This window comes from Panicum virgatum, chromosome 3N, assembly GCF_016808335.1.
Source record: "Panicum virgatum strain AP13 chromosome 3N, P.virgatum_v5, whole genome shotgun sequence".
NCBI classification, from domain to species: domain Eukaryota; kingdom Viridiplantae; phylum Streptophyta; class Magnoliopsida; order Poales; family Poaceae; genus Panicum; species Panicum virgatum.
In genome coordinates this window covers 51,743,005-51,815,093 of record NC_053147.1, presented here as the reverse complement: position 1 = coordinate 51,815,093, position 72,089 = coordinate 51,743,005, and the positions used below count along the sequence as shown (strand labels likewise).

General features: G+C 45.3%; 3 protein-coding genes across 3 annotated transcripts; all 3 read right to left on the bottom strand.

The window, feature by feature from the left end:
- Window positions 1-39,263: 39,263 nt before the first annotated feature.
- On the bottom strand, window positions 39,264-41,915 carry LOC120667876 (non-specific lipid transfer protein GPI-anchored 25-like; the record flags this gene model as incomplete). Its single annotated transcript, XM_039947867.1, has 3 exons — window positions 39,264-39,642; window positions 39,980-40,045; window positions 41,522-41,915. Coding segments are annotated over 3 exons (618 nt in total), but the record flags the coding sequence as incomplete, so codon positions are not given.
- A 2,701-nt stretch (window positions 41,916-44,616) lies between these two features.
- LOC120666138 (selenoprotein H-like) lies at window positions 44,617-47,963 on the bottom strand. The gene is made up of 4 exons (XM_039945925.1): window positions 47,564-47,963; window positions 45,823-45,919; window positions 45,644-45,703; window positions 44,617-44,927 (listed from the first exon to the last, which is right to left on the bottom strand). The coding sequence occupies exons 1-4, from the start codon at window positions 47,872-47,874 to the stop codon at window positions 44,847-44,849; spliced, it is 549 nt and encodes a 182-aa protein (XP_039801859.1). The 5' UTR covers window positions 47,875-47,963; the 3' UTR covers window positions 44,617-44,846.
- A 4,935-nt stretch (window positions 47,964-52,898) lies between these two features.
- Window positions 52,899-53,778, bottom strand: LOC120667875 (proteasome subunit alpha type-7-A-like). The gene is made up of 3 exons (XM_039947866.1): window positions 53,710-53,778; window positions 53,370-53,520; window positions 52,899-53,213 (listed from the first exon to the last, which is right to left on the bottom strand). Exons 1-3 carry the CDS (start codon window positions 53,776-53,778, stop codon window positions 52,906-52,908), a joined length of 528 nt encoding a protein of 175 aa, XP_039803800.1. The 3' UTR covers window positions 52,899-52,905.
- Window positions 53,779-72,089: the final 18,311 nt, after the last annotated feature.

The window sequence follows — 72,089 nt, the reverse complement described above, 5'->3', positions numbered from 1 at the left end:
CTAATGGGACTTAAGTTGTGATTTATAGAAATTCAAAAAGGTTCAAAAGTATAATATAAAAGGACTTCATCCCTATTTCAACCACAAGTGATTGTGTGGTATAATGGTTAGGGAAGATTCGCGTGAACCAAGAAATCCTAGTTCGAATCCTAGAGGAGGCAAAAATCGGTCAAAAGGGGCAAAAAAATCATGTCTCTTGGAGGAAAAGAAGTCTGGTCAAATGGGTGCCACTCTTTTGGCTATAGATTTTTTCTGCCATTTGGTATTTTTAAAATGTGATTTTTAATATATTATTAGTAACGGCTATCAACATAATGTCATTTACCTATGACAGTTATTTGTTACATATTTTTTTGAATGAAGTTTGTAGGGGAAACCGCAACCTATTTTTTAAATTATTTTAATTCAAATCTATTTAATTCACTACTACTGGGAGTCGAACCCTGGCCTGTTGGATGCTACTCAGGTGCTCTAACCACTAGGCTAAAGATCCTTTCACGCATGTCTCTACTTCCTTCAAAGATTTTCAAATACACCTATTATCTAAATGTCGTCTATGATTGAAGCGTCCCCCCCATAAGAGAGGACTTAAATGTGATACAAAACATCAGTCCCAGGAGGCTGATGCCACATTTATTACATCAGATGGTTCAAAACCTTACAAACCTTGGCGGACACTCGATACAGATGATAACAAGGATTAACCAAGCTACGACAATACACCAGAGTGCTACCAATACGGGATCTAACTCGGGCTCAGAGTGCTGCGACAGCGGAGGCATCTCGACAGGGCCGGTACCACAGGCAAGGTTGGGTGTAGAACGATAACCCTACTCGGCGTCGTCTGGCACGAAGTCTGGGTCTTCTTCTGTAAAAAGTAAGAGTGGGGTGAGTACAAACGTACTCAGCAAGTCCAACCACACCCACGGAGGGGGTTATAACAGAATAATATGCATAGGTAAATCAAGGGATAGGTTACGGTTTAATCTGCAGAAAAACGATATTTTATGCAGGGGTTCATTTAACAGAAAACCTTTTTTTTTTAAATCAGTTTTTGCAGTAACACAGAGTTCAGGTTTTAAAGCTGCTACCGGACTCCCCGTCCGTCGTAGCACACGGCACAACTGCCGGACATAATTCCAAAACAACTCACACCAGCCCATCCCAAGGAAACACTAGTTATGTGACCACACCGTAACTCGCCCAATACCGTGGGCACGGACTATTCGAATAGATTCTTAACTCTGCAGAGGTGTGCAACTTTACCCACAAGTAGGATACCACAACTCGAACACCGTCGTGTCGGTGTAGATCCCAACATAGCCATTACCCACCATAGCTAAGCCTGACTAGCCATCACGGGATGCACCAAGGGGTCATTGACCGTTCACTTAGGTATAACCGGGCATAAGTCACTCGGGGCTTATCCCTTTTCCTTAGTTAACCGTTGCTCACAGCTCTCCTGATGGCTACCACACCAACTAGTGGGATTTATGCTACGCCGTTGCCCATTCAACGGTCGAGTGGTTTGCACGATAATGGAGTTAGGTGAGATGACACACCAACTCGGTCCTTAGACACGACAAGATGGATATCTCCCTCCTTGCTCTGCCACACAGGCACAAGCACACCAATCGGCAAATCACACAGAAATGCCGTCCATCTCGTCCATACCCATCTTTCGAAATCCACATTTTATCCCTTCCCACACGCACACATTCTCTTTATCAAATAAATCATATTAGGAGTAAAGTCCTAAGCGTTCTAATATCGATTAACGTCCAAGCAGAATCAGACATTAATCTAGGTGGTCAAGGAATGGTCATCACAAATCAAGGGGTGGCTATCCAACCGTGTTTTCATGCAAGTAAAACATATGCAATTTATAAAACAGGCCATTGGGTTGTGTTTATAAAAAAACTAGGACAGAAACATGCATCAAAGGATGGGATTGAACTTGCCGTCTTCAAAGCCTTCGGGGAATTCCTGTCCTTCGGGCTCGGGGTCGTGGAACTGGTCCTCGTTCGCCTGCTCACAGTACGGCTCGTCAACGGGTTCTCCTTCGTTCACTCCGTGGTCTACAGCGCACACAAACAGGCACACAATCAAAATACAGAAAGTAAAGATCTGTCGTCGAGCTCGAAAAGGAAACACATGAAATATAGAGCATAGAGTATTATTTTTGGGCGGTTTCTGAATAGTATGGCCAGAACTGAGTTAGGAGAGGCGGGGTAAAATTTTAGGTTAAGATGGGGTCGTTAGGCACATAAAATGATAGGTCAGGGGAGCGTTTAGGCCCTAAACAGGGGTCCAGGGACCTAATTGCAATTAAAATTAAGTAGGCAGGGGCTTGGTTTATATTTTAGAAGTTTCTTGGGTTAATTAAAAAGGGTCAGGGTGTTATTTGTAATTAAGTTTATATGGTGGGGGTTTGTTTCGGAAATATAACACAAAAAGGGGTTTATTTGCAAAAATGCCAAAAGGTAGATGGGCTCTTAAACAATTAGGAGGGAAGGGAAGGGCCTAGGGGCAAATGTGCCCCTTCTTCCTCCCCTCTCCACGGGAGAACAAGGGAGGGGCCGAGCGGCGCCGGCGGCGGCCGATTCGGGCGCCCTGCGCCTCGGCGGCGGCCCGGGGTAGGGGAAAAAGGAGCAGGGAGGTGGGGCGGCTCGATTCCCCCACCTGGCTCGCCTTGGGTTGGAGCGAGGAGGCGGGTCTTCGGGGGCGGGCGGCGGCGGCCACCGGGGTCCGGCGGGGCGACGCTGCAGCAAGGGAGAGGGGGCCGTGAGGGGGTCAGTGAGGTCGGGGCGGGGTGCGGAGCTCGGAGGCGAAGGGGGTGATGCTAGGCGCCCATTTATAGGCGAGCTAAGGCGGTTGGGGTTCGCCGGGACGCTGCGGAGGCCGGCGACTGGGTTAATGGCGGTGGGACTGACTTGGTTCTGTGCGGGCGTCAACGCACGGCTAGCTGGTGAAGCGACGGCTCGACGAGCGGCGCTGTGCTTCGTCAATGGCGCCAGTGGGGGGGCGAGGTGACAAGAGGCGGCGACCACCCCAGGCGGCACTGCACTAGGGTCGCCGGCGCTGTGCGCCGGGGCAGCGGCGTGCGCGCGCAGGGGGGGGGGGGCAGGGCGTGGCGTGGCCGGTGCGCGCGGCCGTGGCGTGCGCGCGAAGCGAGCTGGGGCCTAGCGTGGGCGCGCACGAGGGGGAGCGGGGCAGGGCAGGCCGGCTGGGCGCGCTCGTGCGCGTTCGCGGGGCAGGCGAGCGTGCGGAGCAGAGCGGGCCGTGAGCGGCGGGGCACGGGCGCAGGGCGAGCGGTGCTGATGGCGCGGTGCGGCCGGCACGGGCGTGCACGAGCGCGGGAGAGTAGGGTCGGGGCCGGGCCTGGTGTGCGCTCGGGGAAAAGGAGCCGAGCTCGGCGTGCTTCGGGGAGGAGAGAGGGAAAGGGAGCCGAGCACGCGAGGAGGAAGAGAGGAGAGGGAAGGAGAGAGAAAAGAAAAGAAAAGAGAAAGAAATTGGGAAAAAGGAAAAGAAAAAGAAAAAGGAGGGGAAAGAGAAGGGAAAAAGAGAGGGGGGCGAGCGCGTCGGCGCTGATCGCGGCCGCGGTCGGCCACGCGTGAGTCGGCCGCGTGCGACGCGCAGGCCGAGGGCCAAACAGGGATGGGACAGCGGAAGATTTAGGTGCCGGCTCGATTCCTCGGGATATCGGGAAGTCATGCGGAAGAAGAAACAAGAAGGGGTCGAGCTCAACGACAAAACAAGGATTAGCGCGTGATTTATTTTTGTTAGATTTTTGGGATGTTACAAACCTACCCCACTTAAGATGAATCTCGTCCTCGAGATTCGACTGATCCTTAAATAGGTGGGGAAATTCCTTCTTCAGAGCATCTTCGCGTTCCCACGTAGCTTCTTTTACTCCGTGTCTGCTCCACTGAACTCTGCAAATTCGTACTTCGGAGTTTCTGGTCCTCCTGGTGACGGTGTCTAGGATCTTCACCGGTATTTCCTGATATCGCAGGTCTGGCTGCAGATCTATCGTTTCAACCGGCACATGCTCTACTTCGGGTATCCTTAAACACCTTCTCAACTGCGAGACATGGAATACTGGGTGGATATCCGACATTTCTTCTGGTAGCTCCAAACGGTACGCCACCGCTCCAACCTTCTTCAGAACTCGGTATGGTCCAATATACCGAGGGGCCAATTTTCCTTGTACTTGGAATCTTCGGGTTCCTCGAATAGGCGATACCTTGAGATACACGAAATCTCCTGGGTTGAAACTTATTTCCCGTCTTTTCTTGTCCGCATAGTTCTTTTGTCGGGACTGGGCTGCTTTTAGCTTTTCTCGAATCTCAGCGACTCTTTCTTCGGCTTCTTTTATGAGTGCGGGGCCGACTAGGGCTCGTTCTCCAACTTCTGACCACATCAAAGGGGTTCTGCATTTTCTTCCGTAGAGAGCTTCAAACGGTGACATGCCCAAACTTGCTTGGTACCCGTTGTTGTATGAGAACTCGGCATAGGGTAAGCTTTGTTCCCAATCTTTGCCATAAGTGAGGACACATGCCCTCAACATATCTTCCAAAATCTGATTTACCCTTTCTGTCTGACCATCAGTCTGCGGGTGATAAGCGGAACTAAAGTCCAGCTTGGTGCCCATGGCTTTATGCAAACTTTTCCAAAATCTAGAGGTGAACTGGGTTCCTCTATCTGAGACGATTCGGCTGGGCACACCATGCAATTTCACTATGTTCTCTATATAGAGCTTAGCTAGCTTCTCCCCGTCATAGTTGGTCCGTACGGGTATGAAGTGAGCTGATTTAGTAAGGCGATCCACTATTACCCATATGGAGTCATGTCCTTTCTGGGTTCTGGGCAAGCCCACCACAAAGTCCATTCCTACTTCATCCCATTTCCACACCGGTATGGGTAGGGGTTGCAGTAATCCTGCCGGCTTCTGGTGTTCAGCTTTGATTCTCTGGCAAGTATCACAACGGGCGACAAATCGTGCAATATCTGCCTTCATCCCATTCCACCAATACTTCTGTTTTATGTCCATGTACATTTTGGTGGATCCTGGGTGAATTGAGTAGGCCGAGTTATGGGCTTCATCCATGATCATCTGCCTGAAGTCTCCTTTCAGGGGCACACAAATTCTGTCTTTATACCACAACGTTCCCTTATTATCAACTCGAAAGTCTGGGGCCTTATTTTCTCCAGTTTGCCTCCGGATTTCCATCAGTCCCTTGTCCGATCTCTGGGCTTTCCTGATTCTTTCTTCTAGAGTGGATTGAACGTTCAGCACTTGGCTGGAACCTCGAGGGACAATGTGCACATTTAATCGTGCCATTTCCTCTTGTAAATGGTCATTCTTGGGCCCATAGGATTTCCGACTTAGGGCATCGGCTACTACATTAGCTTTACCTGGGTGATAATGAATTTCCAAATTATAATCTTTGACTAATTCCAGCCATCTTCTCTGCCTCAGGTTTAGGTCTGGTTGGGTGAAGATATACTTCAGACTTTTATGATCGGTAAAGATTTCGCACTTATTTCCAATCAAATAGTGCCTCCAGATCTTAAGTGCGTGCACTACGGCAGCAAGCTCCAAATCATGAGTCGGGTAATTTTGCTCATGAGTCCTGAGTTGACGGGAAGCATATGCAACGACTTTCCCATCTTGCATCAGCACACAACCCAATCCTTGTCGGGACGCATCACAATAGATGACAAAATCCCGATGAATATCCGGCAGGGTTAGCACTGGGGCTGTCGTCAATCTTCGCTTCAACTCCTGGAAACTTCTTTCACACGACTCCGTCTAGGTGAATTTCTTCTCCTTCTTGAGCAGCTCCGTCATGGGTCGGGCTATTTTAGAAAATCCTTCAATGAATCTCCGATAATAACCAGCTAATCCAAGAAAGCTTCTGATCTCACTGACATTGGTCGGCGGCTGCCAGTTGGATACTGCTTCGACCTTCTCGGGGTCTACTGCCACTCCTTCTGCGGTCAAAATGTGACCAAGGAAGGCTACTTTCTCCAGCCAAAATTCACACTTGCTGAATTTGGCGTATAGCCTATGCACTCTCAGTTTTTCCAAAACTACCCTCAGGTGCTGCTCGTGCTCCTGAATGCTCTTCGAGTAAATAAGTATGTCGTCAATGAAGACTACGACAAACTTATCTAGCTCGTCCATAAAAACTTTATTCATGAGGTTCATGAAATAAGCAGGTGCATTTGTTAGTCCAAAAGACATTACTGTGAACTCAAATTGTCCGTATCGGGTGACAAAGGCTGTCTTCGGGATGTCGCTTTCCCTAATCTTGAGCTGAAAATATCCGGACCTTAGGTCAATCTTGGAAAAGTACCTGGCTCCTTTTAACTGATCAAAAAGATCATCGATCCTGGGAAGGGGGTACTTATTCTTGATAGTGACCTCGTTTAGTGCCCGGTAATCTACACATAGCCTCATACTTCCGTCCTTCTTCTTGACAAATAGGACCGGGGCTCCCCAAGGAGACGAACTTGGCCTGATAAAGCCAATTCGTTGTAGTTCCTCTAATTGTTTCTTTAATTCTGCCAACTCAGAGGCTGCCATCCTATAGGGTCTTTTGGCTATGGGGGCGGTTCCAGGAACAAGATCAATGATAAATTCTATGTCCCTATCTGGTGGCATACCGGGAAGTTCTTCGGGAAAGACATCGGGGTATTCATTCACTACTGGGACTTCTTCCAAGGACTTGGCTTCCATGCTAAATACCATCGGGTTTGCTCCACATTCCCGGGTATGACAGGTCACTCGGACTCCCTCCGGGTTTGTTAGATGGACTACTTTGTCCGTACAACCTATGAGGCCATTATGTTTGCTTAACCAGTCCATTCCGAGGATCACATCTATCCCTTCTGACTTAAGTACTACTAGGTTTGCTAGAAACTCTACCCCACTTAAATTGATCCTTACCCGTAGACAACCCAGTTGACACCTGATGTCCCCTCCGGGCGTCCGGGTTATTAGGGGTGTTTTTAGTAGTACCGTAGGTATTTTATGTTTCTCCACAAAGCTCGAGGATATGAATGAGTGTGATGCTCCAGAATCAAACAGTACTGTTGCAAGAGTTGAGCTGACTAGGTACTCACCGAGTACTACGCCCTGGGCTCCTTGAGCTTCCTGTGCGTCGATGTGGTTGACACGGGCTCGTCCAAAAGACTGCTGGGATTGCCTCTGCTGGTTGTTGTTGTTGTTGCTGTTGCCACGGAGGGGCACTCGGTTGGCACCGGTCAGAACTGGCTTGGGTCCGTTCACCGTGTTGGAGAAAGCTGATGTAGCCGGCTTGTTCTTAGCATAGGGGCAGTCGGCAATGAAATGACCCGTCTCTCGACAGTTGAAGCAGGCCCTCACGTTGTTGTTGTTGGTGACCTGGCTTGCGTTACTCTGAGGGGCCCTCATGGTGTTCTGGCTTCTGGGCTGTGTGTTGGGGGCCCGTGGTCCTGTCACTTGAGACTGAGTTTTGTACTGCATTGGGGCTTGGGACCTTGGTGCGTTGTAGCTGAGACTTCTGGTCTTCTGAAAACGATCCTGCTGGCGAGACTTACTCTCCAGAAACTTGCGCTTGTTCTCTTTCCTTTCATCAATCTTAGCCTTCTCGGTGAGGATTGCCTTGTTCATCAAGGTGTTGAAATCCGGATAGATCTGAGGGGTGAGCAAGGTCCTGAGTTCTGGGTTTAGTCCCTTCTTGAACATGTCCTGCTTCTTCTCGTCGTCGTTCACTTCATCTGGCGCATATCGAGACAGCTCCATAAACTGGTGAGTATACTCTTCCACCGACATACTCCCCTGCTGAAGTGCGCGGAATTCATCTGCCTTGCGCTTCATGGTGGCTGAGGGGATGTGATATCGGCGGAACTCCCTTACGAATTCATTCCAGGTGATGGTGGTGGCATCTCTGGCAGCAGCGCAGTAATTCTCCCACCAGGCTAAGGCAGTCCCGGTGAGCTGATGTGCAGCCAGAAGAACTTTATCTCGATCCTGGCACCCAAATGGCTCGAGCTTCCTCTGGATCACGCGGAGCCAGTCATCTGCATCCAAGGGATTGCTAGATCCAGCAAAAGTGGGTGGCTTGGCCCTCAGAAAAGCTGTCAGCTTGTCATTAAAGGTCTGCTCTCGTGGCTGCCTGTTTACTAGAGCATTGGCCAGTGTCTCCAGTATGAGAGTCTGGTTATGGATTACTTGTGCCAGGTCCACGAAAGGTGGTGGTGGTGGTGGCAGCTGTGCACCATGATTTTCTCCTCTGCCCTGACTCACTTCTTGTTCTTCCTGAGGATGGTTTTGCCCGTCAGGGTGTACTCCTGCATCAGCGGCTGCAGGGTCCCTGACTCGGGAGGCCCTTGTGATGCTTCGGGAAACCATCTGCAGAACGAGTGGATTGGGACTAAGATTAGGTGATGTTTAAGTTGGTTAAGTCGTATTTTTGAAAAGGCAGTATCTATTTACTGCCGGCAAGCACACAATCAACAAGCAATCATCACAAACAACAAGCACAAGCAACTTTATTACAGCAAGGGTGGTACAACAAGGGGGACACGACTAGAACGCGTACTACACGTCCGGGTACACACTTCAAAAGAAAAGGGCACAGAACTTCTTCGGACCACACGGCTTCATCCCTTGACGGTCGCCAGCACTTTAGGCTGTCTCATCGGCTTGAGTGGGTTCCTCCCTCGGAAAGGAACTCACGATCTCCGGGGAAATGAGTGGTCCTTGCTCGCCGTCCTCTAGATCTCCGTTTTCCCGGGGTTGCGTTGCGGCTTCTCTTGCGGCGGCGGCCGTAGACCTTCCAGGATTCTCGGGTGGGGCTAGTGGGTTTCCAACGAGTGGTCCCCATCCTATGACGGGCGTTCCGAGCAGAACATGGTCTTCTCCTATTGCCGGGACTGGGGTTCCACTGTTAGTCCATTCTTGCATACGCTGGTCTCGGGCTTGTCTGAGGCTCTCCTGAGCAACTGCTTCACTGCTGACCGCGGCTGCGGCTCTTGCCTCGGCTTGGACTGCTCGGATCTGCTGCAATCTTAGCGCGAGCTCTGCTTGCTCGGCTCGATGGGTCTGTTCCCTCAGCAGGTTGGCTTGCTCATCAAAGAGCTGATCCAGGGAGGCTAGGTAGGTAGCCACTTGGTACAGGAGGACTTCTTCATGGCGACGCCGTTCCAGGCTTCTCATTCGGGCTTCCCAAACTGGAGTTCTGATGGCTGGTGGGAAGAACCTCATTGGTGTGGGGGTGAGGTGTCTTTCGAAAATCCGGCACAGGTAACGAAGTGCTTTCCTGACGGCTAGGGGATAGGTGTCCTGGTGCCTAAACCCTGTAGCAGTCACTCGCCATGACAGGATGTCGGGGTAGCGGTCACTTCTGGCGACGACTAGGATCACCCTGCAGCGGAGAGTGCCATGATGCTCGTACTCTCTGCTGTAGTACCTTGGGCGTTCCGTGACGCCAAGGCTCTCCAGGGCGTTGATCAAGAGACTGGGGAAGCCAGGTGCAGCTTGGCAGTCGCCCTGGGTCCATCCTCCCTCAGCCATCTGAAAACAAAGATATGGTGAAAACTTGCACAATTATTTGAGGTACACAAAGGGGTAGATGACTTTTATTTATGGCGTCATGGGGGGTACAACTTCATGGGTACATGATTATTATTAGAGCAAAGGTTCTAGCTTTGAGACAACTCCTATCACGGAGACTCTTCCTCGATCCTAAGAGGGCGTTTCTTCAGTGGGAGATACTGATCCATCATGTCATCCTCAGTCTGAGTTCCTTTATCCCAGTGGGTCTCTTCAGGTTCCTCTTCTTCAGTTTGAGTTCCAACATCCCAATGGGTTTCCATGGGCTCTTCTTCTTCGGCCTGAATGCCTACATCCCATTGAGCCTCTTCGGGTTCTTCTTCTTCGTCTTCTTCTATCCATCCACCTATTCCCCAGCGAGCCTCATACCTCCGCATGCGAGCTTGGAGAGCGGCTAGCGAGTCCTCAGCGCGTGTGGCTCTTGCCCGTTGCTCTTCCAGTTCTTCTTCCTTTTCATCCATTTGAACTTGGAGGGCGGCTAGGGAATACTCGGCATGGAAAGTCCTCGACCGTTGTTCCTCCATCTCCTGGGTTGCTTTTTCTGCTCTGTGGACCTGCTGTTTCAGTTGTGCTGCTTGCTCGCGATAGAGCTCATCCAGGCCAGTGAGATAGATGGATAGGTGAGAGACCGTGTCTTCCAGGTCTTCTTCTTCTCTTCCAAGTCCTCTCATCCTGGCAATCCATGTGCGTCCTCTTCCTTCAGTCGGCGGGAAAAATCCCATAGGAGTACGCTGGAGGTGATGCCTGTAGATCACACGCAGACGCCGCAGGGCTTTGCGGGCGGCCTTCCGATAGGTATCCGGGAAACGGAATCCAGTGGTGGAGATGAACCAGGGGTCCACATCAGGGTAGCGGGTGCTCCTTGCTATGAAGATCATCAAGTCACACCGAAGAGTGCCCTTGGAGTCGTACTCCCGGTAAAGAAATTCTGGCGGATCCACAACTCCAATGCGTTCCAGGCTGAGTATCAACAACTTAGGAAGGCCGGGCTCTGCGAAACAGATTCCGCCGATCCATCCATTGTCAGCCATCTGGAACAGGGCAAGAACCAAGGGTAAGTATTTGTGTGAGGAAAGGATTAAGGATCGAAAAGTCTCAAGGTGAAAGGTCCTGAAAACGGGTTTCGCTCCTAGGGTCACGTCCTACGGCCAACCTACGGCTCTGATACCACCTGAAGCGTCCCCCCCATAAGAGAGGACTTAAATGTGATACAAAACATCAGTCCCAGGAGGCTGATGCCACATTTATTACATCAGATGGTTCAAAACCTTACAAACCTTGGCGGACACTCGATACAGATGATAACAAGGATTAACCAAGCTACGACAATACACCAGAGTGCTACCAATACGGGATCTAACTCGGGCTCAGAGTGCTGCGACAGCGGAGGCATCTCGACAGGGCCGGTACCACAGGCAAGGTTGGGTGTAGAACGATAACCCTACTCGGCGTCGTCTGGCACGAAGTCTGGGTCTTCTTCTGTAAAAAGTAAGAGTGGGGTGAGTACAAACGTACTCAGCAAGTCCAACCACACCCACGGAGGGGGTTATAACAGAATAATATGCATAGGTAAATCAAGGGATAGGTTACGGTTTAATCTGCAGAAAAACGATATTTTATGCAGGGGTTCATTTAACAGAAAACCTTTTTTTTTTAAATCAGTTTTTGCAGTAACACAGAGTTCAGGTTTTAAAGCTGCTACCGGACTCCCCGTCCGTCGTAGCACACGGCACAACTGCCGGACATAATTCCAAAACAACTCACACCAGCCCATCCCAAGGAAACACTAGTTATGTGACCACACCGTAACTCGCCCAATACCGTGGGCACGGACTATTCGAATAGATTCTTAACTCTGCAGAGGTGTGCAACTTTACCCACAAGTAGGATACCACAACTCGAACACCGTCGTGTCGGTGTAGATCCCAACATAGCCATTACCCACCATAGCTAAGCCTGACTAGCCATCACGGGATGCACCAAGGGGTCATTGACCGTTCACTTAGGTATAACCGGGCATAAGTCACTCGGGGCTTATCCCTTTTCCTTAGTTACCCGTTGCTCACAGCTCTCCTGATGGCTACCACACCAACTAGTGGGATTTATGCTACGCCGTTGCCCATTCAACGGTCGAGTGGTTTGCACGATAATGGAGTTAGGTGAGATGACACACCAACTCGGTCCTTAGACACGACAAGATGGATATCTCCCTCCTTGCTCTGCCACACAGGCACAAGCACACCAATCGGCAAATCACACAGAAATGCCGTCCATCTCGTCCATACCCATCTTTCGAAATCCACATTTTATCCCTTCCCACACGCACACATTCTCTTTATCAAATAAATCATATTAGGAGTAAAGTCCTAAGCGTTCTAATATCGATTAACGTCCAAGCAGAATCAGACATTAATCTAGGTGGTCAAGGAATGGTCATCACAAATCAAGGGGTGGCTATCCAACCGTGTTTTCATGCAAGTAAAACATATGCAATTTATAAAACAGGCCATTGGGTTGTGTTATAAAAAAACTAGGACAGAAACATGCATCAAAGGATGGGATTGAACTTGCCGTCTTCAAAGCCTTCGGGGAATTCCTGTCCTTCGGGCTCGGGGTCGTGGAACTGGTCCTCGTTCGCCTGCTCACAGTACGGCTCGTCAACGGGTTCTCCTTCGTTCACTCCGTGGTCTACAGCGCACACAAACAGGCACACAATCAAAATACAGAAAGTAAAGATCTGTCGTCGAGCTCGAAAAGGAAACACATGAAATATAGAGCATAGAGTATTATTTTTGGGCGGTTTCTGAATAGTATGGCCAGAACTGAGTTAGGAGAGGCGGGGTAAAATTTTAGGTTAAGCTGGGGTCGTTAGGCACATAAAATGATAGGTCAGGGGAGCGTTTAGGCCCTAAACAGGGGTCCAGGGACCTAATTGCAATTAAAATTAAGTAGGCAGGGGCTTGGTTTATATTTTAGAAGTTTCTTGGGTTAATTAAAAAGGGTCAGGGTGTTATTTGTAATTAAGTTTATATGGTGGGGGTTTGTTTCGGAAATATAACACAAAAAGGGGTTTATTTGCAAAAATGCCAAAAGGTAGATGGGCTCTTAAACAATTAGGAGGGAAGGGAAGGGCCTAGGGGCAAATGTGCCCCTTCTTCCTCCCCTCTCCACGGGAGAACAGGGGAGGGGCCGAGCGGCGCCGGCGGCGGCCGATTCGGGCGCCCTGCGCCTCGGCGGCGGCCCGGGGTAGGGGAAAAAGGAGCAGGGAGGTGGGGCGGCTCGATTCCCCCACCTGGCTCGCCTTGGGTTGGAGCGAGGAGGCGGGTCTTCGGGGGCGGGCGGCGGCGGCCACCGGGGTCCGGCGGGGCGACGCTGCAGCAAGGGAGAGGGGGCCGTGAGGGGGTCAGTGAGGTCGGGGCGGGGTGCGGAGCTCGGAGGCGAAGGGGGTGATGCTAGGCGCCCATTTATAGGCGAGCTAAGGCGGTTGGGGTTCGCCGGGACGCTGCGGAGGCCGGCGACTGGGTTAATGGCGGTGGGACTGACTTGGTTCTGTGCGGGCGTCAACGCACGGCTAGCTGGTGAAGCGACGGCTCGACGAGCGGCGCTGTGCTTCGTCAATGGCGCCAGTGGGGGGGCGAGGTGACAAGAGGCGGCGACCACCCCAGGCGGCACTGCACTAGGGTCGCCGGCGCTGTGCGCCGGGGCAGCGGCGTGCGCGCGCAGGGGGGGGGCAGGGCGTGGCGTGGCCGGTGCGCGCGGCCGTGGCGTGCGCGCGAAGCGAGCTGGGGCCTAGCGTGGGCGCGCACGAGGGGGAGCGGGGCAGGGCAGGCCGGCTGGGCGCGCTCGTGCGCGTTCGCGGGGCAGGCGAGCGTGCGGAGCAGAGCGGGCCGTGAGCGGCGGGGCACGGGCGCAGGGCGAGCGGTGCTGATGGCGCGGTGCGGCCGGCACGGGCGTGCACGAGCGCGGGAGAGTAGGGTCGGGGCCGGGCCTGGTGTGCGCTCGGGGAAAAGGAGCCGAGCTCGGCGTGCTTCGGGGAGGAGAGAGGGAAAGGGAGCCGAGCACGCGAGGAGGAAGAGAGGAGAGGGAAGGAGAGAGAAAAGAAAAGAAAAGAGAAAGAAATTGGGAAAAAGGAAAAGAAAAAGAAAAGGAGGGGAAAGAGAAGGGAAAAAGAGAGGGGGGGCGAGCGCGTCGGCGCTGATCGCGGCCGCGGTCGGCCACGCGTGAGTCGGCCGCGTGCGACGCGTAGGCCGAGGGCCAAACAGGGATGGGACAGCGGAAGATTTAGGTGCCGGCTCGATTCCTCGGGATATCGGGAAGTCATGCGGAAGAAGAAACAAGAAGGGGTCGAGCTCAACGACAAAACAAGGATTAGCGCGTGATTTATTTTTGTTAGATTTTTGGGATGTTACAATGATCGAGGTCATCCAGATACTTATGTCTCTTTACCTCTGCTAGAGTGATTTCTCGTTGAGTTTATGTGATGTACATATCCAAAGTATTCATCCCTTGGATTTGAACATATATGTCATATTGAATACACATGTCGTGCCTTTCATATATCATATATAGTATGTCTCCATCCCAGTAATCCACATTAGAGACAATTGTTCATGATCCCTTAAGTATTCATTGATCAATGCATTCTAGCGAGCTACAATGGCAGAAATTAAGATAATATACCTGGACTTTGCTTCAACATTATTTTTCTAGATATGAAATTATTAAAATATTTTGATAGGTGCCACAAGATTTATACACCCTCCACTGTGGGTTCCAAATAGTCATCACTGCCAGTTTTTTTGGAGGCCGTTGGATTTAATTCGGTGGTGATGGAAGCTCCATCACCGCGGGTTCCAAAACCGACGGCGTTTCTCTGCCAGAAAACAAAAAAAAATAGGGCTAAAGCCTTGCTACAGTGCTGGATCCCGCTGTACCACTGTGCCGCCCATGCTACCGCACTGCTCGCGTTGCTATACCGCTGGCCGCGCCATCCCCCGGGTTGTGCCATGTCATGCTGGATGTGCTGGTTCTGCTGGCTGTGCTGCCACCTTGGCTCATCCTCTCCCCTGTGGTGATGGAGAATGAAAAAAAATATGAGGTGGTGTTCATATCACCACCGGTTCATATTACAAACTGGTGATGATGCCTTTCGAACCTATCACCGCCAGTTCCAAAGGAAACCGGTGGTGATGGGAGGTTGGGATGAGTCGTTGTGTAGTAGTGATAATATGGTAGGTAAGCCTAGCGTGGTGGTATATAAGACCATCCCTAACAAGGTTTATTTTCTCTTCAGAATGCAAGGTTGATTTGTTGTTGATAACTTTGTGTAATTATGTTAAAAGGAGGCAAGATGATGAATTATCAATGGTTCATAACTCGGATTAATGGGTGCCATTCCTTTTCTTGATGAACAGAAATGGCACGCTCATAATGGCTATTAATATATATTATAGGTCTCAATTTTTTTTGCTTGAGAGGGGTCACATCCTATGTTTCTGTATTATTTTCAAATTTATATCTGTAGAAGTTGTTTATGAACATAAATACTAATATATATGTTTAATATGGACAATATTGATTACATTGTATGGTAACAATATAATGCCTCAAGATTCTCGAGAAAAATGAAAGCCTGAGGTCAATGACTACTAAACATAACCCAAAAACATAACCCAACAGCTGTCATATGGTGGAATAATCTAATCAACCTAACAAAAAAATAACCCTATTTATTAGTTTCCCGTGACATCCACAACAGTCTACTATATATACAATGGTTTCGTAGCACTGTTTTGCATCTAACCAGATTCACAAAACTTCTCTACGCGGACAAACATGGGGTCTATCTCTCATGTCGTTTGTTTCTGCATGATTGCCTTGTTTTTCATCTCTTCAGTACATGGGCGCCAACTAAGTTTTCTACAAGGTACTCACCGTTAACAACAAGCTATAGGACTTGATCAAGCTGCTTGTAAACTAATTGCATAGAATTTCAACATGTTTCTCTAATACTCCTACAACTGGTTGTTGAGTTATTTTCCAGATGAGGGCATGGAAAGAGTCCTCAACCAGCACATTTCAACGTTGGACTACCCTGATCCAAATACTCCTCCCTCCTTTAAAAGGCCGCCAAGGTCACCGCCTGCAAACAAACAATTTCCCGAAGCAGGTATCTTTGCTCCTCCTTGAGCGGGCTTCAAAGACTATATAAGCAATTTTATTCCTATATATCGAGAACTTGTTGTAACATGCAAGTTTTAATATAGCTTAATATTATATATATACAATTTATTGTCGAGTCATTTTCCAGATGAGGGTATGGACAAAATCACCCAACACATTTCAACATTGGATTATGCTGATCCAAGTCCTACTCCAGCCCCCCTAAGACCCCTGATTCCATATATACCACCGGCGAACAAACAATTTCCTGAAGCAGGTATCTTGGATTCTTCATGAACATGCTTCGAAATTCTATAAGCGTACATACGCCAAAACAAGTTATAATTTGCATGATTGAACGTACTCTCGCTCAAGATTGAATATTTATGTCATATTTTCGAATAGAGCAATCTTAACTGACATTATACTATGTGCATTGGTTATTTTTCTTACAGGTGGCAGTCGTGCTACAGAGAAACACCATGACAGAAGAGCCAACCTGCCCCAAGCTGATCCCCCATCTTCACTACAGATGACGCCAGGAGATTGGATCCCTACTGATGGCCTGTTTGGAAGTCCAAGTCTAGGCACAAACCGGGTGTAAAATGAATGGCCCTAAATCCTAATATATAGTTCGAGACTGAACATGTTATTAATATGCAATATATCAATAAACTTCCTGCAGCGTTTTATGTGGTGGTTTTGATGATTCTCTTGTTGTTTCAACGACCTACATGGGGCTCTGATTCACGGGTATATTTTAGGATTTTAGAGTTCAAAAATTTTACTGGTACTTTTGTATCATTGTTACAAATGGAAGTAAGAATAATGAATCTATGGTCCAGCACGTCAACACTTGCCAACATGCTCGGTTGAATGTTCACATAAATTTTCTTGCTTCCTCTTAGAAAAAATAATTTTCTAGTGAAAGCTCGATTACCGGCCATTTTTGCACCTCCGGCCATTCTTCTAGTGAAACTTTCTCCGAAACCTTCGCACTCACAAGATGCCTCACCGCTCGTCCCAGACGAGGCGGTGCTCCGCCCTTTTGCCGCTTCCACCTGGTTCTCCGCTGCTCTGCTCCTCCTCTGCCATGACGGCTGATGTCCCCTCTCCCAATTCTGATCGCCAGCGGTGACAAGTCAAACAAGACACTTTTTCAATGGGAAAAAAGATCGACTGAGAGTAGTAACTGGCCCTAACGTATACCATTCCAATACAGAGGATCCGGTTCCTTTCCATTTTTATTGCGTGATGATCTGCCCACGGCATCACATGTCTCCGAAACGGACCACTATTCATATCATTGCAGGAACACTAAGAACAGTGTTATAGTTGCAGATATGACGCTAATGTTAGCAATTGCAGGATACTACTCTAGGTTTGTTAGTGCAATACGTAATATGTTCCAAACTTCATATTGGTAATAATGTGACTTGGTAAACTACATGAGTTACATATTGATGTTGATGCAAGGCGTCCTTCCAGTACATAAAAAGGTATACAACATGCCAATTTAATCATTATTAGCATTTCAAATAAATTTTAAATATTAATGATTGTAATAATATGCCACAAATATTTAAATAATTAATTTGTTTGTTCCAAACCAGATGGAGTAAGAATATGTTTGTATGGCATGCTGTGCAAAAGAACACACAAAGTTTGCTCCCAAAATCGATGCAGAATAAGAACAGGAAAATTTGAGCCTACAATTTGATGAATTAACCAGACTAGGTCGACACCCTGCAGTAGCACCTCAGAGTCAAAACCCACCATACCGTTTTAGCTGAGTAGCTCAGGAGTGACAGCTCTTGCTTCTTTCCTTCTATCGGTTTATTTGAAACCATACTTACAGAGGCAGTAGTACACAGTCTAAATTGAGTAAGCAGACATATAAACATGGGCGGCTGAGGCTTGAAAGGAAGGTAAAGTTGCAACATAACAAGAAGAAGAGCGTCCTCTGTTGCTCATTTTCTTCCATTGAATTACTCTAACTTGGTAAACATGCTCGATCACTGGCGGAGCGTGACCAAATAATCAGAGGGGGCCAGTCTGTGTTAATTGAGTTCCTAAGCTAATGAATAGTGTCAAATTACTGTTTAATTAGTGTAAATTTTGCATGGCAAGGGGGGCCATGGCCCTCTATGGCCATAACGACGCTCCGCCACTGTGCTCGATGGCGTTCATTTGAAACTGGGAGCACTAATCAGTTGACTTGAAAAGGAAAGGTGAGGAAAATCACGAATTACATCGTCCTCCACAGGCAACAGCGCATCGAGGATCCATGACCATCGCATAAAGGATGAGGACTGGTCCTTTAACATTTCTGGTGCCTTCCATGTCTCCAATCGATTTAATTATATGCTAAATCTTTGCTTTGAAACGGGCAGATTTGCCGCGAAGTTTGCAAGAGAAAGAAACTATGGAGTCAAATAGGAAGCGGCGTGGTATATATATAGTTGAGTACCCATTGCACATTGATTTCCATAGGAGTGCAATTATTTTTCATACCGACTACAGGTTTACAGGTGGCTGATCCATTATTAATTGAATCGACTTACTACCTCGCTACCAAGTTATAATTTATAAGTAAACTATTACAACCAGTGCTCTTTGATGTCCCAGCAGCCACCAATCCTGGATGATAAATAATTATATTTGAAACTTGATTCTCCTCACAATGCTAACCAACCATCGGCCCAAAAAAATTCATTCGTAAGAGAGAAAAATTCACTCGTCATAATTCTAGACAATTATATTTGAACCAGCGACGAAGCCAGGAATGGCGTTAGGGTGGGCTGGCTTCCTCTTCTTCTTCCTCCAGCCTCTTCTTTCCTTCTTCTTCATCCTCATGGTGGTAAGGGGGCTTAGCCCAGGCTCCATGGAAATCATGGCGGTAGCCCCCCCCCCCCAACGCTGGCTTCGTCCCGGATTCCTTGATTCTCTCCTCACATCAACCTCTCAACTGCCAAGGTGTCACTGTAACTGTAGACGCGCAACATCTGCTTGATGAATTGACTTTGAAAAATGCAGATGGCTGAAGAGTGTGAATTGTGAAAGGCCACGGTGTGGCAGGGAGAGCTGCTTAACCTGGAGCTTCAAGCTGATGAAGGCACTCGAGCTGAACAATGCTGTGAGCAGACAATAATTGTGCCGTGCTGTCCCTGTTCCAATAGCCATGCCCACACTCTTACCTGTAACTGTGTAACGAAAATGCAATGTATTTGGATCATCATACCCAATGTATTTCCGTTCTTATTCACTCTATTGTTAAATTTGACAATGTAACTGTGACAAGAAGAGAACATGGAATCTTCCTGCTTTGTATATTATTATTGATATACAAAAGAGATCGATTCACAGGCACTGCTTCGTTTCCAAGGGCTATAAATATCTTCTTTGTTTGATATTACATAACTATATCTTTTCTATTGGACAGCTAGCTCCAGTTTGGGTGCGGCAAAGCTGCACCTACAGTTCTAGTGACATGAAGCCAGCACTAGTCTTCCATCACTCATGAAGCCAGCACTGAGCTCAGAACCACAGCCACAGGCAATCAATGTGTAAGGAAAATGGCCCCATTAGGCTATTGCTTTGTGATTTTAGTGATTGAGTAACAACGCAATCAATGGGACTAATGAGTTTGTCAAGTGAACATTAATAGATCCCAGGGATGAAGCAAAAAGGCCAAGCCAAACAAAACACGAAGAAAGAACTCAAAGAAACATTGAATTGGACGAGTTCTGCAAGAATCAGTTGCACCGGTTGAACCGGTGACCCTGCACCGGTCTATCCGGTAGAGGTCGGATGCACCGGTGCCCAAGCACCGGAGCAATATGCAGTGTTGGTGCCAACAAGTCAAGTGGCACCGGATGCACCGGTGGTGCCAAGTTGATGCACCGGTGCATGCACCATATCATGCATCAGAGAGCATGTCAAGTGGTCAAGACGAAGATCTTCAGCACCGGTTGAACCGGTGGTGCACCGAAGGAAGCACCGGTGCAATGTCGTGACAGTTGCAAAGGAGAATAGCTGCACCGGATGCACCGGTGACTAGGCACCGGTCTAACCGGTGACACCACGTCAGCTGTCAGAGACCCAACGGCTACCCCATGGCGCAGAGTGACCGGATGCACCGGTGCTATACTTTCGGATACACCGTTGCATGCGCAGAAAGTTGGGTAACGGCTCTCAACGGCTAGTTCGACTTGGAGGCCTATATATATGCCATCCCCCGGCCATTTGGAGTTGGCTGGAGTTCAATGAAGTCACAAACACACCCAAGAACATCTCCAAGCCATCCAAGAGCTTAGCACTCATATCCTTAGCCCTTAGCACACTTTGAGAGTGTTGTGTAAAGTATTAGCTCTTAGTGAGTGAGATTGCAAGCCTTTGAACCTTTGTGCTGTGGTTCTTTAGGGAACCAAAAGAAGAACTCGGTGTGCCGGCACCTTGGAGCTTTGAAGGCTCGCCGGCACGTCATCGACCCTCCGACTTGGTGTGGAGCGGCGACAACAACATTGTGCGAGGGACGTGAAGACTCCCATCCTTTGTGGAGAAGCTCCTTAGTGGAACCCGGGGCCAAGGTGACCGTGATTGTGTTCACGGAAGAGACTTGGTGGCCGAGTAGCAATACTCTTAGTGAGTGCTACAACAACGTGGATGTAGGTGTGTCTTTATGGCTAAGCGAACCATGAGATAAACACCCGCGTCAAGAGTTTGCTTTCTCCTATCCCTCTCATTAAGGTTCCGCATTTTATACTAGCAATTTGTGTGTCTTTACTATCATAGAGTAGTTTCTTGATAGGAAAGGCTATAGGTTGCTAAACTCTTTTGGGATATGAGTTTCACACTAAAATAACCATAATTGCACATCTAGATAGCATGCTTAGTTTAATATTGTGCAAATAGTTGGAGCCATAGGTCTAAGTTTTTAGTTTGCCTAATTCACCCCCTTCCCCTCTTAGGTTAGAGCGCCCTACCAGTCCTTCTACAATGCAGAAACTGTTCGCCATCCTGAACGCTGGGCATTGGCGCACCCATAGCCATAGGTGAGATAAGCTTCCTCAACATTTTTTGTGTCTCCTTCCCTGAACCTCATCAACAAGCAGCCGAACCCCTTCGACAGTCAGCCACGGTTGCATAAGGCCATAGATGATGACTAGCTTATGAATATTCCTGGTGCCTTCCATGTCTACGGTCGATATTATATAGAATAGTTGCTATGGAAAGAGCAGATTGCTTGTGCTTTGTGTAAGAGGAAGAAACTATGGAGTCCACTAAGAACCGGCCGGTCGTATATATAGCCGAGTGTTTGTTGCTTGTTGATGTCCTTGAGAGTGTAAATTTATTTTCATACTGACAAAATTAAATCACAGGTGGTTGATTATATTCAATAGTGAACAAAGACTTGATACCTTGCTAGCACACAAAGCTTCTTTCCCTTGCTCCCTGCCCACCAGCAGTTGCCACGCACCAAAGCTCGGCAACGCACAAGAAAGCAGCGTCGTGCAGCACGAGGAGGAAAAGAGGGCACACAACAGTTGCAGTCTGCAGGTCCCATGGGCAGGGGCAGAGATGGCCGGCAATGGCGGCTGCAAGCTAGGAGCACTGGAGAAAATCAATCCAATCCATAAAATCGATCATATGAAACCTAACCCTACGTCAACGGGCAAGAAAAGAAGCGAGAAGTATGGTTCGTAGTAGTCAAACTTGCAAAGATAGGTGTTGACACACTAGGCGGACGTCATAGGCGATGGCGATGGCGATGGCGACGGCGATGGCGATGGCGATGGCGACAGCGTGCTCAATGTCAAGCCCGTCGCCTCACAATTCCCTCACCACCATCCGCCTCCACCATTTGCGAATCGAACTGCCTGACCCACCAAATGAGCACAGCAACACGTGAATCAAGCACGAGATTCTCGAGGTGCGCTCAGCCAAGACTTGGTGAGCGTAAGGCTAAAAATATTAAACTGAGGAGGTACCCTCACAAGTTCCCTCAGTCCAAAGTCCAAACACACGATACATGAGTACATAACTCTTACAAGATTACGAATCCCATTCCAAAGACAAACTACAGTTCGATCTCCATCCATCGCGGGATTGTCTGGAACTAAATACATGCTAAAGATTTTGTTTTTACGGTGGCAAAACGTGGGCATTGTTGCTATACCATATATAATTTATAATTCACAAATATTTTTATTTCTCATACAATTTTGACAGCATTTTCTCGATCTACCCAATTTATGCACGTAAGAACCCTATTTATTAAAGCGCTCATATTTCTTTTTTATCATCAAATCCAATGACACACAGCTGAAAGTCAATTAATCTCTATGAGACTACGATAAAGAGAGCATAATTTCTGTTATCTTTATCCCTCACGTAGAAAATATTGTGTGTTGCACTACAATTTTGCACCGCCCGTAGCAACACATGGGCATATTTCCTAGTTCATCTAATATCCAAACCGGGTGCGTATATAGTCAAATAGATGTTGCACGGGCTGTGCATAACCACGCTGTCCGATCACCTATAAGAGTTATGGTTCAAAACGTCAACTTTTTGCCCACACTACTTTGCCCCATCAACATCCTAGATTTGATCATCTATAAGAGTTACGGTTCAAAACGTCAACTTTTTGCCCACACTACTTTGCCCCATCAACATCCTAGATTTTGTCCGGATGTTAAATTCATTGTGCCTTCCATGTCCATAGTCGATATTATAGGGCATGTTTGGTTCCCTTCTGGGTAGCGCCTGGCTTGGCTCTCGGGAGGCAGGCTCTCACGGGCCAGCAGCGAGCGAGCCAGGCTCCGGAGAAACGAGGTCCAGTTTCGTTTCCCAGGAGCCAGGCTGAGCGCCGATTTCTGCACGGGAAGGCACGAGTCAGATGGAGATGCAAGTAACCAATCTTCCATGAGTTGCGTGCGCTGAGCCTGGCTCGCGGTGTTTCAGCCAACCAATCACTCATCGGGTGCATGCGCCGAGCCTGGTCAGGCCGCATACAAGCAAGCAAACACGCCCATATAGAATGGTTGCTTTCGATGAGCAGATTCCTTTTTTTTTGGTGTAGGATAAAGAAACTATGGTGTCAAACAAGAACCGGATGCATATATATATATACATATATATATATATACATATATATATATACATATATATATATATACATATATATATATATACATATATATATATATATACATATATATATATATATACATATATATATATATATATATATATATATATATATATATATATATAGCTGAGTGTCTATTTATTACCACTAGAACATGTGGCGCCCTTCACGCGCCCGGCAGCGGGCGGCGCCACCGTCTCCTGCTGGGCCGCTGCCTCTTTGCGCAGCAGCCGCCGCTTCCTCCACAGCCTCGATTGAGAAGGAGTTGTCAGACCCGGGACAGCGAGACTGCACAAAGGTGCACCCGCACAGTGGCGTGCAGGGGCGTCCTTGGGCCCGTGCGGGCTGTGCACCCTCATAGTGCCCCCAAATTTGAAGGGCCCAACAATATGAGGTATAACATATGTATAGTAATATAGAAAACTTCAATTTCATTGATTTCCACCTCAATCCGTAGCAAAATGATGCTCAAATTGCACCCAGAAATCACATACCGTATTCCCAAATGTCGATCACCCGGCGACCGCGGCGATGCGACTCGGTCACTAATACTGAAGGCAAGACCGACATTCTTTTTTAAAAAAGGAAAGACCAACATAAGTGTCGTGCACGACCACTCGTGCCTCGTGGAGGCGGAACGGACTCGCACCTGGCGGTCGCGGTGTTGACTCACCAACACCGGTCGCCAAACGTGAGTTGTGAGACCGCTACAGGCCGTGGCCACTCCCAGACGGCCACGCACTCGGCAGCCTAGATGCCGCTACCGCTATGGCCACTAGGGTCCATCTTAATATTTCGCACAGGGCCTCTAGTTTGGCCGGGACGCCCCGAGGGGTGAGTGTGCGTGCATTTGTGAGCATCTATATTTGTACTGTGTTTCATATGTGTGTGTATTCATAGGGTCGCCGGCCTGTGTTTTTCCCGCCGGGCCAATCTCCCTCTCTCTCTCTTTTCCTTTCTCCGCGGCCCACTTTCCATTTCTTTTGTTTGGGCCCAAGCAGGCCTACTCGGCCCCTTCCCCTTTTCCTCTCACTAACGGGCGGGGCCTGCCCATCATCCCCTTCCTCCCTCCCTCTCTCCCGCACCAAGTCGAACTTGGCTCAAACTCTGCGTCTCTGTCATCCGTGTGGCCCCATCTGGCGTGCACATCTAGGCCGATTCGGCGCAGCCCCAAGCCCCTTTTCTCTTCGCCTCGCGAGACCGTGCACGGACGCGTCGTCTTTTGCCCTAGCTCTGCATCCCCACATGCTCCGCCGCCCAAATCCCCCTCGCTGCCATTGATCCATTGCCTCGAGCCCATTTCGCGCGTGTAAGCCCCTCCACGAGCTTCGGGGTGAGTCACTGATCCGTTTCCCCTCTCTCGCTATCTCTCCACGTCTCCAAATCCCCTCGCCGCTTTGCCGGACTTTCGACGCCGCGCGCCCTTGCTGACGGCCAAATTAATCATTATTAGCATTGTAAATAAATTTAAATATTATTGATTATAAGAATATGCCACAAGTATGTTGTGGAGAAGACTCCGCCAAGCAGCAGAGAGAGGGATGAGGCACAACTCAAGAGAGCACAAATGCTCATGAGGGAGAGAGAGTCCCTATTTGACCCCTTAGGCCAGCTATATATAGGAGGGGAGGGGGCGGCAATTTAGCCTCGGACCCCTGGTGGGTACAATATTTACAAATAGGTCCTCAGACTGCTACATTTGGCCCATTTACAATATGGGCTGGGCCATTCCCCCAACAGTAGCCCCTCAGCTACTTTGTTTTGATCGGTATGACAAAACACAGTAGCTGAATACATAGAAAGTGGCCCAGCTCTATCTATGACCTAGGCATCGAGGACTGTCCTCATGACTGCCTGCTCATACGCCTCGCTAAAAACTCCATCGGAAAACCCAGTGGGACAAAACAGATGGAGAAAAGAGCACGCATGCCTACCAGGCCCACATATACATGATGATACACTCAGCTGGACATTGACTTTGGTCTTAACGATGATGAAAGTCTTCGGCGGTGACGAAGGTCTTCGGCGGTGATGAAGGTGGAATCTTCGTCGCTTGACTTCGGTTGGATCTTGTCGTCTCCACGAATCACTCTTCGTCGCAGTTGATGTAGTCGAAGTAGAGGATGCAGTGTCTTCGGCGCTCCGCTTTCGAGCGCCGATCAAGACTAGATGCGCAAAGTGATGCTAGTTTGCCCTGTCCCGAGCCCCTTTTGGCCGGGGTTCGTAGCGGGGGGAGCGAAGGTTCTTCAGGATGCGAAGCCAAAACAGCCGATGTCGAGGGTCGAAGTAGTTGTCGCCGAAGTGGAGGGCGAGCCCCTCTAGCCAAGCTGTATCGATGAGGGCGAAGGCCAGGCGAGCCCCTCGAGCCGAGATGTGTCGGCGACGGCGAAGGCTGTAGTAGCCGTCGCCGAAGTAGAAGGCGAGCCCCTCGGGTCGAATAGTGTCGACGCGGGCGAATGCCGAAGCCGAAGTCGTCGTCGCCGAAGTGCAGGGCGAGCCCCTCGAGCCGAACCGTGTCGCCAAATTGGAGGGCGAGCCCCTCGAGCCGAGCTGTATCGGCGAGGGCGAAGGCCGTAGTAGTCGTCGCCAACATGGTGGGCGAGCCCCTCTAGCCGAGCTGTATCGGCGAGGGCGATGGCCGTAGCTGTCATTGCCAAAGTAGAAAGCGAGCCCCTCGAGCTGAGCTGTGTCAGCGCGGGCGAAGGCCGTAGTAGTCGTCGCCGAAGTGGAGGGCGAGCCCCACGAGCCGAGCTGTGTCGGCGAGGGCGAAGGCCGTAGGAGTCGTCACCGAAGTGGAAGACGATGTCACACCCTGAAATTTTTGGATTTCAGGATGTGATTAAAATTAAAAAAAATCAATAATTTTCTCATAGTTTTAAAATTTTCTCAACATTTATTTTTCTTCACAGAGAATTTAGTGTAAAAGAAAATAAATATTGGTGGTTTTTCAAATTAAATGATGTTGTTCTTCTGGTGATGTATTCATGTCACATGCATAGTGTTGTTGAGTGTGAAAACCTTTCAAAACGTGTTCTATCATCAAAATTTCTTCCCGGGAATTTTTTGGATTTTTCTGGATTCTTTTCCCATTTTCCCTAGAGCAAACTCTAATTTTTAGAGGCTCTTCCAAATCTTCTCATGAGCTCCAAATATTTTATTTGAATTCGTTAGGTCCCAATATATTTCTAGGATTTTTCCTAGAATTTTCGGGCCATTTGGAATATTTTTCGGACTTTAAATATGAATTCTAGATTTTCTAGAATTATTTTAATTTCGAAAATAATTAATTCCGAAATTTTAAATGGGCTAAGTCTATCAAAAGTGCATAAATCCCTAATGGACCTCAATGGGCCCATTCATGTGTTCCCTAATGGGCTAAAGGCACGTAAAGCCCATTAGCATGGGAGGGAGGTTTAGTACCACATTGCTAGTTGATGTGGGATGGCGAGACTTTTCTCTCTATATATTAAACTAACCTCTCATGGCAACTTCACACCAAAAATATAGACTACCCATAGGGAGGCTCCTTGTTTGGGAATCCCTAAAATAATATTTTCCCCAGAATCTCACCATCCTCCGCATCCGTACATCTCCGGTGAAATCTGACACCACCCCAGTGCTCAGCTCGTTGTCCTCTTCGTCGTGGTGTCTTCCTTCTCGTGAGTCATCGCCATTTCGTCGTCGACCCCATGCCTTCTTCCTCGACTCCGACGATTTCCTTCTTCTCCGGTGAGCAACTTCCTCCGTCTTTTCTTCCCTCTCTCTCTCGCTCTGCTCCGCTCGGTCTTGTTCGCCGTCGCCGCCATCCGCCATGCGCCGCCGCGAGCTCCGCTCCGCCCGCTCTAGCTCTGCGCCGCCGCCAGCCCACCCCAATCCACTCCCGCCGTCCGATTTAGATCCAGCGGCCTCGATTAGATCTGACCCGAGGTCAACAGATCCAGTACCGGTCAACCGTGGCATATTTGCAAAATAACCCCTCGGTTTCATGCAAATCAACCCGCGGTCCATGCTAGGTGAAAAGAATTTACAAACCGGTCCTATCTTTTATGGTTTAACCCCTGAGCTTTTCCAAAATTGATCCCTCAGTCCTTTTCAGCCCGCCGTCGGTCTTTTTATGTGCTAGCCCTTGAAGTCTATGGTTAATTAGGTTTTAGCCCCTGGTTTCTTCAGATCTAACCCCTGGAAGTTTAAATCTATTGCAAACAAGTCCCTTGAATCTTGTTTTAGCCATATCTTTCACGTTTCAACTCCGTTTTCAGCGATTCTTGCGCTCACGTGATCCTTGCAACGTGTGCGATAGATTTATAACCTTTTTATCCTCTGTGAGCACACTTTGTTGTGTCTTACAACTCTTTTCTGTTAGTCCTTAACCTTTTTAGTTAATCACGACTAGATCCCTGAAGCATCGTTTATCCCATAGAATCGCCGTTTTAGTTCCGTTTTTCGCATTTCTTGCACTCCCATAACCATAGCAACGAGCCCTATCCTTTAGTGCGCCCTTTTAAAGTCTTTCTTTTGTTTTGGTGTATTGTTATTAGATGTATCTTCTTGTTTGCTTTGTATGTTTGCCCGAAGATTGTTCCGAGTAGAAGAATTGCTGTTTGAAAATTGAAGATCAAGAATTGCAAGTGAGCAAAAGCTGAAGAGCAGTGAAGAGCAGTAAGCGTAGCTTTTCGTTGGTGAAAGGCAAGTGACCCTAACCATTTTTCTATCTATGCTTATTTACAAGAGTAATATGATGATTTAATTGGAACATGGAGAACCACCCAAAAAAACAGTACAACCACAATACTATATGGCTCTGGTCTTGGCTGATTAATTAGAGACTCTAGCTTGTGACAGTCTTACCGAAAGGGCAAGAGGGGATGCATCGACGGGGTATAGCTCGGTCCTCTTGGGGCAATTGGTATTGTTTAATGGTCCTTTGGCAAGGTATCACCTCATTAGGACAGTGTTATGACCGCTTTGACTTGAAACCTTAGCGGATTGTCATAGATTAGGGAATCTTTGTAAAGGCCTCGTAGCGTCCCTATGCAATCACACCTTGGAAGTGTGGTATTGTGCCTAGCTAGCACATTGCGTGGTTGGGTTCAAAGTTCTTCGGAACTTTTACGCGAATTGTGGTGAAAGTGTACAACCTCTGCAGAGTTAAAACTAACCGGTTAGCCGTGCTCACGGTCAAGAGCGGCTTGGACCCTCACATGATTAATAAACTTAAAGATGGATTTAAATCATTTTCTGGTTATTTCTTGTGGCCTTGCTGAGTACCAACCATAAGTGTACTCACCCTTGCTTACTGCTGCTCAGAAGGAGAAGGTGTATAAAGATTTCTGAAGATGTTGCTGAGTTCTAGGCGTACGCAACCCCCAGTTGATTGCCTGTGAAGTTTGGAGCCTTTGTTTCCAGGATAAGCTGTAAACTCTGATAGTCTTTTATTTGTTTTAGTTTTTTTTCGTGATACTGTTACTGATTATTCACTTATGATGTCTCTATATGTATGAAACTTGATCCTGGCATACATATAGCTATGCATTCGGTTTTGTCCTTGAAACCGGGTGTGACAGACGAGCCCCTCGAGCCGAGCTGTGTCGACGAGGGCGAAGGCTGTAGCAGTCGTCGCCGAAGTGGAGGGCGAGGCCTTCGAGCTGAGTTGTGTTGGCGAGGGTGAAGGGCGTAGTAGTCATCGCCGAAGTCAAAGACGAGCCCCTCGAGCTGAGTGTGCCGGTGTGGGCAAATGCCGTAGTAGTCATCGCCGAAGTGGAGGGCGAGCCCTCGAGCCGAGCTGTGTCGGTGAGGGCGAAGGTCGTAGTAGTCGTCGTCGAAGTAGAAGGCGAGCCCCTCGAGCCGAGCTCTGTGGGCGAGGTCAAAGGCCGTAGTAGTCGTTGCCGAAGTGGAGGGCGAGCCCCTCAAGCCGAGTTGTGTTGGCAAGGGCGAGGGCTGTAGTAGTCGCCGCCGAAGTGGAGGGCGATCCTCTCGAGCCAAGCTGTGTCGGCAAGGGCAAAGGTCGGAGTAGACGTCGCCAAGGTGGTGGACGAGCCCCTCGAGCCAAGCTGTATCGGCGAGGGCGAAGGTCGTAGCAGTAGTCATCGCTGAAGTCAAAGGCGAGCCCCTCGAGCCGAGTTGTGTCGGCTAGGGCGAAGGCCATAGTAGTTGCTGCCTGAGTGAAGGGCGAGCCCCTCTAGTCGAGCTGTATCAATGAGAGCAAAGGACGTAGCTATCGTCGCCGAAGTAGAAAGCGAGCCCCTCGGGTCGAACAGTGTCGACGCGGGCGAAGGCCGAAGCCGAAGTCGTCGTCGCCGAAGTGCAGGGCGAGCCCCTCGAGCCGAACCGTGTCGGCGAGGGCGAAGGTCTGAATAGATGTCGTCGAAGTGGAGGGCGAGCCCCTTGAGCCAAGCTGTATCGGCGAGGGTGAAGGCCGTAGCTGTAGTCGTCGCCAAAGTCGAAGGCGAGCCCCTCGAGCCGAGTTGTGCCGGCGAGGGTGAAGGCCGTAGTAGTCGTTGCTGAAGTGGAGGGCGAGCTCCTCGAACCGAGCTGTGTCGGCGAGGGCGAAGGCCGTAGGAGTCGTCACCGAAGTGGATGACGAGCCCCTCGAGCCGAGCTATGTTGGCGAGGGCGAAGGTCGGAGTAGACGTCGTCGAAGTGGAGGGCGAGCCCCTCGAGCCGAGTTGTATCGCCGAGGCCGAAGGCCGTAGTTGTCGTCGCGAAAGTTGAGGGCGAGCCCCTCTAGTCGAGCTGTATCGGCGAGAGCGAAGGCTGTAGCTATCGTCGCCGAAGTAGAAAGCGAGCCCCTCGGGTCGAATAGTGTCGACGCGGGCGAAGGCCGAAGCCGAAGTCGTCGTCGCCAAAGTGCAGGGCGAGCCCCTCGAGCCGAACCGTGTCGGCGAGGGCGAAGGTCGGAGTAGACGTCGCCGAAGTGGAGGGCGAGCCCCTCGAGCCGAGCTATACCGGCAAGGACGAAGGCTGTAGCAGTAGTTGTCGCCGAAGTCAAAGCCGAGCCCCTCGAGCTGAGTTGTGTCGGCGAGGCCGAAGGCCGTAGTAGTCGCCGCCGAAGTGAAGGGCGAGCCCCTCTAGTCGAGCTGTATCGACGAAGGCGAAGGTTGAAGTTATTGGGCTGGCTGATGTATACGCCGAAGACCCCTTCAAAGTCAACTTGTGACGAAGATTGTTGATGTTGATGATTTGTTTCTTCAACAATAATGTGAAAACCAAAGATAGAGTTTCGCCGTTCCGAAGATGCCAATTTATACACCTGCAACGCCTGCATAATTTTTACTTGAGAGAGCAATATTTTTCAAATATATTAGGATGCCTTCGGCATAATTGCCGAAGGACTTTCCATGCCTTCGGCTTTTCGCATAGGTAAGCCCTAACCTTTGCCTTTCACACAAAAGTACTTTCCATGCCTTCGGCATTCCGCACGATAGGACTTTGATTGCCTTCGGCGCTCTGCGCGGAAGGTCTTTTTTGACTGGGAAAAATTAAGAACTGAGACCAAAGGGTGCTGCGGGCCTCTCAGCTTCGCGAGCCCTAGGCTCATTTCTCCAAGTGGCATTCGCTTGCAATGCGCCGATAACTCCCCTCTTCGCTTGACGAAGAGGGATAGACGCTTCGGTGCACCCTTGTCAAGTACACCAATAACCGAAGGTCAATCAATACCGAAGGCCAAATAAAATTCCATAAGTACAAAGTATGATCATTTCCATATATAATCGTGCATTGCTTCGGGGTGAAGACCAATAGCCCGAAGGAGGATCCTGCATAAAACATAGATTGCCGAAGCCCATATGGAGTGTCGCTTTGGTGTGAAAGCTAACAACCCGAAGAGGGGATCTTGCATCAAACTCAAATAACCGATGTCCCAAATATAGTTGTTTTCGGGGTGAAAACCATTAGTCCGAAGGAGAATTTTGCATAAAATTCGAATAACCGAAACCCCATATAAAATTTCTTCGGGGTGAAAGCCAATAGGCCGAAGGTGAATCTTGCATCAACCTCGGATAACCGAGGCATCATATATAATTGTCTTCGGGATGAAAACCAATAACCCCGAAGGAGTATCTTTTATTAGACATTAGATAACCGAAGGTCCATATAAGAATGTATCTGGCTTCGGGGTGAAAATCCATACCCCGAAGTGCATGATAATTTAAGTGAAGTAGATAGTATGAAGAAGACGAACAAAGTATGCAAGCACAAGGGCAAAATAGAGTTTATTACCTTGGCAAAAATCCTGCACAACAGATAGATAGTATTCTTTCAAATGAAAAAGGTCAGGATAACCATGTAATTAAGCAAGGGGTTAGCACAAGCATATATTTAAATAAGATGTTGCGAAGGGTAAATTGAAGGTAACTCTTCGGTAAATGTCAATGCATTTAAGATAATAGCAGTACTTAGAACAAGATGCGGTCAATGGCGTAATTTGCAATGATAATTAAACAACTTAAACGAAATGGTGCGAACCTGGTGTAGAATGCTATTTAATATGCCCATTATCCAAAAGAATTATATATGACCGAAGCGGCATTATAAATATGACAAGAATTCCGAACACCAATAATCAATATATGACGGCATGCTCACAACCTGAATGGCCGAATCTCATTTTTATTTTGTGAACGGAGATTTAAATCGAAGGCAACTTTGATGCTTAAAAGAGAGTGTACAGCCGAAGCCCAATTAGTACTGATCGAAAACCTGGCTATAGGAAACGAAACCCAATAATCAATGAAGTCAAAGAAACCCCATAATAGCGGAATGCCGGAGCCCAATAATTTTTGGGAGATGCCGAAGCCCACAGTCAGTGAAGATAACACCAAAAAAAAAATTATCTGCATGGTTAGTCCAGCTAATAAAGATGTATTGCAAACGTATATTGCTTATGAATAAGGACACATATATTATTGAGTGCCGAAGCTCACTAAAATTTAAGTGCCGAAGCCAACGTTTAAAGATACTTTCACCATAAACTAAATTGGTCCATTCTGAAGATACTTTATTGCTATCAAGACTTTTTGAAAATCATGAGGGCATGACGATCCAACAAATGAGGGCATGACCGGACATGGCTGCCTTCGCAGCAGGCCGAAGCCACTGCGGGCCGAAGCCGTGGCGCTCCGCAGTGGGCCGCCGGTAGCCACCTTCTCCATGGGTCGATGTCTTCGTGGGAGCCGAAGCCAGCTGGAGCCGTTGGTGAAGCCATCACTAGTGCCGAAGCCAGCTGGAGTCGTTGGTGAAGCCTTCGCTTGAGCGGAAGCCAGCTGGAGCCGTTGGTGAAGCCTTCGCAGGAGCCGAAGCCAGCTGGAGCCGTTGGTGAAGCCTTCGCTTGAGCCGAAGCCAGCTGGAGCCGTTGGTGAAGCCTTCGCTGGAGCCGAAGCCAGCTGGAGCCATTGGTGAAGCCTTCGCTTGAGCCGAAGCCAGCTGGAGCCGTTGGTGAAGCCTTCGCTGGAGCCGAAGCCTGATGCGAAGCTCGGACGAAGCCGCGAAGCGAAGGCTGGCCGGAGCCGAAGCTCGGACGAAGCCGCGAAGCGAAGCCCGGCCGGTGCCGAAGCTCGGACGAAGCCGCGTAGCGAAGCCAGGCCGGAGCCGAAGCTCGGACGAAGCCGCAAAGCGAAGCCTGGCCGGAGCCGAAGCTCGAACGAAGCCGCGAAGCCTGGCCGGAGCCGAAGCTCGGACGAAGCCGCGAAGCGAAGCCTGGCCAGACCCGAAGCTGAAGCTGGCGAGCCGAAGTCATGCGAAGAGGCAGAGGCGAAGTGTGGTACTCGTGGGCTTCATTTTCGTGCCAAACACGCGTTGGACGCCAAACTGTTGGGGAGAAGACTCCGCCAAGCAACAGAGAGAGATAAGGCACAACTCAAGAGAGCACAAAATGCTCATGAGGGAGAGAGAGAGTCTCCATTTGACCTCTTGGGCTAGCTATATATAGGAGGGGAGGGGGCGGCAATTTAACCCCGGCCCCCTGGTGGGTACAATATTTACAAATAGATCCTCGGGCTGCTACATTTGGCCCATTTACAACATGGGTTGGGTCATTCTCTCAACAAAGTATTTAAATAATTAATTTGTTTGTTCCAAACCAGATGGAGTAAGAATATGTTTGTATGGCACGCTGTGCGACCACACACAAAGTTTGATTCCAAAATCGACACAAAATAAGAATAGGAAAATTTGGTCCTACAAATTTGATGAATTAATCAGAATAGGTCGACACCTAGCAGCTCTGAGTGAAAACTCACCATACCGTTCTAACTGAATAGCTCAGGAGGGCCTGGGAGTGACAACTCTTGCTTGTTTCCTTGGGCCGGTTCATTTGAAACCGTACTTACAGGTTTGAGCGTAGTACAGATGGGGGCTAAAATGAGTAAACAGACACATGCGGCTGAAGCTAAAAGGAAGGTAAAGTTGCAACAAATTAAACAAGAAGAAGAGCGTCCTCTGCTGCTCATTTTCTTCCATTGATTTATTCTAACTTGACAAACATGCTCGATGAACATGAATCCACGGCGTTCATATCCAACTGGGAGCACTAATCGGAGGACTTGAAAGAGAATCGTGAGGAAAATCACGACTTAGATCATTGTCCACAGAACCTCGTGGACAAGCAACAGCCCGTCGAGGATCCATGACCACCGCAGAAAAGATGATGATTGTCAAAACCGGGCAAATTTGACTCTTGGAGTGGTTTTGAAGGTGGTTTTGCATTTTCTAAAAAAAATAAATAAATCTAATTAGATTTTAAAAATCAAAATTAATTCACTTTAAATTAGAAAAATATGAGACTAGTACCCAAATTTTTCTAAAAATATAATATATCTATTATTGCTCCATTTGAATCTTAGTTATTAAAAATAATAGGCATAACTGCAAGTACTAATAAGAGGCATTGGTTGCAGCAGCCTAGCTTAGAAAATCCTTCAGGACCGGTTAAACCGACACCCGTTGTTTTAATGAGCCAGCAAAACCTCTCCAACGGCTACTATTCAAGCTCAATGAGACTGGTTGAACCGATGTATGACACCGGTTTAACCGACGCTGCGTATCGTTTCTGCATAGTGGCGTTGTCTCGTGTCCTTTATATTCATGCATTTAATTTCACTTGTGCTTACTCTTGCTTGCTACTTGTTTGCTGACTAGAACTCATGCATACTAGTGTGCTCTATCGACTAGTTTGCTTGTTGATAGAGTGATCTCAACTAGGAAAAAAGAGCATTTTAGTATGGTTACCAATCTAGGATCTTATTGCTAGTGTGCTCGATCTAGTTGCTAGGCCTTTAGTTTTTAGATTGGACAACACCAGTATTAGGTTAAGGATTTGATAGAAATCGAAAAAGATCCAATTCATCTCCTTCTTGGGCCACGATCCTTTCACACAGCCACCCTGGTGACACTAGAATTCATACTATTCTTCCATGAATCATGAAGCCGTTCGCTATCCAGAGGCAACCAGTTGTCAAACCATTGGCTTTCCTGAACGCTGTGCATTGGCGCACCTATAGGTGAGTTACGGAGAGAAGCTTGCTCACCATGGCTGGTGTGTCCTCCCCTGAAACTTATCAACAAGCAGAAGCAGACCAACCCATTCCATAGTCAGTCACGGTCGTATAAATGATGACTAGTTCATGAACATTCCTGGTGCCTCCCATGCCTACTTTCGATGTTAAGAGATGATTGCTTCTGCTTTGTGTAAGCGGAAGAAACTATGGAGTCAAATGAGAACCGGCCGGTTGTACATATAAAGCTGAGTGTCTGTTATGTGTTAAAGTCGTTGAGAGTGTAAATTTAGTTTTCATACGTACTGACTACAGCTTCACAGGTGGTTGATTCATAATTGAAGAACAAAAACTCTATTATTACACAGTTATGAGTACACTATTATTACACAGTCCTACCTCGTCGGCCCAGCTGACACCAATCACGGTTGACAAAATAATTACATTCAAATGTTGAATCTATATTTTTCTTGCAATCTAATAATAGCATAGAGAGATATTCACTCTTAAGAAACAAAGCGCGTGGAAAATTTACCCAGAGTCATGGTGACAGAACATAACCTTCAATGGCCAACATGACCGTCTAAGTAATTATGAAACATTTCCATCAAATTTCAAAGACCGTTACAATTTTTTAGCGTTTGGAATGGTAAACTCCGATACTGGTAGATTTTGGTGTACCTTTCCGGGATTTTATGTTTTATTTTTTTGTACCACGATTTGCAGAACAAGTACATAATAATTAATAAAACAAAAGACAAAGCTGTCCAAAGAAGGCCTTTGCCCTAGCATGCAACCTGGACATTGCATCCCACCACATGACCAAATTAAATGATGCACGCACTCCGCCAATTGCGTCTCTCACTCTCTCCAAATTAAAGTCAAATGGACTACTATATATATCTCCAAAGTAGATGAGAAACATAGGGATAATCATGTGCAAAAATGATGATGAAGCTCATTAAGAATCTCATTAACATGCATGCCGAAGCTCGCTCAAAATGCTAACACGTTGCAAAAACGATGATGACTAGCTTATTAATATTCCTGATGTCTTCCATGTCTACTGGCCGGTATATAAACTGTTGCTTTGAAAAGAGCGGATTGCTTGTGCTTTGCATAAGAGAAAGAAACTATGGAGTCAAATGAGAACAGGTGGTGTATATATATAGCTGAGGGCCCCGTTGCATATTAATGTCCTTACGAGTTTAAATTTATTTTCCATACCTACTATACATTCTACAGTTTTCGCGCAGGTTGTGGTTGATTTGTTATTGGACAAACACTTGCTACATAATACCTCGCTAGCAGGTTCAGCGGTGCTAGAGCTCCGATCCCCAAGTTGACGCCATCGTGCGAGCTACCAATGAATCATGTCGACAAACAGTTATATTCAAATCTGGACACAAAAGAACAGAGAGTTATTTGTTACTATACCAGTCCAAGCTCGTTGACACCAAACATGGTCGATAAACAATCATGCTCAAATCTGGAATTTTCTTAATTACCATTCGAATGAACCATCATCGAGCCAAAATAATTCTTCCATAAGAGAGAAAATTTGGCACATGAAAAATTGTCTAGGGTGATGGTGGCAGAACCTAGCACAGTAGCACCACTATATATTAACACAATTTCAATGCTCAAATAAAATAGCCACCCCATCATCAGGGTAACTATATGTCTATATATCATATTTTTTTCAGTCCAAATCAAGAGGCCATTAGAGTTTAGTATTTGAAACAGTATATTGCCATATATCAACTTTATAACCACAAATACACAATACACAAAATTATAGCACAGTAGCAATGCTCACTACAAAAGAAACGAATCAAACAACACAGATAATATATATTAGTGTTGGCAACACTGTTGAATAATACTAAAACATATACAAAATATGATGTGAAGAAAAAATGTTCAGCACATGATAACACATTCAGTCTGTGAATTAATCATGAAGCTGTAAAGTAGAACAATTCACGGTGTACAGAGACCAATAGAGGGAGCATTATGCTGTGTATACAGCGATACAGCGATATCAATTAATGTTGAATGACAGAGGCTAGGTTTATTGGCATTGATTAATCCATGAGAAAAAAAACAGCATATAACACTACCAACGGTTTTTAGGGGCGGTTGAAATCGCATTTGTAGGGGTGGGTGCGGTACCTGCTCCTACTGTTCGCAACTACAAATAGTTATTCACAGAAGCAGGTAAAGTGCCCTCCAAACCAGCCCCTACAAATACCATTTCTAAGGGTGGAAATGTATTTCTAGGGGCGGCGTGCGGCGTGCCCCTACAAATAAATTTCTAGAAAATAAAAAATTACAAAAAAAGAAAATAGCAAAATAAAAAATATCTCAAACAACCGGCCACCAACACAAGCCCCTCTACTAGGGAGCAATAATATTTTCAACGAAATATGCACAACGGAGTTCGATCCGCTTACCCCAATCCTGGTGCGAACCCTTCTCTCCACAACACTACACCGTCTTTTGTGACTCTATAAGGTATGCCATTTTTTATATTATTAACTCTGAAATCGATTTGTACGACCCCTGAAAATTATTTTTAGAAGTGGTGACACCATTATCCGCACCTACAATTATTTATTAATTTTAATTTTATTATTTGCTTTGAAATATATATATATTCATACAAGATATAATTCACATATCTCAAGTGTTTTGTCAAATGGTCAAAATATCACAATCGCATTACATATGTTCAAATTGCTTTCACATTCATATATACTACATTAATACTCTATAGTACAGCACACATACAGCTATGCGAAATTGGTCTTAATTGAATAATGTATAAACTATATATATTACCACTACAACTTTGATACGGGGCTACTCTAGATCGGAGGCTGTTGAAAAAAAATCAGAACTTCAAGATTTAAAAATTAGAGAAATTATAATAACTTTTTGATCTCTTAAACGACCTTTAGTGAAAAAGTTATCAACCTCTACAATTCTGATATAAAGTTTGACTTTTCAGCCGCCCTAGAAACAAAATAGGCACTCTTACAGAGCATTTATGTAGCAGTGCAAGTTAGAATTAAGGGAAAATTCGATTCATGCCACCACAACTCCGTGAAATTGGGTGTCACGTTCAAAATCATGCCACTCAATGGCATGATTTTCAACATGAGATCCAATTTCAAGAAATTGGAGTGGCATGGATCCAACTGATCCTAGAATTAAAGGCTACTTTAGCGAACCTGTCATGTATTGCACGACACATACTGACATACATACTCTGCAGGCAACATCAACTTTGACTGCATTGACTGCAAACACGGTTGAAGAGAAGCGATATGGAAAGGGATTATTGCAATTTGCAAATCACCGAGGAGCCCGTAAACAATAGCAGCGGAAAGGTGATAAAAGGTTGCTGCCTTGACCCACCCAACCTTTAATTTATCCTTCGCTTTTCTGCCTGCTTCTATATATAGATATACAAGTTTCCTCTCCTTGGAAGCTAGATAGAAGCTTGGCACTCCTTTTACTACGTTGATTCACTTTGCTGCTCCAATTTTGTGCGCCTCGATTTCCGCTCAATCTGAGCACCAGTAGCACCTGAGCACAAGTAGCACATATCGATCGATCTGCAGAGAGAGAGAGAGAGAGAGAGAGAGAGAGAGAGAGAGAGAGAGAGAGAGAGAGAGATAATGAGGTCTCATCTAGATCATGAGTGCAAAAAGAATAAATCAGTAACAAGATAGGAATGGAAAGCATCAGCAAGTTTTTGTCCACCTCTTGCGAATATCAGGATCGACCGATCAAGGTTCATCTTTCAGCTAGCCTTCACCTAAGAACTCGAGTACGGCGATGTGCAATGCGCCGGAGATTGCAATGGGACAGTGAGATGAGGATGCAATGTCCTAGTGGATCCAAGGAAGTCAGTATAATGAAGACACCATATACAAAATGATCTCAAACAATACAGATCACAATAGTACTGAATATTATGTCAATATTTTTTATATTAGCACTACCAATTCATGTACAATGATAAAAACCATATTAAATTGTACAAAAATAATGTTCTACACATAATTGCACATTGTGGCAGTTGTGTCACGTGTGGAGCTGTGGAGTCACTACTACAAAAAAACGATTTATAGTAATGTCTCCTCGGTACAAATGCTGCATGACAGAGCATTGTATTAGCACTTATTAATTCATGGGACCAAAAAATACTGCACCAGTCAGAAAAAGGATATTATAGTGACCCTCCCCGTACGACACGACACATACTGTTCACAACACAACTTTGACTGCTTTGACAAGACGTGCACGGGAAACGCGGTTCAAGAGGACAAGCATTATTGCAAATGACGTGGAGCCCATAAACAATAGCACCAGCAAGGTGATCAAAAGGCCGCTGCTGTTCTTACCCACCCAATCTGCTTTATCCTTCGTTTTCAACCTGCTCATATATAAACATGAGTTTTCATCTCGAAGCAGGAAGCTATAGCTAGCAGCTTGCGGACTGCACTACTACGATAATTCAGCTTCTCCTCACCTCATAACCAACCCTCTCCAACTGAGTACCGTACCGGTAGCATCCATCGGTAGCACGGCCGATGTAAGCTGTAGTGTGTGGTGCAGGCGAGCTGAATACAAGCCAATCACACATGGCGGCATGAGAAGACTGTCAATCAGAGAATTAACAGAGCAGAAACAACCATACAGTTCTGCTAAAATGCTCCGTACCTTGTGGTTCAGAGCAGAAACAACCATATAGTGGCCGAGAGCTCATATTCAGTTCCGAGAGAAACCCAGCATGGCAGAAACTGCACTCTAACAGTAGTTTGGTACCACTTTAGAATTTCAGTAGTGGTGCATGCGTAGATGATGGGTGTAGCACTGTGTAAAAACATTGTAACAAAGAACCTGCCCGGTGGGGAAAGGTCTTTCAATGAAAGCCGCCCTACACTCTCCATGTGATGTACAAACTAATCTGAATCGACAAAGAAAGCGTGCGGAAAAAAACACAGTTCAAGATCAAGGTCGACAATCGTAAGCGTATCACGTGTTGTGCGAATATCACAAGTACTACGTGACCACAGCTCCTGCTGCTGCTGCTGTGAGGATCAATGCAGCAATTGGAATGCAGTGGGAACGACGAGAGTCCTCAGCGCCTGACCGAACCAATGACCTGGCTGGTGGAGCAGTCTCTATCGGCTTGGACACTGACTGAGGGGTAGCAGCAGCTGCTGCAACGAACGCACATGGATCAGCATATTAGTTTAGCTAACCTTGCAAGGAGGACCAGCATGCCATTGAGTGATTCAAATTCTCATTACTACAAAGTACATAATAGTTCGTACACAAAAAACGTGATGCATTAGTAACGATGCAATGGGCATCACATGCTGTCAACTGTTAAGTTATATTTGCATAAAGAATTGTTAAGTTATGTTAAGCATCTCTGTAAACTCGTAGTACACAGACTGGTGTGGACAACTAAGCAGAGATCATACAGGCCAAATGCCCAATAAGTTGTTCAGATTTATATATAATCACCAGGAGCTGGAGAAATGTGTTCACCTGGAGAAATTTCTAGCCATTCTGTTGACTGGGGCGTGACATGCAATTCTGGCAGCGCCTTGAGCTCTATGTTTAGGAAATGAAACAACAAAACGATCAGTGACAAATCCAGGGACTGTGAAACAATATTGTACTCTATCGTTTTGTCAGATGGTTAGGAAAAATAACAATACATGAACGAAGGTGAAGACACATAGCGAATTTCCAGGAGGAAAACATGGGTGAAATTTAGTCAACTATAGTTTGACAATTGCCAAGCAACAGTTGATGTTTCACTATTTTTACTCAACGATCAAATTCAAGGTTCAAAGGAAACTAACATGAAAGCATTAAAGGAGAATCTCACAAACTCTCACTATTATATATAGAGATGATGATCTAGATTTCTCTTACAATTCTAACTAATCATCATGCTATAGTATTCATAAGAAACAAAAATCAACACATGGAGAAATTATCCAGAACGATGGTGCAGAATCTACAACCATTGCCAGTGATAACAATGTGGTAAAAATAAGATATACATATCTCAATGCTCCACATGTCCATCTAGGTAACTATGCCACTTCTCAATCCCATTTTGGAGTCCATGAGAGTTTAGTATTTGGAATGGTATGTACCTATACTGGTGCATTGTTTTGTTTACCATTCCAGAATTTTATTATGTATTGACATTAATTCTCTATCCTAGTATATATAGGCCCAGTTAATCCATCAGGAATTCAGGACATGACATGATGATAATTAAGTACCTGTTCCAATCTCTCAGAAAAACAAACGTATGTACCAGTACCAAAGTCTTCACCAAAAAGAGGAGTAACAGTACCAAAGAACAGAAATCTCATTAGCACATCAATTAATTTGGGACAGAAGACGCTCCCTTAAATTGAAACACGGAAAACTATGAATGGAAGAGGCCACACACGTACAATCGCCATAGAAGTATAAAACATGTTAGCATCTTTTCACTACTAGCAGAAACAATTGTTGATATTCAAAGAACCACACACTATATAAGGTCCTAAACAGGTAATCAGCCAAGCAATAACATCAAAGAACTTCTGTCACAAACACTTGACCCCAAGCACCCAACCAGCACCATCAGGATATGACTCGAGGCCAAATTAGGACATGCAAAGTACCACTGTACCCAGTACAGAGATCAGAAATGTAATTCTTGCAGCAATTCACTAGGGGCGAAAATAGAGTCTCTAAAATCAAACATGGAGGGCCGATTGAGACGACTCATCCACTAGCTATCGGAGATTCGAACGACCATGGTGTCCACGACAAACGCAAGCAAGTGTTACTGAACTAATCCTACTTGTGCGGTTATGGCAACAGCCAGCATACGGCGGAACACGAGCGCGTCAAGAAATTAACCCTGTTAATTTGTGTGCCCAAGGACGCGAGAACAGCACTGCGCCGGGAACATGTGAGGCAACAAACAAGGCAGAGGCCAGAGGGTTCCATCAATCGTGCCGCGAGAGGAGATGAGAGGGCACGGGCCGGGGGCTGGCTGTGAGCTCGTGGCCCGCTCACCTCGGCAGGCGTCGGCGAAGAGGGTGGCGGCCTCGACGGTGGCGGCGGCGAAGGAGTTGCCCGCGGCGCAGGCGGGGAGGAGCGCGCCGAGGCGAGCGGCGTCGACGGGGAAGCCGAGGAAGAACGGGTTGCGGAGCAGGTGGCAGAGGCAGCCGTCCCCTCCGCCTCCTCCCGACGGGTACACGGCGCGGAGGAAGGCGACGCAGCAGGCGTCGGTGGGCGCGGGCGGGGACGAGGCCAGCGGCGGCGCCACGGCCGCCACGTGCGGCAGGCACGGCGAGATGGACACGATCGTCGCCGCGCACCGCGCGGCGGCGTAGGTGGACGCGGACGCCGACGCCGAGGCGGGAGCGTCCGCAGCGGAGGCCGCCGGGGCCGGGACAAGGGACGCGGCCACGAGGAGGAGGAGGCGGCGGCGAGCGGCGGTGGGGCCCATGGTGCGGAGCGGAGCGGCGCTTCGGAGTCGCGCTCTCGAAAAATTGGGGGTGGGTTTTGGTCCTTTTTTTGGGGGGGGACGAAGACGGTGGCCTTGCCTCGAGGCGGAGGGAGATCTGGTCCGTCCGTTTGAAAGGCGGTTCCCGAGGGAGGCTGATCGGACGGCTCCGGTAAGCGCCGCGATCCGTGCCGCGCCAGCTGCGTTTCACCTGCTGTCTGCCTGGCTGCCGCAGCCGCTGCATATAGCTGTTTGCCAAATTTCAGCACAAGTTTGAAGTTCGAACGCACGCATTTAACCAAACTCGGTATAGCATCACATTTTCCGCATAATTTTTATCTAGACGCGTGGTAGTTCGAATAGGTGGGGGAGAGAATCAAATTTTACATCATTCGTTAATTTATTTATTAACAAACCGAGAAAACAGCTCAATGGTTAAAAGAAAAGGAAACGTTTACCTCATCACTAAAAACAAATATATACAGAGACAGGTTTTCCCCACTTGGTTTCCCGCTGTCACTTATTTTCTCAAAAGATTATTATCCGTTGTTTTCAAAATTTCCAACACTAAATGAAAATTAGAGGTATTTTAAAGCTGCCTAGAACATGTGTTGGGACTTGTGATGGTTGTATTGAAAGTGAAGTGAAATAGGCTATTCTTATATTAAAACTCTGAAACAATAATGCAATATATACAGATTCCCTAAAAAAAGTGGAGGCAAAATGTCGCAGCGATTTGAGCGCTGCCGTTTTATGGCTTCACCAAACTTCGTGAAAAATCTACTCCTAGAATATTATTTCTGCCACAGTATTCCGATCGTGAGTTTGACCCTAATGGATGCTACTCCCTCTGTCCCACTTTAAACGTCGTTCTAGTTTCTTCCCAGGTGCATGCAAGGTGCTTTGAATTTGGATAGCTATGCATCTAGATGCCTGCAACTTGATCTGAATTTGGATAGCAAAAAGCAATGCGAGGACGACGTTTAAAGTGGGACAGAGAGAGTATATGCCTATATATTTGCAAACCGTCCTTTATTAGGTTTTGCAAAACGTTGCTAGACATGTAGTCCCTTGGTACAGAAATGTAAGATGTATTTTTACCGGAGAAAGGCAAATTTTACAAACTTTGACAAACAATTAGTGAAATTAAATGCACATACAGTGCACAAGTTTTAAATCAATATAGGGCATGTTTAGTTCCCAAAAAATTTTCTATAGTATTCATCACATCGAATCTTTGGACACATGCATGAAGTATTAAATGTAGTTGAAAAAATAATTAATAACACAATTCAACTGTAAATGACGAGGCAAATTTTTTAAGCCTAATTAGCCTATAATTAAATATTAATTACCAAATAATAACGAAAGTGCTACAGTGCCCAAAATCCAAAAATTTTGCAAACTAAACAAGGTAATATTTGTATTCAAAGTGATTTTAAGATGATATTAAGTCTTTAGTTGTTGACATCATATTGTAAGAAAAATCATGGGTCAAAAGCTGCTACGAAGGACTTTCCTTGGTTAAAATATGTCTATCATTTCTGGATGGAGTATAATATATAATTTCTTTCGAGCACAGTATATCAGTTGAAACGAAAGGAGGGATTTACTGTAGCATTACTATAGCAATTTAGTGTCTAATCACGTCCTAATTAGGCTCATTAGATTCGTCTCGCGATTTACAGTCCATTTGTGTAATGCAATTTATTTTTTGACTACATTCAGTATACTATGCAAGCGATTTACAAAAATTTTGTATTTTGACTTTATGGATCTAAACAGAGTCTATAACAAGATGGCAGCCTAGATGGAAGCCTACCACAACTCAACATAACGCAACTCAACAAATATGCTCCGCACCACTCAACATCCCTATCCATTTTGGTGAAACCCCGCAACATGGTTGTGTGGTAGATGGCGACAAGCTTAATGTTCCTGATGTCTACCATGCCTATATATAGTCAGAGTGCACGACCTAGATCCATGGCTTCCAAAAGCAGCTGATTGCTTTTGTCCTGTTGAAGAGAAAAAAGCAAGATGAACCGGTCTTATATATAACGAAACTCTACTAGTCCATTGTATGGAATTGAAAATTATTGGTCCCAAATTTAATACTACCTCGCTAGCAGGGTACATGTGCATCTTTCCTGGTTTAAATCGGCAACTACTCCCTCCATAAACTCTATGAGCTGACCTGTGCATTGTTCGCCAATAATTATAAGTTTATAACACATTACCTAACGCGCTATCCTACAAATCTAGGTAGAAGCTATTCGATATTTTTTCAAGCCTATATATTACGTACCAAAACACAAATTCGAGATGCTTGTACCTTCCAACACAGCTCGCTTTATCCGGGAACTTGTAGCTGCATTACTGAATGAAATTTGAGTATAGAGGATGATTAACAGTGGGTTTTGAAAAATTGAAGCAGTGCTTTCATGACAGCTGATTTGACATGTTAATCTATCTTAAAGGCATGACCATCCAATGTCACATGGACCAGTGTCTTATGGATAAACGTCATGGGAGTTTAGCGCATTTTCTACGATTTGATATTATGATCTCTCGGTTACTAGGGATTTGACATTCAGCTTGTCAGGCTAGTGTTTCCACTTAGCACCCTTTTTGTTCCTGGAATTTCTTTGTGAACCTTTCATAGCGTAGAAGCACTAGCAATTGCCACATCTACTAAATCAACATGTCTTAGCTGCAACACAGAACGGACCACTGGATCCAAATTCAGGAAGTGGCATGGACAATGCACTATGAAGTGCGATTAATGGTGACTCTACATGAAGGTACACCGTACACTTGGAGGATTACTTGCTCAGCTTGAAGCTTTGGAGCACAAAATGGTGCCATCGAGCCATGGACAGCCAACTTGATTTAGGAGATTTTCTTGGCAATGTCCTTGATAACCTCATCCATATCGAGTTTCTTCATTGGTGTGAAGGGGCGTGGCATGTTCTGCACATCAATTGGAATTTAAGTTAAACCAAAATGAATTCATGTGTACTGTCTGGTTCAGTGAACAAGGTAGGATGTCATCATTTGTGGTGCTACATGCAAGGATGGGTTATCCCTAGTGTTTTCAGAACTCCGTGACATGTTAGACAGTGCAACCTGCAATCTTATCCTTTCTAACATTTGTCTAAGAAACTATGTTCAAGAAAACAGTGGAACAAAAGGAAGTGTCACAACAATTTGATAAGCCGATACTAAAGAATCAAATTATATATGCTGCCTTGTTTCGAAGGTCCCATCATATGTACCACATGGGAGCAAATGGTTAGAAAAAGGGTACAAGTTGGATTGATTTAAAATCATATTTCATCAGTTGCTAACATGCTCAAATATATGCAGTCTAGTTTTGAGGTCTCATCATAAGTACCACATGGGACCAAATGGTTACAAAAAATGATACATGTTGGAAATTTGTATTTTAAAATCACATTTCATGAGTTGCTAACATGTTCCTCTAGTATGGGATAATGGGATGTGCTGTGGCAAAATAATTGCCCTGCCTAAGATGTGCATCAAATGTTAGCATTAGATCATTAAAGAGAATTGAGGCACAGGCCTCAGCCCTCAGATGATAGATTTTTCTTAAAGAAACAAAAATATATACATAGCTTCTGAGCTCCTATATGATTCAAGAACACAGCAGTAGTGAAGAACATTACCCGAAGTGATATGAACACTTCACCTCCTTCTTCACGTATCTCGAGGCAACCGCGCCGTGGCTAGGAATTTGAAAACAGCAGATGACCATCAAGAAAGTAGGATATACAATTAAGACATATTGAGGTATCACAAACCCAAAGTCTGGCAAAGAGCATGATGATCAACACATTAGATATACCTTCTGAGGGTTGATTATCACAGAAATCCCAGGAACAGAACTTTCCAGGTCCTCCTTCACCTTCTGAGCTCGTATCTTAAACTGTCTGCATTGAGTGCTGTGGAATAGCAGAAACAAGAACTATAAGCAGAGGTTAATATATTAAGAATAATGAATACTGGAAATTGAAATGGCATGCAGTCCTCCTGCGTCGTTTGAGAAAAAAAATACTGGAAAAAGAAAGAGGAACCATTAAATTAATCAAGGCAACTATTCTTTCCAATGTGTCCAAAGAATGGAATAGTGTTAATTAATAAATACTATTCACAATCCTTGGACTAATAAAGGTGAATGATTTACTAAGGAACTAATCAAGAATGATACCTCTCCGTTTAACAAGAGCTGCTTGAATACTTGAGTAATGCAACAGTTGTTTTCTAAAAACAGAAATTCCAAACACCTGGACTCAAAAACAATGTTTAAGGTGGTGCTAGGTGTATTGGCGCAAGACGGTTGGTACGGCTCTACCTAGCTACAAGCAAGGCTATGCTGCTGTACTTTCAGCACATTAGTGCGAAAATAAAAGCAAATAGGGAAAAAACACATATGAAAACAAAATAATAGAAAAAACTAGGGAAACACCTAAAGAAAGATAAGCGATATGTAACTCCGGTTTGTTTTAACACTGCTCCAGAATGCAAAACACCTATCACATTTCATTATTGCAATCTTCCTAATTTTTTGGTTTATTCACTAGCAGAAAAAAAACTGTGACAATCTACAGAAGTTTGTGTGTTTGCCAATTTCATCAACCTAACAAAAACCTCCTAAGAAATCAACCCTACATCAAATCTATTCCAGCTTCCAAGCAGTCGATTGATCCCTGCAAATGTTCTGTTCGGGAATTTTCATCAATACCCCCACTCGAAATAGAATAATGTTCCAATCTTCTGTTACACAGATCACAGAAATATAAATGGAACCCTGCTTCCGTTGTTTAAAATAGAATCAACACATTAAAATTTCTGAATTGTATGGATCATGGAAAACAGGCTAATGAAGTTCAGATAACTAGATGGAGATGCTAAAACTACATAATGATAGGTTCAGTATAACAGTTTATGAGGTGTGTTGTATGTCTAAAACTATCTTCTCCATAATGATGTGCTGATCTCTTGAGGATTCAAGAAAAAAATAATACCTACTGCAAAAGTTCACATTTTTGTCATTTCATATCCCCATACTACATATTTAAGCAGTTGAATGAAAATAATCGTTTAGTTTTCCAATATGACGCAAAAATGGGAAACTCTATGAAGCGTAGCTTTGTGAGATTAATGTCAATAAAAGTGTAATCCGGCAGCAGTTTTCTAAAATGTAGCGTGGTTTTGTGAAATTTACTGAAGCTTGTATATGAAAATAAATAATAGATGAAGTGTAATCCAACTTATATTGGACCAATCATTGAAGAATCACCACAAAAGCATTGAAAAACAAGGCTACATATTTGTCTATTACTTCCCCTTCGTGTTTTCTTCACTACATTCTCAGATTCTCAGGCACCTTTCCTTTCTTAAACAGATCCTAAGAAAAGATAACAAATATTTGTTCCTCTCGCATTAACCTATCGACAAGCGCAATCAAACGAGAACAAAATCACCCAAACCCCATATGTTCCCCAAAATCATCCATCACCTGCTCTCCTACCAGCCAAATCCGCGCATATCCTGAAACAACCTCACCCCCGAAAGCAAGCACTCACCAGGCCTCGACGATGACGCGCTTCCCTTCCGCCGCCGCATCGCCTCCATCCTCCTCCGCCGGCGCCGGCGCCGCCTCCTCTGCCACCTTCTTGCCCCTCTTCCTCCCCTTCGGCTCGGCGGCCGCCGTCACCGCCTCGTCCGTCTTGGCCCTCTTCCTCCCCTTCTGCTCGGCAACCGCCGCCTCCTCTTCCTTCTTCTTGGCCGGCACCGCCTTCGCCGGAGCAGCCTCCGCGCCCCGCTTCCCTGCGGCCGCCATGCTCCGCGTCTTCCGCGGGGAACCCACCGCCGGGGACTTGCGCTTGGGAGGCATCGCTGGGGTGGGTGGGTCGGCCCTGGCTCGACTCCCCGTGGATTCGCACTCGCTGTCGCTGGGGAATCGCGCTGCGGTAGTGGGAGGGGAGCGACGAGAGGAACACAAAGATATTATAGCGGCGGAATGGGAGGAGGCGCGAGAGCAGAGCAGTTTCCCGCCAATTGGAGGTTATGGGCCTTCTCCCGTCGGTCCAACACACACACCTCATGGGATGGCTTCTCCGTCGCATGGCCTGTAGTAACAAACAGTTGATGAGAAGGCCGGCATTGCTAATCCAGCCCACTTCATGGTGGTTGTCCCTGGCCATCAAGTAGTTCATCGTGATAGAATGACATTTGAAGCTATTATTGAAGTATTTGCTCAGACTAGTGGCTATGCACGTGCCCAGGTGTTTAAAACTAGTTCTATATCAACTCTATGGAGGTAGATAATATACTCCATGGTGTAAGAGTTCTGCCAAGTAGATAGATAAGAATATATATCACGTATTAGTCAGCACACAATGGACAAATCACAAAAATAAAGTTAATAATAACAATAGTTCAACAAAAATATTATATTAGATCCACCATAAGAATATATCTTAATTTATTATTAATTGATACAGGAATTTAAAATATGGCCTAATTGATGCAACACCACCATGCAAGACTCAAAAAAATGTGGAAAGCTCCTCCATCCATATTTCTCCCTCAACCTCTAGGTACACCAAAACCGTCTATGTTAGCCCACCTGAACATGTATCAATATTCACAAATAAGACATCATCAGAAACAAATATTTATTGCTGCATGATACTTATAGCAAAAAAGATATTTTATCAGTGAACATGGAGGGGTAAATACCTGTTTTGTCTCTAGCAATTTTATAAGATTGTCTGCAAATGAATTCATGTGGTGGGTCATAAGACATAGCTAGATATACTTGTCCCTTTCACTGATGATCCCATCGTACTTTGCAGCCAGCTCGTGAATTTCATGAAGAGCGTCTCTTGAAAATTTTTGAAACCAGCACACACTCTTGGGAGATAAAGCTCCACCCATTCAGCAACAATAGTTGCTGATGCACGAACTCACTACTGGCAGCACACTATGCTGAGACACCAATTTCACTGAATCTGTGGAGATCAGCCTACCAAACTAAATAGAAAAAAGATTGAGATTTATAATTAAAAGAGCAGATTCAGGAGGGAAATAGGGAAAAAACTACCAGATATATAGAAACTACCAGAGCTGATACCTTTATTATGAGTTCAAAAATCTATAGCTACAAACGTAAAAGAATGAAACACAACCTTGTATGTTGTACACAACTTTTGCTTTATTCATCAGAGCTGCTATCACTGGCAAAAGGCACAAAAACGCTGAAAATTCTGCAATCATAAGCACACCCTCTCTGTTTTGTTTAGCTCAGCTTCCATAGCCTGGAGTTCTTTCCCCTTTTTCTTCAGATCCTAGACGTAGATATTGATGGATGTATAATGTGAGGAATCATCAGCATATAAAATAATCAGATAAACAATCAAAGCTAACTTGGCATACAAACAGTACAGTGTTGACTTGCTTAAGCTATTTTGACAAGAAAATTCAAAACAAAATCATAATGAAGAGTGCATGTACCCACATAGAGCAACTGTACAATGGATTCTCAAAACTTCCATTTAGTGCAACTGTACAAGGGTCCAGATTCAAGGAGATTGAAGTACCTTTGTTGAATCAAGAGGAATATCTACATTGTAGAAATCAGCTGGTTCATGCCATAGAGGTGAGCCGAGAATTGGTGGCTGGTGGAACACTTCCTCCCTGCAGAATCGGGGAGATATAGAGTTACAAAAAATGACTCCAAATTAGAAGTCTCTGAGCAAGTGAACTCAGTAACCATATTATTTTTCTAGTAGATATAACTAACCTGCTACTAAGCATTAAGTAGAACAATCAACGTATCTATACTATAAAGGATGAAAAACATGTGAAATTTCCAAACAAAGAAGCACAAAGAAAGTGACCTCTCCAGCACCCAGGAAGAGGAAAGTATGCTCTGCCAATATTCCACCAAGTAACTTTTGCGCTACAATAAGCCCAGCAAGAACCACGGAAGCAGTTCCCTGCAATTTATAAACAATATAAATTGAAGATGGTACTTTAGAATAATCCAGCTTGCATGTAATCATATTGTGCCGACATTATACAGTAAAATACATTGCAAGCATCAAATAACAACCTGAATATCATCAATGAATACAAGGTGAGTTGTGCCGTATCTTGCAAGGCGCTCAAAGGCATTATGATTGGCAAAATCTTCAAACTGTGTGATAGAAAAAAAACATGTAATAGGTTTCAGCTTTCAAACTTTAGGCCATTTGCCAAATAATTTAGATACAAATGTACATGTAAAGTGTACACAAAAAAGCTTAGTTTTACACTAAAACTGGGTACATGCAATGATCTATGAGGTGCATTATCTCTCCTTCAAATTAATGACGGGAATAATTAGTGTATTCCTCAAACCCTAGATGTGTGGGTATATATAGAACCTATACATGAGCCTCTAGATGGGCCTCTATACACATGGGCTCAATATACTCCAACACAAATATCATATGCCTTCCTCTTGGCCTTTTCTCAAAGTTTAATTTGCCATTTGGTGCAACATGCTTTTAAATTGAGCAACATATATTCAGACTACATATGGTGTAACAAGACTTCACAATCTACCATAACAACTCAGTTTCTCTCACTGCTTGATGATTGAATGATTCAGATAAAGGAATAAAAAGGCTTTTCCATATTGCAATGAACCCGGAAAATGTTTCTTGCGCCCAAAATTAAAGCAAAGAAAAAATTCTTCAAGCACAGGAATTAGTAGTACCACTACATCAATTGTTTGCCTAAAACATCTTGAGCACGATAGTAACATGAAGGATAAGAGTAATATAGGTGTCAGCAGATGCATCTTCTGACAGCCAGCTCAACATCCTATTTCATAAGTTAAAAACCCACCAATTAGCATAGACAGCTTCTAACATTGTTATGGCAGCTAGTTTGACATTCAAAATTATGCACCTCATAAAATCAAACAGAGACTCTAGATGGCCAGGCAAATGACGACAGCAAAAAAAATCCTCTTTAAAAAATCAGGAGAGCTTTCTTCTACAAGTGTGCATTGTGTTCTTTTTGCAGCAACCTTATCTTTACCTGGTTAGCCAGCAAAACTACTGCACTCAAAATCCTATTTCATAAGTCAAAAGCCAAGAGAATGTCCTGCTTAATTTCATAAAGTCAAGAATCAGAGGGTACCAAATGAAATGAGTTAAACTAACAAGAGAATATCTTGGTCAACAAATTTCAAGAAAAGAAACTCAGAATGACAATATTTCAAAATATTAATAAGCACTATGCGGCCAGAGCAAACAAATCCTACAATTGTAGGCATAATTCCAAGGCAAGCCATGGCAGTGAAGTTTAAGGTCACGAATGGAGTCTAAGGCAAGCTAGCTTCTTACAAACCAAACAAATCCCATCACAGACATTAGGACCCATGGCTGGAACACCCTGCCGAAAAGATGTGAGTAAAGTAGTACCAAGCATCAAGGGAAACTGAATTGCGTGCATTATTCAACATGGATACAATGTTTTTTTTAAATGCCTAACTCACGTATGAGTACATAAGCCTTAGTTACTTCAAATGCCTAAGCAAATTTGTAACCGGTTCTATGCTCTAAGTAGGTACCACATGTTATCATCTAAACTGAATAGAAATTAAATTGATTCTTTTGCCAACTGACCTATCAGAGAATAAATGCATGATGAATGTAAAACAAGTTATCATCAATTAGCAGGGAACAAGCATGAAACGATAAACTCAATGCAACATCCTCAGTGATCAACTTAAATAGCTTACCTTTTGAATCAATCAGGGTGCCAGACTCGCAAGGCCTCTTCAGTTGCATATGTTGGTAACTTTGGTTGGGATAAAAAATATAAGTGCCATCCAGGATGATGGCGATGAATGCCTCTGCAATGTAGGGCCTAAGAGAAGTGAAGCACGATGAATGCCTATGCAATGTAGGGCCTAAGAGAAGTGGAGCACTTGAACACTAAACAGACCACAACAACATAATGAAAGAGGCATCAGCAATAATTGCCTCAGTCCACCACCACCACAAAAAATCAACACAATCATTTGAAAATAAAAATGTACTATAAACACTGCAGCATTGCCAGGAGTATAGCGTAGCCAATGACGTCACACCAAAACAAAGGGAAATCAGTCTACATAATCCTTTTCAAAAAATCAGAAAGCAGTACCTGGTAGTTCTTTGGAGCCGTTCGGATGAGAGTTGCGGAGGCATTGGCAGATTCATCTTCTTCAACCTCGCCTTCAGCTGCAAATATGCCACATTATTCAGCTCCTTCATATTTCGGAGGTGCTACTGGATATGATTGTCGTGTTATGTTAGGATACTATTCATACAACTCAATGAGAAGATAATCTACCAGACAGACTACTCCACTTTTTGAAAAAGAAAATGACTCCAATAACTTATCAGATGAGTGTATAAAAGACCTGAAACAATGTCTTAGACTGACAAACAAGAGATAAGGTGCCTCAAGCAGCTCGCGCTTAACACTCAAGTCAGGAAATCTCAGGTTTATCATTGGATAAACAATTGCTCCTAGATCTGGCTATAATTGCCATCACCAATCAAAACCAAAGGAACAATGATTGTACCTGACAGGAGAGAACAAGATGGAAATTGAGATAACATTTGCCATTAAAAAACCTATTTGGGTCTCTCTAATCTTTGGTGGAAAGGTAGCACCACCAGTATATTATTGACCATGTTAATTGTGTTCTACAGTTGTCTTATAGCAGTCATCCTTAAACAGAGAAGACTTGCAATCAATCAAGGAATTGGCATAACATCGACATAATCGAGGCTGTAGGCTGTTCGTAAATTGCAGAGAAAGTAAAGACATCACAGACAATATACCTCTTGAAATGCACGATGGCGAGCTTGATAGTCTCCTAGCCAGAGGTCTCCTTGTAGTTCTTCTCGAGGAATTCTCTCATGGAGTTGGAGTTCCTCCCCGTGGCGTTGGCCTTCCAGATAGAAAAGGTACCGGATGGGTCGGTCTGGTACAGGGCCGGCTTGTCGGTGTAGGGGTCAAAGCCGACAATGAGGGTGGAGAGGCTGAAGGGGCGGACTGCACCACTCTGTGTGTACTTCTGCTGCAGGCCGGCGATGTAGCGGGTGATGTATTGGACGGTGATCGGGTCATCGACGGTGAGTCGGTGGTTCTGGCACTCGACCCGCGCATGGTGGATGAGCACGCCTGGGGAGGTGAAGCGATTCGGGCAGGGCCGCAGGGGAGGATTGCGTTTGAGTGTGGGGATCGCGAGATCTAGTGGGAGGATCGATTTGAGAGGGAGGGAGCCGAGGGTAAGCTACCTGGAGTCCTGGAGCTTGGGGGTGGACTTCTTCTCGACGCTGAGGACGACGGTGTCGGTGCCGCGGACGCCGACGGCGGTGTTACCCTTGCGGACGGCCTCGAGGGCGTACTCGACCTGGAAGAGGTGGCCGTCGGGGGAGAAGACGGTGATCGCGCGGTCATATAGACGAAATTCCTTGCTAGCAAGGTGCTAACCAGCGATGCTTGTGCCGCACTCACCCTGTCTGGATCGCCAGTGGTGAGTCGGCGTCGCTGGGTGCCACGTCGGGGGAGGCAGCGTCGCGGGTGGGGGAGCACGTCGTGACGGACAGAGGAAAGATCGAGGGGAGGCGGCGTCGCGGGTGCGGTCAGGGGGGAGGCGGCGTCGCGCCTGGGTCACCGGTGGTGAGTCGGCGTCGCGGGTTGCCAGGTCGGGGGAGGAGGCGTCGTGGATCGGGGGAGGCGACATCGCGTGTGCGGCAGAGGAGGCGACGTTGCGTGTGCGACGGAGGAAAGAAATCACAAATATGGAAAGATAATTGCTGGGCGCGCTAATCACCAAATTTATACCGTGGGTATAGGCGGGCGGGTATGGAAGAGGGCGCTGTGACAAAAAATTGAAGTTTTTGACAGAAACATTTTGGTTAGTGCTGTTTTTTGGTTTTGTCAAGCAGCTAGCCCTTACATGTGGGCCTTAAAGAGATGTTTTGTGAGAGGTATGGATAGGTTAACTCTGGTGAGAATTGTTCTCAATTCTTTTATCCTTTATAGTATAGAATAGATTGCCAATTTCATCAACCTAACAAAAACCTCCTAAGCAATCAACCCTACATCAAATCTATTCCAGCTTCCAAGCAGTCGATTGATCCCTGCAAATGTTCTGTTTGGGAATTTTCATCAATACCCCCACTCGAAATAGAATAATGTTCCAATCTTCTGTTACACAGATCACAGAAATAGAAATGGAACCCTGTTTCCGTTGTTTAAAATAGAATCAACACATTAAAATTTCTGAATCGTATGGATCATGGAAAACAGGCTAATGAAGTTCATATAACTAGATGGAGATGCTATGACTAGATCAAATCAAAGAATCTAAAAAGCTGACCTAATTGAACCAAGGACACATTTATTTAAATTTAACATATATTTCAGTAGTTATGATTTTTTCAGATCTTTTTTGAAAGACATTAACAACAAATTAGGGTAAACTTTAGAAAAGTATCTCAAGAATGGAAAACTATTATAAAAACTACTTCAATATATCGCAAAGCTGCACATTGAAAAACAAAAACTGTAGGGCCTAAAACTACACTTGCATTGTTATACTGTATTGCAAATTATCCATCCCGCATGGATGCTATGAAAGCATAGAAATGATTGTGTTTTTGACAGGGCTTCACCTAGTGTTACATCTTGTGTTGCAATTAGTCAGAGCGGAAGCAGATCTCTGGGGTCTAGCTGCTACTGGAGGTTTCACTTAACTAGAGATAGGTTCAGTATAACAGTTTATGAGGTGTGTTGTATGTCTCAAACTATCTTCTCCATAATGATGTGCTGATCTCTTGAGGATTCAAGAAAAAAATAATACCTTACTGCAAAAGTTCACATTTTTGTCATTTCATATCCCCATACTGCATATTTAAGCAGTTGAATGAAAATAATCATTTAGTTTTCCAATATGATGCAAAAATGGGAAACTCTATGAAGCGTAGCTTTGTGAGATTAATGTCAATATAAGTGTAATCCGGCAGCAGTTTTCTATAATGTGTCACTACTACAGAATAGGCCATTGTTCCAGGCCATTTGTCCCGGCAGCCTTTGCACTCGGGACAATAGGTGGCTTTTGTCCCGGGTCCAACGGCTAGCCGGGCCAGCGAGGGGGACAGGGGCCTTTTGTCCCGGTTGGTGTCTCCAACCGGGACAAAAGGCCTTGGCCCCCTTATCCCCTTCCCTCTCCCCCCGCCCGAGCCATTCAGCTCACTTGTTTCTTGCTGTTCTCGGCTCGGAGAGAGAGGAGTTCTTGCTGATTTCTTCACCACATTTGTGAAGATCTTTGATTCCCCGTCCATCCATCGGCGCTAAAGGTTTGGGGCTTGTTTTTCTCTTCTTCCTTGGCTTGTATAGCTCATTTCATGCTTTAGAAATAGAGAAAATGTGTAGCTAGCTCCTTTCTTGGACATTTAGCTAGATTGCATATGTAGGTGTGATTTTCTTTTAGATTTAGGTGAGTATGTGGATAGTAGAAATTTTTAGATTGTGTGTAGACACTTCATGTGATGTACTTGTATACATGACCATATTGTGGATAGTTGATTTTTGTATTCATGAATGAATTAATGAAATGGGTATATTAGAATTTTTTGTATTATGAATGGATTATTTTGACACTCTAGTGATGTATTTATTCAGGCTCACATTGAAACCATCTAGAAGCTAAAAAAATATTTATTTCGAAACAAGTATACGTTGTTAATCTACATCCAACGGTGATGGCACTACCTTTCGGGAATACACGATGCGCTATAAGCACGTCGCGAATCGGTTGGTCGCATCACCAGCACTTCCGATTGATAAGAAGATAGCATTTGACGCAGCCAGCATGGCCGTTGTTGTACTGAGAGCATATCAACGAGGATGCTGCCTGTGCCAAGTGCTGTGCCTATTAATCGTAAATGTTGGTGCTGCGACTGGCCGATTGGTGACATCCTTGTACCGCACCGTGTCCCCCGAAAGGCAGTGTCATCACCGCAGGGTTGAGGTTACTGACATATACATTTTCAGAAATAAAGGTTTATTTTTCTTCTAGAGGGTTTCTGGATATTGAAAAGAGTGTACTCCTGGAACTGAAGGGTGTCAAAGTAATTAGAAGTTATAGAGATTTCTTTTAATTAATTAGAGATTTCTTGAGGATTAATGATACATTTCGTCTTTTTTATTTGATTTCATTGTTATTTGCAAGAGTTATTAATTTGATCATTGTAATTGTAATAGTAAATAATTTTTACATTGTAATGGTAAGAATTTATAATTTTGTGGAAAATAAAGGTATTTTTCAGTAAAATATAGCTTCAGCAGCTGGAGAGAGTGGCGCCGGTGGGGGTGATCGTTGTCCTTCTGGAGAGAAGGGCATAACTCGAGTAGGTCGTCGGTCCAAAAAACCTAGTGCTTTTCATAGGGCAGTGCTCCGTTATTTGGAAAAAGAATATAGAGAATGCATGGCAAGGGGCGAGGAACCTCCGTTTGATCTTGAGGATTTATTGCGGCATTACGGTTCGTCACCACCAAACTCGGAGGTTTCAGCTCCGCCATCTTCTTCTGCGCCAGCAAGAAATCCGTTAGAGCATTCTGCGTTCCAACGCAAGGACGGTTGAAAACCTATGTGTTGTTGACCGAATTTTTAAGTTTCATGTATAGTACTCCTTTGTTAAGTTCTGTAATGGATTAAGTACTCCTTTTAATTAATCAAGGTGTATGATGGATATTGCATATCTTTTAATTATTTATGTTATGTTACATTTAGTTTAATTTAGGTTTGATATATTTTATTTATTCGATACGTGTAAAGAATTCAAATCGATTTATTTAAAATGCAGATGGACCAGCAATGGATGTACAATGCTGACCGACGTTCGAAAGAATTCATTGATGGCCTGCATTATTTTTTGTCTGTGGCTGAGGCAAACAAGCAGAATGGTTTTATGTGCTGCCCGTGTGTTCATTGCAACAATAACAAGGATTACTCATCTTCAAGAATCCTACACAGCCACATTTTCGCAAATGGTTTAATGGAGAAGTATGTTTGTTGGACGAAGCACGGAGAACAGGGGGTTACCATGGAAGACAATGAAGAAGAAGATTTTGACGACCACTTTCCAGGGAATGCTGGAATTGGTGCATTCGATGACGATATTCCCATGGAAGAGCCCGAAGTAGATGTAGCAGAAAATGATCCCAGCGACGATCTGGGGCAGGCATTGCACAATGTGCAGGCAGACTGTGAGAGTGAAACGAAGAGGTTGAAGTTCCAGAAGTTGTTAGAGGACCACCATAAGTTGTTGTACCCAGATTGTCAAAATGGATTAAAGAAACTTGGCACCACCTTGGATTTGCTGCAATGGAAGGCGACAAATGGTGTATCCGACAAGGGATTTGGTGAATTACTCAAACTTGTTAAAATAATACTTCCTAAGGACAATGAATTGACTGCCACAACGTATGAAGCCAAACAACTTGTTTGCCCTTTAGGACTGGAAGTGCAAAAGATACATGCATGCCCCAATGACTGCATCCTCTACCGAGGCGAGTACGAGAATTTGGATGCATGTCCCGTATGCAGTCCATTGCGTTACAAGATTAGAAAAGATGATCCTAGAGATGTCGAGGGGGAGCCTCCCCGGAAGAGAGTTCCTGCGAAGGTCATGTGGTATTCGCCTATAATACCACGTTTGAAGCGTCTGTTTAGAAATAAAGATAATGATAAGTTGATGCGATGGCACAAAGAGGAACGCAAGAAAGACTCGATGTTGAGACACCCCGCTGATGGGTCGCAGTGGAGAAAAATAGATAGAACGTACCCTGAATTTGATTTGGATGCGAGAAACATAAGGTTCGGTTTGAGTACGGATGGCATGAATCCTTTTGGTGAGATGAGCAGTGGTCATAGCACTTGGCCTGTGACTCTTTGTCTGTACAATCTTCCACCATGGCTCTGCATGAAACGAAAGTTCATCATGATGCCAGTGCTTATCCCGGGTCCAAAGCAGCCCGGAAATGAAATTGATGTCTACCTAAGACCATTGGTCGAAGAACTCTTATTGCTCTGGGGCGATGAAGGTGTACGGATGTGGGATGAATACAAACAGGAAAACTTCAACCTACGAGCATTGCTGTTCGTAACGATCAATGACTGGTCTGCTCTTAGTAACTTGTCAGGACATTCGAACAAGGGATACAAAGCTTGCACACACTGTTTATATGATACCGATAATATATGGTTGACTCACTGTAAGAAGGTTGTATACATGGGTCATCGTCGGTTTCTTCCCATCAGGCATGCGGTACGAAAGAAGGGCAAGCATTTCAAAGGCCAAGCGGACCACCGAACAAAACCGATGCACCGTAGTGGTAAAGACGTCTTTAACATGGTAAAAGATCTAGAAGTTATTTTTGGAAAGGGATCTGGTAGCCAACCTATTCCGAATGAAAACGGAATGGCGCCCATGTGGAAGAAGAAATCTATATTTTGGGAGCTACCATATTGGGAAGTCTTAGATGTTCGTCATGCAATTGATATGATTCACCTCACGAAGAATTTTTGCGTCAACCTGATAGCATTCTTGGGAGTGTACGGAAAGACAAAAGATACAGTAGAAGCACGTCAAGAATTGCAATGTATGGAAGAACGAGATGCCTTACATCCACAACAGCGAGATAATGGACGACAATACTTAAGTCCTGCCAGCTATACTCTTAGCAAGGAAGAGAAAGAAATCCTGTTTGACTGCTTGAGCAGTATAAAGGTTCCATCTGGATACTCATCCAATATAAAAGGAATCTTAAATTTGGCAGAGAAGAAATTTACAAATCTCAAGTCCCATGACAGCCATGTGCTTATGACCGAACTTCTTCCTGTTGTGCTGCGGGGGATTCTGCCTGATAACGTCCGGTTAACCATCGTGAAGATATGTGCCTTCCTCAACGCAGTTTCTCAGAAGATAATTGACCCGGAGAATTTGATAAAGCTGCAAAACGATGTGGTGCAATGTCTTTTTGGCTTTGAGCTGATATTTCCACCATCTTTCTTCAACATCATGACACATCTTCTAGTGCACCTTGTCAAAGAGATTGATATCCTCGGACCAGTATTTCTACACAACATGTTCCCATTCGAAAGGTTCATGGGCGTACTCAATAAATGTGTTCGTAATAGAGCTCGTCCAGAAGGAAGCATCGCCAGTGCCTACGGAACTGAGGAGGTCATTGACTTTTGTGTTGACTTTATTGATGACCTTAAACCGATTGGAGTCCCCGAATCGCGATATGAGGGGAGACTAACTGGAAAGGGTACATTAGGAAAGAAATCTTATGTCTGCACAGATGATTTCTCATCAAGAAAGCGCATTATATGGTTCTTCAACAATCATCCTTGGTTGACCCATATATCAAGGAACACAAGAAAATTCTGCTCTCCAATTTCTCGGAAAAGTCTGAGGCATGGATTACACGTGAGCACATGAACACTTTCTGCGGCTGGTTGCGGAAGCATCTAATGCATAACATGGATATAAGTGAACAACTATTCTTATTGGCTAGGGGACCATCTTGGAATATCTTAACATACCAAGGGTACGAGATAAATAGAAACACATTTTATACGATAGCCCAAGATAAAAAGAGTACCAACCAAAATAGTGGTGTTTGTATGGATGCCACGGACAATAATGGAAAAAAAGACACATATTACGGCTACATTGAAGAGATATGGGAGCTGGATTACGGTCTCAATTTCAAGGTGCCTCTATTTCGTTGCCAATGGGTTAAGCTATCTGGAGGAGGGGTAACAAAAGATGAGTATGGGATGACAATAGTTGATCTCAACAATCTAGGGTATAGAGACGAGCCATTTGTCCTAGCCCAGGATGTCGCTCAAGTTTTCTACATTGAGGACATGTCCAGCAAGCCAAAGAAGGGGATAAAAAAGCAAAAGAATCAGCCTAAGCGACACATAGTTCTATCAGGAAAGAGAAACATCGTTGGAGTGGATGACAAGACAGACTTGTCAGAAGAATATAATAATTTTGTTGCCATTTCACCTTTCGAAGTAAATGCTGATCCATGCATCCTGCTAGCCAATGATGACGCTCCATACTTGCGCCGTGATCATAATCAAGGGACATTTGTGAAGAGAAAGTCTGTTACCGCTAATCCTTCATGTACTTGAATCATTTTATATTATTGTATAAAAACATAATCACAATTCGAATACTTTTATTATATATGTACAGTACAATTATACTTTATGTGTTATATATATTATTTTATATATTTTTCACTTAATTACCAGACTCAATTATAATTTTCATTCAACAATGGATTACTCAACTAATTTTATTTATTTCATGAAATTACATTCACATTAACACACTATACTCTCTCACTAACACACACAATCTCACTAACACAAACTATCTCTCAAACTCACACACTACTCATTAATATCATGAAATTGCTTAATTTTATCTAAAATTCACTTTTTAAACGTTAATATCATGATAGAATCCACTTTCTGTCGAAAAGCAACAGTTTGAAAAAAATTGTTCACCTAATATATTTTTGCATGGTCAAAATAACAAATATGATTTCAAAAAAGTTAGATATTTCATTGACCCAATCAATTGAATGAAAATTAATTATTTTTGTTGCATGTATCAAGTTTATATAGAGATAAGAAATTTTGTTCCATAATTTTTGGAATCATAATTTTATTAATTGAATTAACAAATGAAAGCCAATTTTAAAAGAGAAGTAAAAAGAAACAAAAACAAACATAAGATTAGGCGGGAACGAGGGAAAACGGGCCCCTTTTGTCCCGGGTGATAGATCCACCCGGGACTAAAGGTGGGCCGCGGGCCGGGAATTTTCCCGGCCCGCCCAAAAACACCTTTTGTTCCGGGTGAAGCCACCACCCGGGACAAAAGCCCTTTTGTCCCGGGTCGTTGCTTCACCCGGGACAAAAGGGGGGGGGCCTTTTGTCCCGGGTGAAGCCACGACCCAGGACAAAAGGGCCTTTTGTCCTGGGTGGTGGCTTCACCCGGGACAAAAGGCCCCCCATATATTTCCTTCCTCCTTCGCCCTTGCCCCTAACACTTGGTTTCTCATCTGCGCCTGGTGCCGCCGCCATCCCCTGCTCCCCCCACCGCGCGAGCCCAACGTCCCCGAGCACCGCCGCCGTCGACGTCGCCACCCAGAGCCCCGCCGCGCGAGCCCAACGTCCCCGAGTGCTGTTGTCCCTGCAAGCGCCGCCGCCGTCGACGTCCGCCATCCCGGCCCGGACCCCGCCGCGCGAGCCCAACTTCCCCGAGCGCCGCCGACCTCCCGCCGCCGCCCAGAGCCCCGCGTCCTCCGGCTCCCCCCGCCGTCGCCTGTGCGCACCCTCACCGTACGTGCGCCACGCGCTGCCCTGGCCCTGCCACTTCAGCGCCCAGCCGGCGCCGCCGGCCGGCGCCGCCCTAACCCTTATGTGTTTTATTTGTTTAAATTTGAAAATATGGATTATTTGTTTAGAAATTATGTTGTAAAATATATATTATTTGTTAATTTGTTTAATTTTGATGACAAATAGGGTGTTAATTACTTTTGAAATTATATTATTTAGAGTTCATGTTATTTAGAGTGAAATCATAATTTGTTGTTTAGAGTGAAATCATAATTTGTTGTGTAAATAAAGGTATATTTACAAATTTTTAAATGTATGAATGTGTATGTATGTATGTGTAAAGTGAGTTTAAATTTCTTTTAAATATTTCATGTATATTTCTTGAATTACCTAGAGAATATTTATTGACTTCATCCATGGATCGTTACTTAGTGAAAAAACCTTCTAGAATATTTCATATATAGATGATTTCAAGTTTATTTCTTGAATTACTTAGAGAATATTACTCGACCTCGTCCATCGATCGGTACTTAGTGAAAAAACCATCTAGAATATTTCACAGTTGATACTTAGTGAAATTATAGATAGAATATTTCGTGTATATTTTTTGAATTACTTAGAGAATATTTCTCGACCTCATCCATCGATCGGTACTTAGTGAAATTATCGATAGAATATTTCTTTTATATTTCTTGAATTACTTAGAGAATATTTCTCGACCTCATCCATCGATCGGTACTTAGTGAAAAAACCGTCTAGGATATTTCATATATAGAATATTTCAAGTTTATTTCTTGAATTACTTAGAGAATATTACTCGACCTCGTCCATCGATCGGTACTTAGTCAAATGCTCGCAAATATGTGGATTATTTAGAGAATTTTTTTAAGAGTTTTATTTGTATTAATATTTTAGTTACGATGGACCCGCGACACACAGATGCGGAAGACGAACAGTTCCTGTTGAATATGATTGGCGAAGGTCAAGGAGATGTCCCTGAACAAGCTGATGATGGCAGCAATACCGACATATATTTGAATATGTCCGGTGATGGAAGTGAGCCACCATCTATTCAAGATGACGCTGCTGCTGAACAAAGTGCTAATGTACATAACACAACTATACTTATTTTTAGTGACAATCATATTTTCATCTGAATCTATATGAATACTATGAATGTTTTTTTATAGCCGTCTGGATCATCATCGCAGCAGAAAAAGACGAAGCGAGGCCCAACAAAAAAACTGGAAGGGCGGTTCATTATAACGGAAGTTGGTCCAGATGGCGAACCGATCGCTCCAGAAGCTGCCGCCAAAAAATTCATAAGACAATCCGGATGTATTGTCAGGGACCACATCCCGATCAACTTCAGGCTCTGGAAAGCTTCCAATCTAAGCGAGGAACGGGGTGCGGTACCCGAAAGAGAAAAAGAATGGTGCTGGCGGGAGCTTAAGAAAAACTTCACGATTCCAGCTGAATCCGAAGAGATATGCAAGCGCTGGACCCTGAGTAAGATGGCCGAACAGCTGCAATCATTCAAGAAAATTTTGACGAAGAAATATATCAAGACCGGGACCACACCCGTATTTACCGGCGAGCTCGAAAAGCTCAGGGGTCACTGGGATGCATTTGTGGAATACAAGTCTTCAGAGCTTGGGCTTCAGAAGGTGCAGAAGGCCAAAGACAACGCTTCGAAGAAAGTGTACCATCACACTCTAGGCCAAGGAGGCTACAAGCTTGCAATACCCAAATGGGAGAAGATGGAGCAGGATCTGCTTGACAGAGGCATCCAACCTGCGACCATGAACTGGCCTGAAAGGTCAAGGACCTGGTTTTATGGTCATGGGGGAAGCTTGGACCATTTGACTGGTGACTGCATCTATGGGCTAAACATCCAGCGAGTAGCCCAGAGGCGACAGGAGGCCATACAAGCAGCGGCCGAGGGAACATTCCAACCGGATAGAGAGAGGGACGAGCTGACTTACGCCCTTGGGAATCCAGAGCATCCGGGACGCACAAGAGGCAAAGGCGTGGTTCCGTGGAAGTATGGGTTCATGGATTACATTGAATCATATAGAAGCCGGCAAAGAAGAAAGAATGATGAGCGGGAGCACTTGCGAAGGCTAGAGGAACGGCTCATGTCACACGATCAAAGACTGGAGGAAGAGGTTCAATGCCAAGTGGCCAAAGAAATGAGCCAGCAACAGCAAGCGCAAACGGTGCCTCCAGAGCCTAATGTCGCAGCCGATCACCTGTCTCAGCGGAAAAGCAGCTGCGCTTCCACAGACGTCGCCGTCGCCGAGCCAACGAGGATCCAGGCCGCAGTTGAAGCGTCGGCCCCGCAGTGATTTCCAGTGGATGAGATCAACCAGCTGATACCTTGTGACCTGCAGACTGCCGTTAAGAACTTAATGTTCACTGTTGCATACGGTACTGCCATGCCAACCCAACCAGGCGACGTGTACCACGGGCAGCAAATTCCGCATGGATACACAAGAGTTGGCGTGGAGCAGGTGTGCCAGGGTTGGGAGACGCTCGAGCTTGATATTCCTGGAGGCGATGGGGAGAGAACACTAGCAGAAGCCATTCATGGCTACATCCTATGGGATAAGCACTACATTGTCCTAAAGTCGGATGATCAAACACCAAGACCGGCATCTCAGCATGCCTCTCCAAGACCGGCATCTCCGCAAAACTCCCCAAGGGCAGCACTGTCTCGGCAAGGTTCACCGGCACATTCTCCATCACCATCATCTCATGCGCCGATGAACACTCAAGCGTCACCGTCGCCTCCATGGTCACCCCCTCCGCCGCCGGCAAAGAAGCAGAAACGGCCGCCGGCAAAGAAGCCGAAGCCGGAGCCCGAGAAAGTGATAAATCTGATAGATTTGAATTTTTTTAAGGGAATGTGCGAAGCAAATAAGAGAAAATTCATTCTGAGAGACCCCCCTTCAGACTACGAACGCACAATTATCAAAACTACTGAGAAAAAGAAGAGACAATCAAAGTCGTCATCGTCCGACGTTCCACAGCTCGGAGCCCAAAAGAAACAATCAATAGAGCCTCTCGCAGTGGGACAGACGACGCAAGAACAAGACTTTGTTACATTTTTGAAAGAATCAAACCTGACGGCGGCTCAGATTGCAGGGGGAGAAGATATTCCAAAGGCCGATGTGGTCGTCAAATGGACGTTTGAGATCGGCAAAACTCTTGTACCCCCCGAAGTAGTGTCTGTGCTTCCAACGCAAATGTATAAGCTGCACCAGCACTAGATGCGTGCGATGGCCGATTACTTCTTCATGCAGGGCGCAAAGATTAAAGATGACGATTTCTTACGGGGGGGAGACCATTATATGGATAAACTAGGAAGAAATTTACCAACCGGGACAAAAGGTCCCGGTTGCCAGACCCGGGACAAAAGGGCACCCCCTTTTGTCCTGGACTGGCGTTTCCGGTTGGGAAACCGGGACAACAGAGATTTCCCAACCGGGACAAATCAACATTTTTGTAGTAGTGTGTCGTGGTTTTTGGACCAATCATTGAAGAATCACCACAAAAGCAATGAAAAATAAGGCCACATATTTTTGGCTATAGCCATTTCATTCAGCGGTAATAGTATATATCTGTAAATTTTTCGGTTGAGTGTACATCATTGAAAATTCGTAAAACAATAAAAAAAATCCACACCTGATGGCTTCTCCATCGCATGGGCATGGCCTGTAACAAACAGTTGATGAGAAGGCCGGCATTGCTAATCCAGCCCACTAGAAGGTAAGTTTGACTTTTTTTTCCTTCACTCTCGAGAAAACGAGATCAAAATTTCAATGTGGAAATAAATAATATACATTTGAAATGTTTAAGTTTAAAATAGTAAAAATAAAAAGCATAGCTCATGAAAAGGAGAAAAGCCAATGTTACATGCTCAATTATCCATCTAGAAAGGGAAAGGCGTAGGTAGGCCTGATTTCATTGTATATATTTTAAATATAATAGTGGTAGTTGATATAGAGAAAGATATATAGAGTATGAATAAGTGCGGGAGAACTTGATATAGAGGAGAGAATCTCGATGACCAGGACGAAATATTTTTTTTCAGAGGATGAATTTAGAGTATGATGAGTGCGGCCAGCCTTAGGCAGGGAGAAAGGTAGAAGAGAACTAGCAGAGACTGGATCGAATGAGATCTCACAACTCATCTTGTGCACACATACATATACATATATTTGGTAACCAGCTCTAGGTTCCTAGGCACTACAGAGAGAAACCACACTTAACTAGCAAATGAGCCACCAGCCAACTTGACTGCTTTATGGATCTTTTATTGTTGTACTCAAACATGAAGAATTACGAAGGATAGGCAAGGATATCACCATCTGCCGCCTACATCTCTAAACCATGAGGTATCACCGCATCCAGCAATACTTGACTAATATACACTACTAGAATCTCAATAATACCCGACCGTTTTAATACAGTTGGCCATTAACATGTACAGTCGGGAAAGCAAATAGCCAAGAGTATACTGTCGGCTATTACCTCTCGGCCATCCTTGGTCGGGCATTCGACCAATGGCTGACGGGATGTCGGCCACTGAGTTCCCAACGGGGAAAAACCCAACGGTATACTGTTGGCTATTTTATGACAAGACAAATAGGTATACCAACAATCATTTCATTTCATGATGGTTTCAATACTCTCGGCCATTTGGTCCACATTTTTTTAAAAAAATTCTGAACCTTTTAATTTCATATATTACTTATTTTATTTGTTTTGAAGTTTGATTTGAGACATTCTGTCGTGGTATTCAATTGTTGAGGAATGTTGAGTACTCTATCCTGCTTGTGATGAGTGAATTGTCAACCGTGCGGTGTGATCGTGCGCTTGGTCTTTGGATTGCAGGTACTCGGGCGTCAAGTGTCGACGGAGAGCTGCCGTGGAGGTGATGTGGCCGATGGACCGTGTGGTGGACGGCAGTGAAGTGCAACCGGGACCGGAGCTCGGGTCGGGTGGCAGCTGTGGCGTCCACTCCTGGATAGAGGGCGCAAGCGGCGACGGAATGCGGGTTTCTTGGTTTGCACCACAAAACCAAGGAGGCGGACGGCGGTTGAAGACGCCAAGTCGTGGAGGCACGGGCGTCGGTCTCGGGACTGACGGAGGCGACGGGCGTCGACGGCGTCTGGGGCCTCGCTGCGGGCGAGGAGGTGACGGGCGTCAGGCGGCGTCTAGGGCTGTCAGAAGGCCGAGGCGGGAACGACGTCTAGGGCCACAGCGTGGAGGCGGGAATCTTCCCGCGCGTGGAATTTTGGCGGTTTTCTCAAAACCGGCCACCTATCCGGGTTTCGCGGACCCCCCCAAAACCGCGAACCGGATCTTCATCGACATGGCGGCATCGCGGAGAAGGCTTCGAGTCAAAGAAAGAAACTCCGCTGTCGGATGAGATCGTGTACACATTTCCAGTTTTGCCCCTACGGGCGTTTTAGTGTCTAGTTTGAGTCGAGGGTATTTTGGACCCCTGCGTGGGCACCTTAAATACCCCTCACCCTCTCCTCTCTCTTTTTTCGCGTCAGCCACAGAGAAACCGCACCTCCTCCCTTTCCCTGGCGCCCTCCTCCTTCTTCTCCTTCCTCTCTTCCTCCCTCTCCTCTCTAGGGATTAGAGGTATGGATTTTTGAGTTTTTGTACTGAGATTGATCGGGAAAGGAGGCCCAATCCTCCTTGTGCCCTTCGGGGTTTTGAATTCAATTCAATCTCGTACGTTTTGTGCTTTGTTTTGGATAAATTCGATTTTCCTTCGACGAGTCTTGAGCACGAGATGACGAGTGGTTTTCTGATGATCGAGTGACTCTTTTGTAGTGATTCTAATACATCAAACCTAGTACTAATCCCCCTGGAATCACGAGTTCACTCGAATCGAAGTTCTTGGCGTTCTAAAGAAAACCCCCGTTTTTGCTCGAAATTCTTCGATTCCTCCCAAACCATGGAGTGATTCGTCGATTCCTCCTGTGGACATGTTAACAAGTCCTTTGTGATCATGCCTGCAAAATTTGATCTCTTTTGGACTTGATTTAACCCTCCAATCATCAAAGATTCCAAAGGTCGCGGTCTGAAAAGCGTTTCTGGACTCTGTTCTTCCTAGCACCGGATGAACCGACGCTTTGAAGTTGTCTGCGTCGGTTCAACCGGTGAGTAGGCTGCTCTGTGTTAGGGTTTTGGCGTTTTCACTCGTTACAACTGACGTGTAGAAATTTCTGAGCATCGGTTTAAACCGGTGTTTAGTGTGATTCATTTTGCAGTGTCTCTGGACAACTGTACCGGTGTTCGAATTTTCGTTACGTCGGTTTAACCGGTGCCTGGAATCTCAAGTTTGTGGTCTCTCTGGATAACTGCAACCGGCGTTAGTGTTTGATTTTGCCGGATCACCCGGTGTGTAACACCGGTTGAACCGATGCAGTTCAAACCCATCCGTCAGATCTACCGGTGCTCACTTCTTGACTGCTGCCGGCTCTGTTCGTCGGTTGAACCGACGCCTTTCAAACTCAAGCGTCGGATTAACCGGTGAGTCATACCGTGCTATTTCTCACACTGCTTTTCGGTGATTGCTTCCGCGTTGGATCTTGTTTGTTCCTAGGGCTTTCTTGTGTTGGTGTAGCTCCTCCATAGCTACTTCACACTGTGCCTAGAACTCTAGGGTTGGGTGTGTACTTCGGGACTAAGCCGATCTTTCTGTTTGCAAGAATTTTTAATCGGCTCTCATTCACCCCCCTCTAGTCGCCCCTTCGGCCCCTCAATTGTCACGCTCCTGCGTACATTCTGGACATAGGGGAATAGAATGTTAAAATAATATAACACTGCAGGAATAAACTTCTCTGCTGCATTTGATAAGGTGTAACTTTCATACAATCAAACGTATTCTCTTGTTAAGTGAAAGAAACAGTACACAAGTCGGTAAGTACATTTGCCAGATAATAGTTTACAAAATCTACAGAGATAAACACAAATCTATAATTTAAGCTGCTCCTTCTATATATGAATTGTTGAATCCTTTGTGCTTTTATCCGATCTCCATTTGGGACAGACTAATCTTGGATTCGTAGGGAAGTAACAATATCAGATTAGACCTCAAACTGATCTGCAGAGAGAATGAAGTAATTGGAATAAGAGATATGGGAGAAGAGGTAGAAAAAATATTGAATTAGATTATAATAATATGCATACGAAAGGTGCTCTCACCATTCAAGATAAACATACCCATGTCCCATCTATATACATGACGCAAGCACCTAGATCTCAAACGCCCTTGTCTCCCATATGTATCTATGCATGTCGCTCCTCTCGAACGAGACATCCGGCCGACCGGGCTGCATCAGCAGACTAGTAGTTAATGAGGAAAGTGATGCAGATCAGACTCCCGATTCCTGACGCAGTGAGTCTAGAATTGGACACCTGCAGTTGCAGTGAAAGCGGTGGACGTCGTCCTCCTTGCAACGATGGCGCCGGCCAGTGCCCACTACAACGATACTGCTGGGTCGATCTTCAACTTGCACGAGCGGCGGCGGCGGCAGCCAGATCTGTAATCGTAGCTCGGTTGTTTGTCTTGCGCGGTGGCTTTCAGATCTGTCGTGTGTTAATAACTGAGAGAGGGTCAGTGGTAACCACCACATTTTATCCTCGACGTGGACAGTGGGCTTATCCTGGAGTCTCGCTACCTAGTTACCAACGGGATACAGGGAACTGTCGGCCAATTCTAACCATTGTCGACCGTATTTATTATAACCGTTGGTTACTATGGAAACAGTTGGCCATTTTATCAAATTTCCAAGGGTACTTTGTTGCACAGTCGGCCAATACCAAACTGTCGGCAAATAATAGTGTTCCCAAGGGGTGCTCGGCAAATTCATAGAACTCTCGCCTAAAGTTAGGATTCAGTAGTGATAGACCGCAATGCTTACATTATAAGCAAATACTCTAGTATCCCACGGGGAGCCCCAACCCTTCGAATCATAGATATTGCGCTAGAACAAATATTCGGAACCGATGTTGTAGCACTAGATTTACTCATCTAATCATGCAAGGTATATGATACTAGCATAAACTAATTAATAGATATTGAAAGGACCGGTGGCGCGCTCTAGCCTAAGAGGGGGAGGGGGTGAATTAGGCAAACTAAAAACTTAGACCTATGGCTCCAACTATTTGCACAATATTAAGCTAAAATATGCTATCTAGATGTGCAACTATGGTTGTTCTAATGTGAAACCCCTATCCCAAAAGAGTTTAGCAACCTATATCCTTTCCTATCAAGAAACTACTCTATGAAAGTAAAGGCACACACATTCCTAGTATGAAATGCGGAAGCTTAAATAGCGGTATAGGAGAAAGCAAACTCTCGACGCGGGTGTTTATCCCGTGATTCGGTAGCCACAAAGGCACACCTACATCCACGTTGTTGTAAGCACTCACTAAGAGTATTTCTAACTCGGCCACCAAGTCTCTTCCGTGAACACAAATCACGGTCACCTTGGCCCCGGGTTCCACTAAGGAGCTTCTCCACAAAGGATGGGGGTCTCCATGTCCGCCGCACAAAGTTGTCGTCGACGCTTCACACCAAGTCAGAGGGTCGATGACGTGCCGGCGAGCCTTCAAAGCTCCAAGGTGCCGGCGCACCGAAATCTTCTTTTGGTTCACTTAAGAACCACAGCACAAAGGCTCAAGGCCTTGCATTCTCACTCACTAAGAGCTAATCCTTTACACAACACTCTCAAAGTGTGCTAAGGGCTAAGGATATGATCACTATGCTCTTGTATGGCCTCACAACACTCAACTAGCCGTTGGCCACTTTCTCTCCTGCTGACGTCATTACACCGGTGCTTTACTCCGATGCATCACCGGTTCAACCGGTGCTGAAGGATCTTCTCCTGGGCGCTTGACATCGTCTCTGGAACATAGTATGCCAAATGCACCGATGCCTATCGTGATGCCGTCGGTTCAACCGGTGCCTTACATGACCTTCACTTGAGCTTCAGAGACGCTCAGACTTGCATCAAACACCAGGGCGTCGGATCTTCCGACAACCATCGGATGCACCGATGCTTAGGCATCGGTTCTTCCGGTGCTACTGATTCCTGCAGAACTCGTCCAATTCAGCGTTTCTTTGAGTTCTTTCTTCGTGTTTTGCTTTGCATGGCCTTTTTACTTTGTATCGGGGATCTAGAAATGTTCTCTTAACAAAACCATTAGTCTCATTGATTGCGTTGTCATTCGATCACCAAAATCACTTGAAATGGCATAAATGGTGCCATGTTCGTTACAATCTCCCCTTTTTTGGTGATTGATGACAACACAATCAAAGCAAGCATAATATTTGCAAAATTGACAAATTTAACCGCTTGATACCAATTGAAACCAATTGAAACCACTTACACTTGCTTGGATGCTTGCCATCATCCAATGATGACTTGGTCTCCCCCTAAAACCATGATTCCCCCTTTGATTCTCCCCTTTTTTCGCTACTTCTCTCCTCATGACTTTGATTCACTTGGCATGTCTCCTTCTTTGGAATATACTTTTCCTTCTTAGGAAAACATCTCTCCCCCTTTGTTGGAAAACATGCCTTGCTTTGATCCATATTTCTCCCCCTTCGGAATCAAATCACCTAAAAGATCTTGCACCTAAAAGGTCTTGCAAAGCAATATAGCTCAAGAGAAGATTAGTAGCCTAGGGAGTTAGTTTCATGACTCATGATCCAATGATATGATATCAATGAAGATACCAATTTAAAAAATCACTACGGTGGATCACAAAATCACGAAACTAGCATGACATGAGCTAAGCTCTCCATAAGTATGTGCACAAAATGATAATGTGAAAATCAAGTGCACAACTAGATATTATAACTAGAGAGCTTAGATCATATCCTGCACGGAGGTAGCTCTAAAATAAATAGAATATGACAAGAATACCAATTGAATGAATTTAGAACCTTGCATACCTCCGGGGGAAATTTGTTTACCTTGCATGTATCAATTTGAAAGTGACTTGCAAATGATACCAAATGAAGTTGAATACCAATTGAAAGTTTTTGAGGTCAAAGATACTTGATACACCAAGGTTAAGCAAATGTATGAGCACATAGCCTATGAATTTAGATATGAGCATTTAAGTTCAATAGAGCATGGCTCAATATGCATGAAAGCACAATTTATCTAATCACTCTTATAGAGTTGTTTGTTCACATTGATCGTGAGAAACATTCTATTGGAGTGTTAACTCCATCGTGAGACTACAAAAGATAAACTTGGAAACATGTTAGTTTCAAAATCACAAACCATAGGATGAACTCCCCTAAATGTGTGCATTTAGTGTTTGAATCACCAAGCAAATGTATGCACATTGATTTTGACACAATTAGGAAGTTTACCCTATAGCTTGTGTTCATGGGACACATATGAAATACATACCTCATGAGATGCATGTACCATGAAGGGTAACCTTGTGTAGCTTTCTACACACTTATCAAACCATGTAGATTGCTCATGGGTTAGAATCATGACACAAGCAACACACCATATATAGCACTAGGAGATGCAATGTATGCAAACAACATAGCAAAAAAGCAATGGAGC

Excerpts from the sequence above, each read along its gene's own strand:
- LOC120666138 (XM_039945925.1), bottom strand. The coding sequence starts at position 47,874 with ATGCCTCCCAAGCGCAAGTCCCCGGCGGTGGGTTCCCCGCGGAAGACG. Across the intron at positions 45,704-45,822 it reads TGATAATCAACCCTCAGAAG|CCACGGCGCGGTTGCCTCGA; the intron begins GTATATCTAATG and ends TCAAATTCCTAG. Across the intron at positions 44,928-45,643 it reads AAGTGTTCATATCACTTCGG|AACATGCCACGCCCCTTCAC; the intron begins GTAATGTTCTTC and ends ATTGATGTGCAG.
- LOC120667875 (XM_039947866.1), bottom strand. The coding sequence starts at position 53,778 with ATGTCGCCTCCCCCGATCCACGACGCCTCCTCCCCCGACCTGGCAACC. Across the intron at positions 53,521-53,709 it reads GCGACGCCGACTCACCACCG|CACCTTGCTAGCAAGGAATT; the intron begins GTGACCCAGGCG and ends ATCGCTGGTTAG. Across the intron at positions 53,214-53,369 it reads CACCGACACCGTCGTCCTCA|GCGTGCTCATCCACCATGCG; the intron begins GCGTCGAGAAGA and ends TCACCTCCCCAG.